Below are 72089 nucleotides of genomic sequence, written 5' to 3' on the forward strand. Positions count from 1 at the left end.
TTTTATGGAAAAGCAATACTTTCATTCTGTACCCCTCTAAAGGCCCCATGGATGTATTATTTTTGAAAAAATATAGCTTTTAATAAATATTCTACATATTCAACCTTTAATGCAGGAATTCATGAATTCAGGCAGTTACAAAGCACTTACTACTCGTTAATTAAGTATTTAGTGTGAGCTCATCTAAAGTGGGCACTATGACCGTGCAAAATGCTGACTCTCTGCAACACGATCACGGAGAGCCCACCTCCCCTCTGCCCACCTCGCAAGCAGCTTTATTTTCAGTTCTCTCTCTCTCTCTCTCTCTCTCTCTTTCTCTGTCTGTCTCTCTCTCCGCTGTCTGCGGGAAAATTGAATTGAATTAAAGCAGAAGTAAGCTGAATTTTTGTGTTAATATAAGTCTTAAATAGTTATCTTCCGTCGGCAATCACTTACATAGAGTGTTTGGTCCGAAACACGGGTCTGTCAGTCACTGCTCTGCTGTAAGCCGAGGAGAAAACTTATTGTATACTTCCTTGTATCCTACAAGCTTTATCCAATGAGGAGAGAGAACGGCATGAAGGGCTGTGTGTGCAGACAAGGGATGCGCGTGAATGTGGTGACGTAGGGACGAGGACCAATAGATCCATGACGAGGGCGGGGGCTGCTAACTCCGTCGGCTGACAAGAAGTTACCCAAAACGACCGGATCGCTTACTTCTGCTTTAATAAACCTTTAGATTCTTGCCTATTTAGACTGATAAGTGTTGTTTACAAATGAGCAATCAATCCAGATTTCTTCATAATTTTTTTATAGCCAATGGCCTATATTAAAGATGGAATTGTATTCATTCTGAATCACACAAGAACCCCGAAAAACAGAACGTCTGTGTGCTTCACCTGTAAGGACGGTGCCCTATTTAAAAAATATCATCGATACACCCTAACCCTCCCTTCATCTTTGGCTCAGCACTTCACATCCTGAAGAGAAAAAAAAACCGAGCAGCAGACGAGTGTTCATACCACAGCCGCTTTTAGATTATTTTACTCAGACTTTTCAGCGCTTTAAACTGTGTTGCATGTAATCGTTTCCCTCTACATGGGACAAGTCAGAGTAGCCTAAACAAAATGTCCTTGACAGCGGGAATGCAGGACATTGGTCTCTACAGCGCTGGCATTCTTTACACCTGCATGTCATTCTGTCTTTCCAGTAATATCATCTTTCAAAAATGCTGCTTTAAATTGTTTACTCAATAACTATTTAAAAACTAAAATAAGAAAGTTGGGTTAGTTGGGCTTTAGCTGGGCATGGGCTCAGAGTGGGCTTTGTTGTTGGGACCCACATGGGCAACCCATATGGGCAGTAAATGGGCTAAACTAATCATGGGTAATGGGCTCCAGCTGGGCATCATTCAAAATTTATTTTCAGACATATGGATGCTATTGTTATAACAACAGCCACTGGGCTATAGGTCTACTTTTTTATATGAATTTTAATATTGAGCAATTAAGATGGCTATGCCATAGCAATTTAATATGAATTACAACTTTCAACAACTTTTTCAACAAAATGCTCAATATCAAACCCTAAAGCAGCCCGGAACCGCAGACCAAACGCGCCCGCAATTTTTTTTTTTTTTCCAAACGAGCCCAGAATTTGAAATTTAACCGTCCTCGTGACGTCACAGCAGCGAGCAGAGCAAGCGGCAGTTAAAAAAAAAGAAGCAAGCAGCAGTTGGACATCAGGAGGACAGCAATCAGCAGGCATCGACATGGCTCATGAGGAGTGAGAAACATTTGAAGCAAGTACTTTATTTAAAAAAAAAAAACTTGATATGAAAGTTTCGGCATGTTTTTCTATTTCATTCTTGGGCTCTAATTAAAGTTATGTTCTAAATGAGAGACGATTTGGCATTGCTAGCGTTAGCGTGTTAGCATTAGCATAATGTGCTACGGTTTCTTACTGAAAATGTTACAACAACAAACTACACACATCATGAATCCAGTTCCAGTGGCATAATGGCTCTGTTTCTGTTGTAAGCGTACTGCATGACTGTGAAAGTGTGCCAACATTTTCAAGTTATCATTAACGTAGCCTGTACACATTAGCTTTACCATGAATCAAACCAGTGGAGGCTGGTCTATCCACCTTATTCCTGGGGTCGTTACTGTAGAAACGGTTATGGGTGGAACTTCCGGTCAGCACCGGAAGTAGCAGTGAGCCATTGGCTAACAGCAGTGGTTGCTAGCGGTCTTCATTACTGTTAGCGGTTTATTTGAACGTTTTCACATTGTTTTCTGTTTTCTTAGTTAATTCGGTAGATGAGGCAATTCATGTGGTGATAATAGATCGGTTATTGATCCATGGTGGTGAGCGCTCGTAATTAAAAAATCAGCTGGAGTGAAGAGAGGGAGTAGCGCTGTTTGGTTGACCCGTCTGCAGCTTCTGGGGGGGGGGGCTGCGGGTGGAGGACTGGTGTGTTGGACAAGTCAGACCAACAGGTCCGCTTGGACCGTGGCCACTCGGACCAACAGGTCCGCTCGTACAACGTAATCTGGGCAAGAGACCGAGAAGTGGACGGGGCTGAACCAGGAGAGAGGCAGTCACTGGGCGTGTGCGTGTGTGTGTTGTGACGGGAGTGAGGGGGCGCGCCGCCCGTCACAGAGGAGAAATGCATTGTAATGAATGTAACAGCCCCCCCTCGAGATTATTGTTATTCTGACACATGAGTTAAATAACAGCTGTGTTTGAAACCACGCTGCGGTTCGTAATCGCGGTGCAGAAGAGTGAGTTTGGAGCTGACGAAAGGAGAGAAAAAAGAGAGTCGGTGGGAAATGCTCATTGATTATCAGACAGCGATCAGCTCCGGTGCTGACGAACCCGCTTCAATATGACAAACTATGACTGTGATTAAAAGAACCTAAACAAGTGGAGTAGAGCTGAGCTGTAACTGTGTAGTGGAGAAGGGGCAACAACACACGCTATGCGCACACACGCACACGCGCCATCGTCCCCTCAGATGCGGCTGCATCTCTCCAGGACACTGGTGTGTGTGAGTGTGAGAGAAATAAAAGCTGTGACTTGCTTGGGCAGACGTTGTTTTGTGTCACCCGCTGATTTGCATACCGGTAGGTACATAAATATCTAGACCCCGAATCTATAAGACTATATGTATAAATATGTATAAAAAAAATTGCGTGTATCATTTAGGGGTTTTTATATCCTAAATGATACACGCAATTTTATGTTTACTGTTTCATTCCGTGTAAACGTTGTGTACACTGACACACCCCTCTGTATCAAAAGTATAGGTCTTTATGATTAAAATAAACTAAATGGATTTTTTTTTACTACAACTTTGTTGGTTGGACACTCGGATGTGTCTGTGTGTGGTCTTATAATAGATCCATGGTGAGAACCTACAGTAAAATACTCCGCCCCCACCACCACCACCACACACAATCCCTGAGAGCAGACAGTAAAGAGGTGAGTGAGAGAGAGACCCCCACACACATTTCTTTATAAAAGAGGAATGTGTTTTAAAATAAAATTATTCCAACTTATATGAGGCAACTTTCCAGAGCTAGCAGATAGCTCGTTGCCTCCACAACTGAAGCAACCAAGTTAACAAGTAGATATGCTACGTTATCTTTTTATCTTTGGCCACTTTTTTAAGTCGTCCTCACACCTCACAATATTAGTAGGCAGCGGTATTATGATATTGTCTCGTTTGAGTTGTAAAAGGTGGTGTTTTATGTCTCTAACGCTCGCAGAAAGTGGATTAGCGCGTACTGTTAGCATGTAAACAAACGCTACTTCCGGTTCGCACTGGAAGCTGCGCCCATAATTCCCGCAAAGCATCATGGGGGCTAGGAATAAGGTGGATAGAGTCAGAGGAGGTTGGTCCTCCTCTGTTTTTGAGAGACAAGAGGAAGATCAACATATTTTTAATAAAGAGTAACTGGTTGAAATAAACCATTACCAAATCATTTATAATATATTTTTAATCTCTTTTATGGAAGAAAATCCACTAAATCCACTTAAAACGGTTAAACAGCGACAGCTGCAGGCGGAGGAGACAGAGCAGTCTGTGTAGCTGTGTTTACATGTGCAAAATTTCTTGATCAGATTAAAAATTTGAGGGATCGGAAAATCCGAATCCACTGTTTACATGGGCGCAAAATCAAATAATCCGATCATGACGTGCGTACACATGCACCGAGCTTTATTCAGAATAACAGCATTTTGACATGCGCAGAGCTGTCTTTTTCCCTAAAACAACAGCAGAAGAAGAGTTGTACTTCCTGTACTACTGTAAACAAACCAATAAACGCGGAAGTGGCTCAATTTATCCCATTCAGTAGCCTACTCAAAATGGACCTGCGCCAGATTTTAAGAGCTGTTGCTGTACTCCTATATCGTTATTAAGCAGACTCAGCAACGTGTCGGCTACTACTGTTCCTGCCATTGATAAATCTCACCGGACCCATGAAAAGTGCGGATGTGAACACGCCACATCCCGCCCTACACAACCATATGGTCAATGCAAAACAGCACGTGCATATTAATTAGCCATGTGCGCTCTGGACATTTGGGGAGTTACGTCAGTGGAAGACGGTGAAGACAACGGAGAGAGAGCGGGAAAGAAGTGGGATTACTCTGAAAGCGAGATACACGGCGATATCGGGTCGGTAGGCTACTACTCGCTCTCTTTTTTCTCTCCTCTCATCAGCTCCAAACTCACTCGTCCACCTCGTTACCTCAGGTGACAGAATAACAACTCTCAGTAGATCCGTGTGCGCTGCTGCCAGTGTGTTTTTAAGGTTTGATTCCTGTCGGACGTCACACTACAGTGTGTAAAAGCAAAAATGAATAGGCTAAATAAATAAAAACCGAGTAGAACCGTGTACAGCCGTGTCGCGCTAGTGGGAAAGGATGTAATGATCGGAATAAGTGTTTACATGGACGTCGTTCGGAATAACGATCGGCATAAACCACCCCTCTCGATCCGAACAGAATTTCTTTCGGATCGAGCCGAATCCGATCAGAATCTTCCAATTGACGTGTTTACATGACACATTTTTATTCGGATCAGCCTTTTATTCCGAATATTTGTGTCCATGTAAACGCACCTTGTGAGGAGCAGGGAGCAGGAAGGTGGGGGCTTCCAACCCCCTTGGTTACTGTTGCTATGTGCGCCAAACCCCCTTGGTTACTGTTGCTATGTGCGCCAAACTTTCACTCCCAGCAGTGCTGCTGCTAGCACAAGAAATATATTTCAGCGATATTGGCATCGATTTTAAAGGAAATATCAGCAGATTTCTGGATAAACTGTTAGGAGATATCAGAGAGAAGCAGTCAGAGAGATTGTTCATAGTTTTCAGTTACATGACCTGGGCAGCTGGAGTGTAAACAAAGACAGACAGGTTGTTTTTTTCTCCTTCAGCTCAGGTAAAAGCATATGTATGTAATTTGAGTGCTTTGTTATTAATAATAACAGATTTTCATGGTTTTTGTTTTTCCTTTGTAGCCCTGTGGCTATTATTTTCATTAATTCATATACAGATATTAAAATGTCTGTGTTAGTAATACATAATAGTTCATGAAGTGTAAATATGTTAACAATGTTGGATTATAAAATGTTAAACAGTCATGTTATATACAGTCACAAGTCAGAGATAAAACAGTGGTGTTATCTTAAAAATCATTGATAGGTGATGTCAGCACGAGACCTCCATTGTTGTGGGGTAGTGAAGCATCTTTTTTTTATTCTCCCATCTTTGTATGTCTGTAGAGCCAATCCTGTCCTCACCTTGATCAGGTGCAGCAGCAAAGTTAGCAGTAGCAGAGCCTGCTTTTATCAGCGTCCGAGTTGGATAGAAGTAAAAACACTCCTAACTTCCAAGGCTGATGGAGAGTGGTCCGTGTACCTTTTGTCAGTTTGATATTCCGTTTTCATAAAAAAACGGGAAAACGGAAATACCGTGGTTTTTTCCTTTTTTACTTTTCAAACAAAAACCAATAAATGAAAAAACAGAGTCGTTTTTCCGTTTTTGGTTTTCTGAATCAAAAACGAAAAACGAGAAAACCACAGTCAAATAACGGCCCGAATTTGGTTTTTGTAAATTCATTTGTTCGTTTTTCGTTTCATGTTTATCAATATAACGGCGGGCAGAACGGAAGCGGAAGTGACACGTAATAACTTCAAAATAAAAGCGTGCTTATTTTCATACAGGCTACCGTTCTCTTCATACACTCATTTTTACAGATTATGCTCGACACGTATAGCCTACATTTATTTCAGTGAGATGCCATGTACTAGTGTTTTGTGTGTGTGTGTGTGTGTGTGTGTGTGTGTGTGTGTGTGGGGGGGGGGTGATGGGATGATACGTCACCAAGCGTAGTAAAATCAGCTGTTCTTCACCTGTGACTAGGGATGGGAATCGAAAACCGGTTCCTCTTCGGAACCGGTTCCAACTTGGATCAATTCTTGGAATCGTGTGCAGCTGACAGCGACGTTTCTTCATCACTAACCTGTGAGCCAGAGCCACCCTCCGGTCCTCCCTCCCTCACGTCGTGAGGACAGGTCAACGTCTCCTGAACAGGCTACATATTCTTTCTGTTTTTCTCTCTTTATTCTAACCACTTCCTTTCAGGTTTTGCTCGTAGCCACGTGAAACGGTAGCTGCGCCCTGTGTCTTTTCTCTGGCGCGCTCTCTCTCTTTCGCTCGCTCACTCGCTCACTCCGCATAAAAACGAACGTTATGAAAACAATGAGAAGATAGGCTACAGATGCATAAAAACCATGTAATGGAAACATTGTTAAATTCCTCCTGTGAGCACAGCTGCCCCACAGCTACAGTGGTCTAGTGTTAACCTGTCCAGGCAGGTCGGTCCTGTCAACTTTTTTAATGTCAGAGCCATTTATGCAGTGTTTTCAACCTTGGGGTTGGGACCCCATGTGGGGTCGCCTTGAATTCAAATGGGATCGCCTTAAATGTCTAGTAATTGATTAAAGATAAATAAATAAATAAACTAATTATTTTTCACAATCTTAAACAACTATATTCTTGATATATTCACTTTCTTGAATAAATCAAGATAAAATAAAATGCAGCATATACAAATATCTGAGCTTGCTCATCTTGAATGAGGGTCACCAGAAATTTGTGATGTCAAAAGGGGTCATGAGCCAAAAAAGGTTGGGAACCACTGCATTAATGCAAACAAACCCATTTCTCTTTTATTCCCTCACCCAATGAGAATCGATAAGAGAATCGATAAGGAATCGAATCGATAAGCAATATCGATAATGGAATCGGAATTGCTAAATTCTTATCAATACCCATCCCTACCTGTGACCTGCTGTTTTAGCTTATCAACATTCCTCTGGAGCTCAGTTTTTATTGTTGAAGCGCGTCCGGCCCTATTAGCCATTAATTGTTCCATCCATAGTCGCCCTAATAGGTTATTTTTAGCTGAGTGTGAATGCATATTGTGGGAAAGTTTTACCCTGCGAACGTCACCAGCAGAGGTCCCCATCACACACAAAATAAAAGTAGCGTGCTGCTTACTTTCATACAGCCAAGCGTTCACTTTATAGCCTAGCCCTACACCAACGTTAATTAAGCATTATACAACAGTTAGTTCCGACCATGAGTGCTGATATACAGTATAACAGCAGTGGGACTTTTTACAGGCGTGTGTGTGTGTGTGTGTGTGTGTGTGTGTGTGTGCGTGTGTGGGGGGGGGGGGGGGGGGGGGGGTGGGGAGGGGGGGGGTAGGTGGGATGATACGTCACCAAGCATAGCAAAATCAGCTGTTCTTCACCTGTGACCTGCTGTGTTGTAGCTTAATAAACTTATGTGAATCGACATTCCTCTGGAGCTCAGTTTTTATTGTTGAAGCGCGTCCGGCCCTATAGCCATTAATTAATTGTTCCATCCAGTCGCCCTAAGTAGGTTATTATTTTTAGCTGAGTGTGAATTGCATATTGTGGGAAAGTTTTACCCTGCGAACGTCACCAGCAGAGGTCCCCATCACACACAAAATAAAAGTAGCGTTCTGCTTACTTTCATACAGGCAAACGTTCACTTTATAGCCTACACCAACGTTAATGACATGTATAGTTAGGCTACATTTACTAGTTCAGTTAAGTGTAACCATAAACTGGTTGTTTCGGACAACGAGTAGGCTAGGTTATTATTTTAGCTGTGTTGAATGCATATTGTGGGAAAGTTTTACCCTGCCCAAATAAAGAGCGTCAAACGTCACCAGCAGAGGTCCCCATCACACACAGTCAAAACTGACACGACTTCAAATTGCCTACTAAACCTACCTATCAATAATCATTTAAAACTGAGAATATGATTAAATTACGATGACTCCAGTGTGGATGTTAGCCACAAGGTGGCGCAGTCGAGTAGACCACCGATGACTTTACAACAGAGGCTCAGATATGCAGGCTCTAACGCTAGTTCCCAATCCCAACACACACACACACAAACCCAACCTAAAGCCCTACTGTGTTATTGTCAAGGTTATCGTCCGGCTTTGTGCTCTGTGCGTGGTCACATCAAAGGAGCTGCGATTGCGGGCTGCTTATTTCAGCTGAGATGAGCAGGTTTGTTAATGAAGAGCATACAAAAAAGTGATCACAGCCACATAGATAAGAGATGAGTGTAGCTTTTAATGTCTGACAGCAACTTCTAAACGCTATAAGAAAATCAAACAACACATTTCTATTAGGCTATTAAAAAAAAAAAAATCAGAACCTATTACCCAAGTGTCAAAGAAAAAAATATTTAGCTTATCCTACAACAGGAAAGCATGTTAAGGAGATTCTTTCTTTAAAAAATAAATAAATAGCCTAAATAAAGCATAATTGCTTGATGAGATAAGACGAGATATTTCTTTATTTGTCCCTCAATGGGGAATTTCACATTGTTCCAGCAGCAAGTGGTACAAGAGTAGAAATATGAACAACTAGGCCTACTAAGGGCAATGACAACAATGACAGAAAATACATAGGCCTAACAAATATTTAGGCTACTAGTAGGCTACTGTAGTTATTGATTGGTAATATACCAGAGATGATGTTGTTATTGTACATAGTAATAATAATAATAATAATAGTTTATTTGTATAGCACCTTTCATGCACAAAGTGCAGCCCAAAGTGCTTTACAGGTTAAAAGAATAGTACAGTAAAAGGCAAATACAGACGAGATACTAACATTAAAACATAGTGCATACATTTTACAGTTTACAACAACAGTAAGGGAAAAAAGGGAAGTAAAAAGATTAAAAATAAGATAAAATAGATTTTTTTTTTTTTTTTAAAACAGAGATAATACCAGTGATTAATTAAAAGCCAGAGTATAAAAATAGGTCTTCAAGTGAGTCTTGAAGCACTCTATGGAGGTTGCTTCTCTGATATAAGTGGGTAATCAATTCCAGGCCATTGGCGCATAAAAACAGAATGCTGCTTCACCGTGCTTTTTGTAGTTCATTTTGGGGACGTTGAGCAGGCCAGCACCAGACGATCTGAGAGTCCGGGTTGGAGTATATTCAGATAAGCAGTCGGAGAGGTAGGAGGGGGCGAGGCCATGTAATGTTTTAAAAACCAGCAAGAGAATTTTAAAATCAATCCTAAAAGCTACAGGCAGCCAGTGGAGAGATGCTAAAACTGGGGTGATGTGTTCTCTCATCCTGGTTTTTGTTAAAACTCTAGCTGCCGCATTTTGTACAAGTTGTAGCTTATCAATACTTTTCTTTGGAAGACCAGTAAAAAGACCATTACAATAATCTAGGCGAGAAAAAACAAATGCATGCATCAATTTTTTTACATCATCAATAGAAAGATAGGGCCTAACCCTAGCAATGTTTCTGAGGTGAAAATAGGCTGTCCTAGTTACACCGTTAATATGACTTTCAAAATCCAACTCGGAGTCAATAATGACACCTAGGTTTTTCACCTTAGCCCTATTTTGTGCGACCAGAGCACCAAGTCTACTTGAGACCATTTGCCTCTGTATGCTGGTGCCGACTATGAGGATTTCTGTTTTTTCTTCATTTAGTTTGAGGAAATTTTCACTCATCCACCATCTAATGGCAAACAAACATTCAATTAAGGGATCAAGTGCCTTTGGGTCGTCTGGTGCCGCAGACAGGTAAAGCTGAGTATCGTCAGCGTAAAAGTGGAAATTGACTCCGTAGTCACCAATTATTTTTCCAAGTGGTAGCATATACAGGCTGAAGAGCAGCGGTCCAAGGATGGAGCCCTGTGGAACACCAGAGAAGATGGGGCGTTTTGTTGAGATATGCTCAGAGAGTTTGACCTGATAACTTCTGTCGGTAAGATAAGAGTGAAACCAAGAAAGAGCATTTCCCGAGATGCCAATCCAGCTTTCCAGGCGGTGGAGGAGAATGTTGTGATCAACCGTGTCGAAAGCAGCTGTCATGTCTAGGAGCATAAGAATGGAGGTGTTTTTATTGTCACGGCTCACCCTGAGGTCATTGACCACTTTAACAAGTGCAGTCTCTGTGCTATGTCCTTGTTTGAAGCCAGATTGGAATTTGTCATGAATCTTATTTTCATGTAAGAAGGCGTCCAGTTGTTTATATATTACTTTTTCGAGGATCTTACCCAAAAAAGGAAGATTAGATATTGGCCTGTAATTACTAAGGTTTGAAGGATCGAGGTCATGTTTCTTTAGTAATGGTTTTACTATGGCCATTTTCAGAGAGTCTGGAAAAACACCAGATTCCAAGGAGCTGTTTACAATGATCAGTAAATCCTCAAGCAGACAGTCTAAAACCTCCTTGAGGAACGCAGTGGGGATAGCATCCAAAGAGCAGGTAGTTGACTTCATTTGTAAAATAGTTTTGCGGAGTTCTTCTTTACTAGTTTTGTGAAAAAAGGTCAAAGAGCTTGGAGGAGGATTAACAGAGGGATGGCTGCTGAGATTGGTGGCGCTATTCGAGATACCAGCCCGAATGCTGAGCAGTTTACAGTCAAAGAAAGCTGCAAACTCTTCACACTTTGAATTTGATGCTAAACATAGCTGTGCAGTGGACTGGGGGGGATTTATAAGGCGGTCAATCGTGGAGAACAAAACTTTAGGGTTATGCCTGTTTTCATTTATAATGCCAGAGAAATATGCCTGTCTCGCATGACGCAGGGATTTGTTATAGACAAGTACAGAATTTTTTAGGATGTCACCATGAATGGTAAGCTTACTTTTCCTCCACATTCGCTCAGCCCTACGACACTTTCTCTTGAGAAGTTGTAATTGCTCATTCTTCCAGGGTATTGATAATCTCTGTGATCTCTTCTTAATTCTTAGAGGAGCTACTGAGTCGAGGGCGTGCTGTATTTTAGAGTTGAAGTGGTTAACTTTATCGTGGACCGTGGAGTCAACTGTTAAATGAGGTAAACTATGCAGAAAAAGAGGGAAATTGGTGGCGGCCGATGGATTAAAAATACGCCTCTTAGTCAAGCTCTCTGTGCGGCTACTTATTAAACCAGAGGTGGACATGGTAAAAAATAGGCAGAAATGATCAGACAACCTAGTATCTACAACCTTGCTGACATTGATATCCAGGCCTTTAGAGATCAATAAATCTAGGATGTGACCACCAGTGTGGGTTGGCTCCCAGACATGTTGTGTGAAGCCTAGGGAGGATAGAAGGTTCAAGAATTCTTTAGCTTTAGTGTCTGAAGTATTATCTATATGCAGGTTGAAGTCACCTGATAGAAGAATTCGATCAAAATTTGTAAGGCAAAGTGACATTAATTCTGATATTTCATGTGAGAAAGAAGCTGCATATTTAGGAGGCCGGTAAATAGTGATCAGTAACACTGGGAGATTACTTTCTAGTAGGATGGCCTGGTATTCAAAAGTTGCAAAACTCCCAAGGTGTTTGCGACTACATTTAAAGTCATTTGAGAAAATAGCTGCCAAACCGCCACCTCTCTTTCCTTCGCGGGCGGTGTGGATAAAGCTATACTTTGGAGGAGAGGCTTCAGCCAGGAGTGCCGCACCGTCAGAGTTGAGCCAGGTTTCAGTCAGAAACATAAAATCTATTTTTTCATCACAAATGAGGTCATTAATAGAAAAGGTCTTATTTGTAAGAGCCCTGGTATTTAGCAGGGCTAAATTTAGGCTCTTATGGTTTGAACCTGCTATGTTGTGACATTTCAGAGGGACTCTGACCGAGGAAGACAGTCTCCTCAGGGCCTTCTTTGTCTTGGTGGCATCTCTGTTAGAAATAACGGTTTTAATTTTGTACACTTTAGTTTGTAGTGGAGATGGACAGCAGAGGGCGCTGTCAAAGGTCCCAGCAAAAGCTCCAATATTATTTGTATTTTTCTTAGGGAGGTCAACTGTTGAGGGGGTTGTTACCAGGTGTGGCCAGCAGAGGGAGCACCCATGTGAAGCTGTGGTCTGTGGCGTCGCTATGGGGATGGAGGGGGAGGACTGGGGAGGAGTGAGTAGTCAGTCGAAATCGCATGGGTGGGAATGAACAGTGTGTTGCAGGTTCGCCGCTAGGAGGCGGCTTCCTAGCTTGTTGGGATGGATTCCGTCAGATTTGTAAAATGAGAGGCGGTTCCAGAACAGATTGAAATTGTCAATGAAAATTACACCGTGTGCCCTACAGGCAGACTGGAGCCAGGTGTGGAGGCAAAGGATTCTGCTAAACGACGCAGAGCCACGGCCGAGCGTTGGGATTGGGCCGCTGATGAAGACGGACTTTCCACAGCTAGTTAGGAAGTTTAAAAGTCGGTTGAAGTGGGTTTTGGTAATCTCGGACTGATGCAGGGATGTGTCATTTGTGCCCACGTGAATTATAATTCTTCGGATGGAGGTTGGTAGGGATTCTAGCAGAGGAGGGAGCTTCGCTAGTATATCAAGGATCTTTGCGCCAGGAAAACAGCGTGTAGTAGCATTAAAATAGCGGATGTGTCTGATAATAGAGTCACCAACTATTAGAGTCTTCGGAGGAAAGAGAGGGCGGGTAGAAGTGGTAGGTGAGGCCAGGGAGGGTGAGGAGGATGGAGGGGTTGATGAGGAAGACTTTTCCTGGGGGCAGATAGATGGGCCAGGGGGGATAGAGGCTGATCGCGGCGCTGGGGTGAAACACAGATGCCCTATGGATAGGCGGGGCCTGGGGGGGGGGCAGAGATGGCAGAGGGCAGGAAGAACCTTCGGGTGGCTGGGGGAATGGAGATGTGGGCTGAGATGCTGCAGTCAAAGGAGGAAAGTCCTGTTGGCTGAGGATTTCATATTTGTTCTTGTTTGGTGGATATTGTAGTGAAGAGGTGACAGTTTTTCTTTCTTGCCTTTCCTGTTGTAAGTAGGCCTACTGACTTGGGTCCAGTTATCATGGTGGGATGGGGTGGAGCTGACCGGGATCTTGGGTTTAGCCCCAAGCCGTAGCCAGGAGGTCTCAGAATCAGAAAGAGTGAGGGGAGGGGGAGCAGCATTTGCAGGACAGTGAGTAGTAGTGACAGGCTCTGAGAGAGGGGTGGGCGTGGCCGGGGTGGCATTGTGGGGGACAGTATAGTGTCAGGCTGCAGGGCACTGGCTGCATCAGTTTGGGCTGGTCCGAAGATGATAGTGGTGTCCAGAAGTTTCTCGGATTCCTGGATCTTGTAAAGATTGGAGATCCGTTCTTCAAGCTCGTGGATCTTCCCAGCCATGCGGGCGCAGCTGTCACAGCCGGAGGGAGAGGTGAGAGGGGGCATGATGGCACGGTGCAGGTCCGCTGAAACAGGGGGAAAACAGCAGCCAGAAGACAGCCAGAGAACGCCGGACAGACCAGGCAATGGGTTCAAAGGATAATCAGAGACAGGAGAGTGTCGAAGAGGACACGTACACACCAGGGCTCCGACCTGGAGCCCGCAGCGGTGAAATAGAAGATCGACGACGCTGGGCAGAGAGGGACACTTACGGCGAAGCCCCCGGAAGAGGGGGCGCTGATGGTGGAAGCTTCAGGTAAATCTCCGTCTGCGGATGTAGCAAGCGAGCTAGCTGCTGGATTGTGAAGAATCGAGGTGGCTTCGGCCCCTCAGTCCTGAGCCGAAATGTCCACGGGGGGTTCGTCCAGGTGACAGTCGGCGGACGTGTCCGTGTGATGATCGTAGACCACGGAAAAAAGAGTGTTTTACGAGAAAACAGTGTCGCTCCAATGGCGGTTCCGGGTAGTTGGCGGTGCCACGCTTGAGCACAATAAATCCAGTGATCCGTCAGTCCGATCAATAAAAACGGTGATCCTATGTAGTGTAACACTGTTTAGGTTGAGGATCTTAAAGTTGAAACTGTTTAAAAAACAATATAAATATGTTTAAAAGGAGTTTCCAAGGAGCTGAGGTGACGGAGGTTTGTGAAATGAATTTTATATGCTGTATATGTAACACACTCTGTAGGCTATTTATTATTTACAGCAGTCTGAAAAGACAAACAGACAACACACACACATGTTTTGTATACATAAACACATTCACCACAGAAATAACATAAATTACAATACTGACATTCATTTACCTCAGTAGTGCAGGACAGTTTTTGGCTCAATATTGGTCCACAACACTGTGCTTTAGAGAGAGGACATTCTGTCCGTTCAGGCTGTACAGCGCCAATGGGTAGTAATCCAAGCAGTTTTGTGCCTGGATGCAGCACATACCCTCAGCTGTTTGTTCAACTTCATACAGTCCAAACTCTGAGCAATATACTGACATGTATGGTGTCACCAGAAACCACACATCGTCATCTTTCATCAAAATGAGCTCAATACGTCCAAATTTGATTGAGTCATCATCACTGTCCCGTTTCAAACATAGAAAAGAATCCTTCTTGTAAAGGGTTCCCTTCAGGTTGACCTCAGTGCACACACACTCCGGTTCTGTTGACATGCCAGTTTCAACTGCACTGCACACTGCATCACTGTATAGGTGAGCATGGTAAGGAGTGGAGCTGTTTGATCTCAACACTGGTGGGAAAAAGGAGTTAGAATTGAGAGTTGTTTGGAGGAGTTGGTGCAGGTTTGCAAGAGACTGGCACACATTCTTAAAGTTCTGTATCCTCCTCACACACCTCTTGAAGTAGGAGTGTTTACTCTCAAATCGCATGGTCCATTGCCGGATTAGTGGTCCAAGTTTGAGAATCATCGATGGATAGTGGAGAAGATAGTGGTGTTTGGGTTTGAGATTGTCAAAGGGAAATAATGTTTTCCTGGTTTCCAAATACCCCACCACAAGGATGTTGAGATAGGCAACCTGGGCAACAGTGATCTTCGGTGCACACACTAGTTCCACAAGCTCTTTTAAAGTGATCACTAGTTTCCAGACAGGGTCATGATGATCCACTTTGTCACCAATGATGACAGGCAGGAGTCTAACAAGACACCAGTTCTCAGCTGCTTGGCCACCTGTTTTCTTGGCCTTTTCATTCACTTGACAAGGAGATGAACTGGAATCCGACTCCTTGTATGCAAACTGTGAAATTCTCCTGTTGAGTTGAGTGTAGGTAAACCAATGTCTAACCTTAATGAAGTAGCGCAGGTAAATGGCTAAGTCATATGATACAACTCCCTCAAACAAGTCATGCCCTAGGCATGGAGGAAGGCCTGGCTGACAAACATGGAAATATTTAAGGGAGTTGAACACAGAGTCACAATATATCCCTTTGACCTCACTCACATCACTCTCCTGCAGTGACTGAACAGCTGCTTTGTAGCTGTCAACTGTTCGCACTGGAAAACTCTGGCTCACATTGTCTATTTGGTCTCTCTGGATCTCACAGTACCGACAACAGTACTTTGAAGTGCTAAAGTTTTCTGTGTATCCACCAATGTAGTGTGACCCCAGATTGTCACCAACTATCGATGTTATCGTTGCTCTAACTGCATGACCAGATGTGGTCACAAATCCATTTAGTTCGAGCTGTTTCAGGTCGGCCAACATCCTGGAGAACACCGTTTCCTGCCCAAAGGTTTTCAAATCTGCCTCTTTGCACAGGATAGCTAATTGCAGATTGTCAATACTTGAACGACGGAAAGGATCAAAATCAGCGAGTGTGAAGTAAACCCCCACAAGCTTGTGCTTCTTCCTTGACGATCCAAGTGGATTGACAACTTCAAAGCCATCCTGGTACAAGATCAGTTTTAATATGATGTCACCTGTTTGTTGAAACACCTCACTCGATTTGAAAACTGATCCATCACAAAAATCACTGAAGATGCCATCAGCCACTTGGGGATTCTGAGACTTCACACACTCTTGCCACACAACTGGATCTTCAAGAATAGCTCTTAAAGTGTCTGTAAGAGGTATGTATTGTGCATAGCAGTCTTTCCTGTGTTGATTGGTGCCCAAGTAAACATTTTCTGGGTGCACATAGGTGAAGTTCTTTTGAAAATACTTCCTTCTAGTGTAATCAGTAGCTAGATGAGAGCTACATGCAGTATGCAAATCACTTTCATTGAGACAATGAAAAACTGAATCCATCTCCGTTTGTGTCATGGTAGTGTTTGCTTGAAGTGTTTCTTTAAGCTTGTCTTTGGTGTACTGCTGACAAATGGTGTTCAAACCATTAATTTCTTCAGCAATCATCTGAATAGTTGAAGATGGAATGAGATACTTTGCCTGAAGTTTCATGTAGAACAACGAAAGATTTCTCATGTACAAAGACTTCATGTCTACGTCCTCTGAAACAGGAGTCTGAGTCTCACTTTGGTCCATTACAGTCTCAGTTGGTTCAGTGTTGGGAGTGGACAAAGTTGGCTCTGCATGTGTGACACTAGTATTAACAGTGGTTTCACTTCTATGTGTCCTTGAGACATGGGATGTAAATGAAGATTTGACTTTAAATGTTTTGTTACAATTGCTGAATGGGCAATGTACTTCTTCATGTTTAGTCAAATGCACTTTGAGGTGTGCAAGAAGATCTCTCAGATCGATGCATTGCTGCCTACAGTTAGCATCACTGTATACAAAGGATGTCTGTGTGCTATCAGACTGTGGAACAGGAGTGTTGTGGGAACGATAGACATGTCCTTTTAAGGCAGCGTATTTGATGAATTTCTGTTTGCACTCTGAAAAGCAGCACGGAAAAAAAGTATTTCCCTCATGTCTGTGCAGAATCTGATGATCCACATAGCCTTTCACACTTTTTAAAGACACACCACATGAGCTGCATGTAAATGTTCGTCCAAGATATGCCATTGTGGTCCACTGTCTAATAATCCCACATTCACACCAGCCACTAGCTTCGATCCAAGTGTGAGAACCCAAAAAATGCATCCAACTGCAATGTTTATTCCCCCACCTGGCTCAGTGTTTCCTGAAATCGTCACCTGGGGGCTCAGTGCTTCTTCAAGTCTTCACGTCTTCACTTGGTGGCTCGGTGCGTCCTGAACTTGTCACCTGTGCAAGAGAAAGTACAGGACGGAAGTGTAGTCATCTGCATAAAATTGGAAAGCAGCTTCCGGTAAGTACAAAGTATAAAAGTGTGCCATCTAAGGTAATTCATGATTTGATTCAATAAGGATTCAGAGTGCTACAATTCAATTAATCAACATCATGATATTATAAATTATCTCTATTATTGTGGTTTTCAATGCATCTTCTCTGTTTGGTCTTGTCTGGTTTAAGGAAAGTAGGAAAAGAAGGAAAACTGTTCAAATCTATTTGTCCAACCAACCGCTTCTAGCTGATTATGTTAAGATTAAGTTTTTTTTTTATGTTGTTAAATTGTCAAAATTTAATGATAATAGTCATATAAACAGACCATTTTCATTTATGTTCACTAACGTAAGTTGTTAACATTAAAATTATGTTAGACAGCATAACCAATGTATTCTGGTCCTCTCTCAGCCTGTGAAGGATCAAGCTTCTGCATGTCTTCCAGGAAAAGATACATGATTTCAATGAAAATCATTATCATATCTCTCTCCATTGTCCCTCTTGTTTGTTCTTCTCTGACTGCAGCTGTGTCGGTGGTTATCAACGTTGCTTGCTACACAAAATGAGAATTTTGTCTTTAATGACAAAAATGTCCTTCATGGTCCTAGACAGTAAAAGGTTGCGTCTGAAGGTTTTTCCCAAAAAATAAACACTACACTTATACAAATGAAATCCATCTTAATCATCACTTATGGATTTATAGTACTGTGTGGTGGTGACAGTGTCTGCAGCGCCCCCTCCCCCTGCCTGTATTTTGGTCTTTTGCTTTGTTTTGTTATGCACAGGGAAGTTTATGGGTGGAGAGCGAAAGAGTCGGTGTTTTCTCTCCAGCCGAAGACAGAGATAAGGTGAAGCTGGAGTAGGGGGGCTCAGGGCTGCTGGGCCCACTAGCTATCCCGGACGCTACCGAGTGCTAGCATGTCCCCCTCGCCACAACGGCCCTCATGCTTATTAACGTTACTACTCGAGGCTCCAGTTGTCGGTGGTTGCCGGGTATCGGCCCGCGGCTTAAGCACTTCAGTCGGCCCTGACTCATGCTGCTGAGAGAGAGATATGACAGCTAACGGGGCTAGCAGCCCCCTAAGTTACTCTGCTGCACCCACCTGAGCTCTGTGAAAACGTGCTATCGCGCTAGCAAGCTAACGTACATTTAGCCAATCTTTCCAAAACCACTTTCAATAAACATTTCTAGCCTTATACACTGTGGTTGAATATTTCTTACCTTATTCTCCTTTTCGAAAGCGCAAAAGCATTAGTAGAAAGAGTAACTGAGGAGTCGGCTCTGAAAGACTTGCTCGGTGTCCACCTGTCCACAAAAGTGATGCTACGGCGTGAACGGGGTCTCCCGAGCTGAAAAGTGAGGGCAACGTGGAAATGGGGGCGTGTTATGGCCTGGTGACGTGAGACTACTCATTACCTGAACTGATTGTGGTGGTTTATATATATATATATACTTTATATTAATGGTTCATGAACGATATGAAAGAATATTATGTCCCAGCAGACGGGCGTTCGATTCTCACGTTTGACCTTTTTTTTTTTTTTTTTTTTTTTACTCAATGTCATTTTCGCTGTCTCTCTCACTGCTTCCTTGTCTGTCTTCCTAATAAAGTCTTAAAATGCCCCAACTGTTCTAGTGGTCCATATAAACATAATTCGTCAAGCCCTTTGTTTTCCTTCCATTAAGATAACATTAATTTCCATGTTCAGGAATTTGTGTGATTAATATGTGAAATTAAGGGGTAAGGTTAGTCAACATTACTGATTCAGTGTGTTTTACACATAGACTGTAAATATAGAAGAGAAAATGTTGAACAATGAAAAAAACACACTAACACTGAAACTCCCACGAACCCCTTATTCTTTGTCTTTCTTTCTTTCTTTCTTTCTTTCTTTCTTTCTTTCTTTCTTTCTTTCTTTCTTTAACAATATCTTTACTGGGATTTCATTTCATAAATAAGACATAGGCTACAACAACAAATAACAGAGAAGTGTGTAAAATGGTACACAAGTGCACAAACATACAGCGTCAGATTAAATATTTCATACTATACACACTTGCACCATACAACCGTATACCAACAAAACAAACAAAAACATGGCGGTCAGGTTGCCTCCCCAGTGAAGGCACAAGATCATGAGTCCACAGAGGGTACATTATCAATAGTCCAGAAAGCATATAGTCCAGAGAGCAGGAGAAGAAGAAACTCTCTTGTGCAGTGGGTGCACCTACTGTGCAGGCCCACCCATCAGACCCGACAAATCATTGTCCTTCATATAATTGATGAAATAACCTCATACATTTTGAAATACCTCCTGTCTGTACTTAAGAGTGTAAGAAATTTTTTCCAGAGGTAAACAGGAAATCATTTCCCTAAACCACACAGTGATGGTGGGTTTAGCCTTTTTCTTTTTTACAAACTCAGGCATATGGATACATCATTTGAAAGTGTTATATTATAATTTATGACAATTCTTAGAATGTGAATTTGTTATGTCCATAGAAATCATATCTTGTCCTGAGAAAGAGTGAGTCAGAGCCAAGTCACACAGAGGCATATGGATTTGAAAATAGTAAAAGTAGTGCACAATAAAGTCTGCAGCCTATGTATCCCACCACGTACTGGAAGGAAAGCAGGAAAAAAAATCCACATATTCAGTCAAACCTATATGGACAATCAAAAGTAATCAATTTGCTAAATGAAAGAAACAAGGTGAACATGGAAGCAAAAAGAACCAGGGTTGAAGCTAGATCCAGCTGCTTTTTGATTGCCTTCCACATGGTATTTTGTATAATGTACCATGCCTGTCTGTGCATGTGTGTATATCTACACATATTAACATAACATTATTACACACATGAATTAATAAAAAAATATATAATAAACCATTTAAATTGTATCAAAATAAATAAATACAATAATAATTAAGAGTTTCGTTTATTTGGTCATGATGAAATAGTCAAAACACACACATTTATTCATTTATTATTATTATTATTTATTTTTTAAAGTAATTTCCCCTATCATTCCCCTGTTGCTGTTACCGTGAAACAAAATCCATTGGATGTCACATGCTGAGCATTTGAACGTGATTGGTTTATCTGACTGTCTGACTGTGCGCGCCCTTCCGTCAAATTTGAAAATACGCGCTACTGCTGCTGGGAAATGGGAACCGCGATGCTGCTCCTCAGCATGGATGTATTAGTGACCGTCATGTGGATTGTTTTACGACACGGACACACGGATAACAGAGGAATCAACAAACAGTCGGGTGGAACCTGGTCCGTGAGAGTGGTTGAGTGAATTTAAATACTGCAAAAAATATCAGGTAAGACAATATGTGTTCGTGTCATCAGTACATGTAGCTCCGGTCAGAGCCATGGAAACACATCGTCCTGATGTTAGCTTTGCTACTGCAGTTAGCTGTCCCTGTCAGCTGCAGCCACTTTTTGCTTTCCAGACAACGCGATTCCGCACATAGCAAGACAACACTGCATTGCTCGTGCACACAGAAATTATGTTTCTTCAATAATTTAAGATTTGTCTCACATTTGTCTAAAAAAATGAGCTAAACTCTTAAATTAGGTGCTGGTTTTCTACACGGAAGAAGTTGTAAACAACAAGGCGATTCATTCACAAGTATCGAATTTCAGTGTGTGTTGCTATCTGCATACACGTTCCGGAGAATGACGCTGGGTGTCGCCATGACACTCCATTCCACCGTTACTGTATTGTTGATAGCATACACTGGTTGATAGACATCGGCCGTGATGACTTTATTTATAATCATCACGTAATTTTAATGAGAACAATACGGACGAGGTTTTAGCTTTGTCACATTTTCACGTCACTATATCACCGTTGTCACTACTCTGATGTTTATGAAGTCTACAAAACGAATTGTTGAACAACTATTTTAGATTAGCTGGGCTAACCGTTAGCCAATATTTTTTAGTCAAAACGGTTTTGGCAGCCTGGAGCCCCCACATTTGGTGCCTACACTGGTGGCTAACGCTACCAGTTAGCCGCTGGCTAGAATGCTACTAAAACCCACTTCCGTTGTGGTGTGACGTGTGGATCATGGGAAAATAAAGTGGTGAGCCAGTGAATAACAGAAAACTGTCTTTTATCCACTTGTACACCTAGAGAGGAGCAGAGCAGCAGAGGTTTCCTGCACAGCTGTTCAGGACTGCTGCCTCCAGTATGCTGTTCATGATTCCCCTAGATTTGTGAGTATCAACTAATAAGTTATTGTTATTAGTTCTGAACACTGTGTAAACTTATGCTGAATTACTGAAAGTTTCCTGAAAAAGCACTGCAGACAGCTCTGGTTGCTGAAGAAAACATGACAACATAATGAGCTATATAAAATTTACTACCAAAAGAATGCATACAAATAATGCTCTTTCTGCTTGCTGGATAAAAATAACAGACTAAAAGGGCTCAATGTTAGACAAAAAAGATGAAGTATTTTTTAAAGTGCAAGGGGTAAGCGGGTCCATTATGGATGTCAGTTGAGTTTATGCAATATTCTTTCTCACCCACCTGCTCAATAGAGGGCTGGCCAGGACAGAGCTAGCTTTCTTGATCAGCTTGTTTATTTTTTTCTTATCCCTTTCAGAGCTCCCCCTCCTCCAACACACAACAGAGTAAAAGCCAACAGATGCCACCATAGTGTCATAGAATGTCTTTAATAGTGGTATACTCAAAATGATTTCAGCCTTCTCAGAAGATGTAGCCAAAATTGTCCCTTTCTGAAGGTGGCATTTGTGTTGTCTGCCCACTGCAGTCTGGTAATCAGGTGAACACCCTGGTATTTGTATGTTACAATCTAAATATCCATGTCTAGGATGTTCACCTGTGTTGTTGGAGGTGCCTTTCTCAGGAGGTCGATGATATATGTACAGATGTTACTGGTTCAAAATTGCGGACTTCACGCGTGGTTCACGCGAGACGCCACAAGACTCAGGCATTTTTTTTCTTTGGCGAGACAAGAGGTTTTAATGAAAAGCCTCAATGTGCGAAAACAACCACCAGGTGGCATCTGTGAGAACGGAGGACGACAGGCGGATGACTCAGTGATCTGTGCAGTAATCCACAGCTTAAACTCTAGGCTATTAAACTAGAACTAACTACTGTATACCCTGCCTAAATCACAGAAACTATTGTAATATGATAAAGCCTGTCTTGCTTTATGACTTGATGATTATGTATCACAAATTATGAAGGATCATCTGCGCAAGGCAAAGATGATAGCATCAACAAAACACGGCGTAACACACGCGGCTGTATGGGACAGGCTTTTATTTAATTCAGAACAAACCGCTTAGCAAAAATGGAAAATATAGTCTATAATAATTAATTGATCTGTTGTTTGGCCACTGATTGAAAATAACCCGAATTATGAGCAAATAATCTGATCCAGAGCAGCAGTCATAATCAGACTTCTTCTAAATAAACCTAAACATTAAATAACTGAGTCAGGTCGGACCATGGGGTTTTTTTTTTCTCTTCTTCTTCACAGGAGAAAATGAGGTGCGCTGTGCTCACGGACGCGTTGATGTTTTGTGATTTATCTGCTGCCTTGACTCTGCCCATTATTATTATTATTATATTACAAAACATCAACGCGTCCGTGAGCACAGCGCACCTCATTTTCTCCTGTGAAGAAGAAGAGAAAAAAAAACCCCCATGGTCCGACCTGACTCAGTTATTTAATGTTTAGGTTTATTTAGAAGAAGTCTGATTATGACTGCTGCTCTGGATCAGATTATTTGCTCATAATTCGGGTTATTTTCAAACAGTGGCCAAACAACAGATCAATTAATTATTATAGACTATATTTTCCATTTTTGCTAAGCGGTTTGTTCTGAATTAAATAAAAGCCTGTCCCATACAGCCGCGTGTGTTACGCCGTGTTTTGTTGATGCTATCATCTTTGCCTTGCGCAGATGATCCTTCATAATTAAAAATAAAAAGTCCAGGCCGGCTGCATGTCTGACGGTGTCACCACTCTCATTATCACTGGCTGTTTGTGTTGTCTGTCAAAAAATGGATGAATGAAACCTATCGACTTTGTATCGGCCGCGTCTTCTATCGAGGGAAAGTTATTTATCCTATGTTTTATCGCCCAGCCCCAAAGTGACACAGACCCGTTCATTCACAAGAAATCATCCAGCTGCACTCTCAAACAAGGTGCGGAGTGAGAAATCTGCGGCACTACTGCACAGTACTGTAGTTGGCTCATTTTAAAAACACATTTTGGAGATGACGAGACAGATGACCAAAAAAAGAGAGTGAGACGTGGGCTATAGTCTACTGTAGCTGCCGTCGTTACATTTTGTTATTGAAAAACTAGGCTACTATATTATTTACTGTCTGCAGCTAGTTCTCCTTTCATCCTCTTGTATTCTGTATCATGAACAGCGCCACTCCTAATCGCGGCTACATTGTGTGACTGTCAGCATTGTCCCCAAAACGTCTGAGCAGTATTTAGTACGGTGCTGCCACCTAGAGGAAAACAGTTGTGGTGAAAAGACACGCGTTCACGCGATCCTGCATTGCAGGAAAAACCCCGCAATTTTGAACCAGTAACATCTGTATATGTAATGTATTTGTCAAGATCGTGTTTTTTTATGTTTTGTCCAACAAAATATGCCTCTCTGTCTCTCTCCAGTCTGCTTAGATCAAGAACTGCTTGGAAAGACGGTGTGATGCTTAGACTTTTTGATATCAACAACTACACTTCATGTATTCCTTCAACCTGGTAGGTAGCACTGTTCATACGCACATATTTACAACCAATATGAAGAGATTTATACACTTAGGGCTGGGCGGTATGACCTAAAATTCATATCACGGTATAAATTGAATCCCTTCACTGTAACGGTATAGATTTAAAGGGATAGTTCAACTATTTGGCAAATTGGCCCATTGCCATAATCGCTATAGTCATAGCAGTAGGTTCGTTACCTTTAATTGTCAGTGGAAGCTATTTTTAGAGTGGCGGCAGGCTGCTCAGAGCTACGCTATGGAGGCTAAAGGAATTTCTTGGTTTCCCTCATCAAATACAAAATCCCAAAACTCCAAAACGCTTTCGTGGACAAGTTGTGACCTGAACAATTACCACGCTATGAGATAATAACAGAACGTTATGAAACGGAGCCGTTTTGAGGTAAATACAGGGTAAATACAGAGTCTGCTTGCTGAAAAACTGTCCCTGAATGCAACTTGCATCAGCGGTTTTGCATATTTTTCCCTCTAAAACAACTCTGTCTGGTAAAGTTGTGTTATTCTCTCATAGCGTGGTGAATGTGCAGCTCACAACTTGTCCACCAGAGCGTTTTGGAGTTGTTGGATTGTGTATTTGATGAGTTTGATGAGGGAAACCAAGAAATCCCATAATGAGCCTCCGTAGCGTAGCTCTGAACAGCTCACGGCTCTGCTCCACCGTTCTAAAAATAGCTTCCACTGACAATTAAAGGTAACGAACCTACTGCTATGACTGTAGCGATTATGGCAATGGGCCAATTTGCCAAAATGTTGAACTATCCCTTTAAGTGTAAAAATTATAATGGTAGTGTTTCTGAATGGGTTTTGCAGTCCCTTAGCAAAAAAAACAAAGATATAGATTGTTCTGTAGTGGAAAAAGTGTCACTCAGTACGTTTACATGACACTTGAAAAAAACGAATTATTGCCTTAATCCGACTATAACTGGATAACTGAAGTGCATGTAAACACCTTAGGAGTTGGAGAACTCCGATTAAGACACCCAGATAACGATTGGAATTTGATTTTCTCCGTCATGTATACGCCTTAGTCGGACTGAAGCTGGACAATGCATGTGCGCATGCTCCACAACCGTAGAGACGGCACAAAGTGGAGCAGAGAAGCCGCCTGAATCCCGCAAAGTAAAGAAAAAACCCAACGTCAGCACTGATTCAATGCATTTCACACAGCGCGACCAGTTTTTTATTAAAAAAAAAAAAAGAGAGAGAGATGAAAAAAGGAAGCCCGTATCCTATAGACCTTTTCAGAGAGTATAAACAAAGACAGGTGTGGCTCATTAGAAAACGCTCTGGTACACTAAATGGAATGGAGCCTTAACCTGCTGAAACAACGGGTGACGCCGCATGAGGGGGCGGACCCCGTCAGTTATTCGATTTTCTCAGTTGCATGTAAATTGAGACAAGGACAGAAGTCCGACTTGAGCCAAAATCGAATTTTGAGCTACCAAGTTTTACTCCAGTGTGTTACGTGCCAGTGTAAACATGGTGGAAGGCACTGCTCTGAAGACTTTTGCTTCCATCACTTTTTTTTTTTTTGCTGCTTTAAAGGCCTCGTCCCGCCTCCTTTTAAAGTGACATTGTGTAGCTTTTCTTGTTATCTATTCACGAAAATCGATTATTTCGTTCTAAAGTTTTATGTATGTGTTTCAATAATTACCCCCATCAACAAACTGAAGTGTTCTGGTAAGCTTTGAATTTGCCATTCATATATAAATCAAGCGGGTAAGCTAGGTGCTGGTTGACACGTTGTGCCGCCATCTGTTCAGTGGAAGCGTGACCGTAGGTAACCGCGGAAACTCACCGGAGCTTCGGCTCGGGTAGAAATGATCGAGGTGGCGTCTGTGAAGACTGTCTCTGCGATGCAGTGTGAGGAACGCTGATGTATATCCAGACTTAAAAGAATAGTTCACCCAAAATTTCACTCATTATCTACTAACCCTCATGTGGACTAAGGGCTGGGAGAAGTTTCAGAGTCCTCCGTGGCTTCTCTGAGTTACAGGCGGTCTCGGCGTAGCAGTGCATGTCCATATAACGGTTGCAAAGGGATACCACTTTTCTTCGTCCAAAAAGACCAAAAAACATCCAAATACCTCCATGCTGCTTGTATGTAATGTCTGTCTTGTATTGAAGCCCCGAAATGCGAAATTGTTCCAAAAAAATTCTATATTTCAAGCTTGTTTGTAGCGGAAGCTTCTTGAAGCTCCTCTTCCTGGTCCGGTACATACGAGCAGCATATTTGGATGTTTTTTGGTGTGTCTTTTTGCTACGAAGACAGTTGGTATCCATTTGCAACCGTTACATGGACATGCACTGCTACGCCGAGACCCCCTGTAACTCAGAGAAGCCACGGAGGACTCTGAAACTTCTCCCAGCCTTAGTCCACATGAGGGTTAGTAGATAATGAGTGAAATTTCAATTTTGAGTGAACTATCCCTTTAAGCCGGGTTCAGACTACACTAGTTCAGGACCATTTTGACACGATTTTGTCGTGGCCGACACATTTCCAGGGTCGTGTTGCCAGTCTCCTGACCAAAACACGGCAAGAATTTATGCCACTGTGATCGTTAAGTCTGACATGGACCATCGTGACAGAGTAAAGCCGGGTTCAGACTACGTGATTTTTTTGTCTGACTGCTACGAAGATGTTGTGGCTCTGAGTTGATATTCCTTTGTAGGTAAAACAAACGGGAGCGCTTCAGACAACCTGTAAACATAGTTGGCCGTCAACTTGACTGTCATGCAAGGCTTTGCGAGACTTTCTATTAACCTGTCGGCTTGCTGGCAGTAAACAAACCACTCGGTGTGTGTTTTATTAGCCATCTAACGCTGTCTGTGGGGTAAGAAATGCGGTTTTGAGGGATGTAAACAGCATAAACAGCAAAAATGCTGTCCGCTCCATTCATCGTTGCCGTGGTGATGCGGGGACAGACCAAGGGGGCAGTTGCCGGTCTGAGAAGTGAAGCTCACTTCCGCGTTCAAAAAACTGCAATCCCCCCCGGCTCAGAAGGGAGCATTCCCCATAGACCTGTGTCATAAATAATTATCTGTTTTTCAACTTCAAAAATTGATTTCTCGTCGTCTGTGGTGCAGAATGTCCGAGACCCTGTCAAAAATACAAATGCTACAGATTGGGAGAGCTGCTGCTGAGATGTGCCGTGGCGCGCCCGATGGAAATCCTCTCACTGATTAGAGTGGCAGCAGTCAGCTTCGGTGAGAGCAGCGCTGACAGACGCGGTGGAAATTGGGGGGTTAGGGGTAGGATCGTTAGTTTTAATTGTTGGTGCAAGCTGTTTTTAGATTAGATGGGCAGAGATGCAAGCGAGTGTTTTCAAATTGTTGGACTGTGTATTTGATTAATTTGTTGTCTCGTGCTGGACATCGGGCTCACAATCTTCTCACTGGAGGAAGTTTCTCTAGCATATACTACTCTGACAATAATAAATTTATCTGACTGTCATCACCACAGCAGCGTATAAAGGGAGTGGACATATATCTTAGGCTGTTTACATCCCATAAAACCAAAATTTTTTTCACAGAGAACATTATGGCCATTCACTGAGGGTTTTGTTTACTTCAAGAAAGCCAACCTGACCACTACATGGGAGTAATTCCTACACATTGTGCCTTGAAGTTATTGGTAATATATTTCACCATTAAGGGCATTTTGTCAAAAAAAATATGGTGCTACATATGCGAGTGCACAATGTGCCACTTTAGCACAAGCAATGTGTTCTGAAAATGAGCTGATGTTTGATGTTAAGTCAAGTTGAACATTTTAATTAGAATGCATCAAAAGATGTCAGTTGATTCTCTTGAGATAATTTAAAAAATATATTTAAAAAAAATCCTACCTTTTCTTTCCCAGATGCATCAAGGAGCCAGCTGATTACTAGCGATTGGAAGGTGGACTTCTCATCATCTGCTACATTGCAACATCATTTCTGGTACAGAATCATTGACCTCTGTGGTATGTTTTATTTTCCTCGTTATTACATTGCATAGTTTGCTTTCTGACATAAAAAAAACAGTACAGTGTTTGTTAAAATAAAACTGAATTGAGGAATATACAAGCACACTACTTTTGGGGTTGAAATCATGGTATCCTCATTATGCTCGAATAAGCAAGATAGACCAATTAAGAAATGTCAGTTTTAGTTTTTCAATTGCTTTACAGTATCTTGTAAATTTGAAGATGAATACATTAAAAATAAGTGCAACAAAGACAATAATGTTGTGTTTTCTTTTCTTTTTTTTTTTACTTGAGCTGAATTTTTTTGTGTTCACATTTAATGTGTAAGTTTGAGATGATTTCAGTATGTTTTATGTAGTAGTTTTACTATTTAACCTTAATTTTCTGCAGAAACTATGATAATTTCAATGAAGTGTTTGATCATATAAAAATGTGTAAAATAACAGCTTTTCACTGCAGAAGCACATGTGGATAACCTGTATTCAAAGTGTTTAATCATAATTATTTTGAAACAGACTATTAAAATAACAATTTTTACACAATTGGTTTCCCTATATATATAAAGTTTTTGATCGTATTTATTTTTACAAAATCTCTTAAAGCAGAAGTAAGTGATATATTTGTGTTAATATAAGTCTTAAATAGTTGTATCTTCCGACAGCAATCACTTCTATAGAGTGTTTGGTCTGAAACACGGGTCTGTCAGTCACTCTGCTCTGAGCCGAGGAGAAAACATTTATCGTATCCTACAGTTTTTATCCAATGAGGAGAGAGAACGGCATGCAGGGCTGTGTGTGCAGCCAAGGGACGCCATGAATGTGGCGACGTAGGGACGAGGACTGTTATGGTGCGTTCAAGGAAACTCGTAACTCGTGTTTTTTCCGACCTGTGAAGTCGTACCAGTTCGATCTGGTACGACTTCACCGGTCGGAAGTTACGAGTGGCCGTTATAGTGACTTTCACAGGTAAAACAGGTCGGAAAAACACGAGTGGGTTGCCTGGAACGCTACAAAGTCGTAAGTTGTGACTTGAAGCTGTAATTTACGATTTGCCTGGAACGCAGCATTAGCGAAAACGACCGGACCACTTACTTCTGCTTTAACTAATGATTTTTCACTGCGGAAACACAAAATGTTTCCTTGTTTTCAAAGTATTTATTTGTAATAATTTAGGAAATGTCTCTCAAATAACATTTTTTCCACTGTAAAAAAACAATTTTTTTCCCTGTATTGAAAGTATCTGAACATAATAATATTGAAGAAAATCCTTAAAATTATACTTTTTACTGTGAAAAAACATGTAGTTGTCCTTTATTTAAAGTAGTCGACTATAATAATTTTGAAAAAATACTTTAAATAACATTTTTTAAATGTGGAAAAACAAGCGTTTTCCTTATATTGAAATTGCTTGATCATAATAAAAGAGAAAAAATCATTTAAAGAAATTTTTTTCTATTGTAGAAAAACAAGTCATTTCCCTATATACAAAGTGTTAGATTGTAGAAATTTGGACAAAATCTTTTAAATAATGATTTTTCACTGTGGAAAAACACGTGGTTTTCCTGTAATGAAAGTATTTGGTCGTAATAATTTTGAAAAAATCTTTTAAATAACAATTATTCACTTGGGTAAAACGAGGAGTTTCCCTATATTGAAATGTTTCGATTGTAATATTCATGATAAAATGATTTAAATAGCAGTTTATAACAGTAGAAACATGCGCAGTTTTCCTATATTCAAAGTGTATGACAAAAACAATTTGGAAAAATCTTTTAAAATAACGATTTTTAACCATAGAAACACTAGCGTTTTGCCTATGTTAAAAGTGTTTGATCGCAATAACATTGGGAATAAACCCTTAAATAACAAATTTTCTCTGTGGAAACAAAAGCGGTTTCCTTATATTAAAATTGTTTGATCGTAATAATTTTGTAGAAAATCTTTAAATAACAATTTTTAAATGCAAAAAGACAGAGTTAAAATGTAGAATTACAGTTTTTCCTACAAAAAATAAGCATAGAATTACATTTTTTTAAGGTGTATAATTGTAATAAGTACAGGAAAAAATTATAAAATAACGGTTATTCTTTGTAGAATTATTAATGAAAAATTCCGTAAATTTTGGGTAAAATCACTTTATTTGAATTAGGACATTTTACTTTAATTTTAAAGTTTTTGTTTGGCAGCCGCTGCTTGCCAGTACTTTGACCGTTTTTTTAAGTTTTTTTTTTTTACAGTGCATCTTTAGTCCCTTCGGCAGGTTGATGTTGATGTACAGGCCGATGCCCAACTTGTTACACAGTAGGACATGTGTGACATGATCATAGTTTCAAAATAATAAAATATGTCAGAAGACTATCAAATCTGGAGGAGCTGGAAAGATTTCCTAAAAAAGAATGAGCTGGGATTCCATAGGAGACATGTCAGAGACTTGTTGAAAACTAAAACAAATAACTTTAAGCTGTGTTGTGGATATTCATTTGGCACAATCTGAAATAAAGATGTTGACCTTGACTGTCTTTTAAGGGTTTTATTCTTTGCAAAGAAGGTTCTCAGTCATACAGAGCGCAACGCAGTCTGCAAGGAATGGAACAAGAATTACATTAAACAGAGGCTTTTTGAGGAGTCTGTTACCCCCTCCTACAAGTCAACTTTGTCTAACTGAAACAGATTAAAATGAACACCAAGGTCAGGAACAGGAGTCAGAGACAGGAATCGGGTGATGTTAGGTGAGAACATGCACAAGATGTATCTCTCTATTGTATCAGACAGAGAGCAGTAGTACAAATGAATAAACAAGTATAAACTGAATATTTTCCATTACAGCTGTTATCCAGCAAAAAGGACACACCACTGACTCAGGAAGGCTAATAATTTTGACCATGGTAGTTTTTGTGAAATAATTAAATTTTTCTGTGCAAAGTAAATTAATGCAAGTAACCAAAAATATAACTATAATGTTTTACATGGCATCATAACAACATCCTATGCCCTTAGGTCGTCACATCGACTGAGGAAAAACTCTATAGAAAAACTTTCACTGTAACAGGGGAAAATTTGAGGGGTGAGCAACAGAGGAGGGATCCCTCACCCAGGACGGGCAGACGTGCAATAGATGTTGTTACAGACAAGAAAACAGTTTATAACACAGAATGTGAGAAACATGAAAAGGTTAAAAACAGCTGATGGAGGGAGCTTTTAATGGGAGGAAAGTACACACAAAAAAAAATGAGCCAGTGCCATTGGTTAGGGGTGCTGAATAGAGGATTAACCTAACCAACATGTTTTTAGTGGGATCGGACCACCAAACCTTCCAACTGGTGGACAACCGCTCCAACAACTAAACAGATAACTTATACATTGGCAAAAACAAATACCGTAAATAACCATGAACAACAGCAAAGAACTACAGTAAGAACAAAAAAACAACACTTGGTTCTGAAATTAATGCTGGCAAACTCTTCTGGTGACATCAATCAAATATGTCAGTCCATCCTTAAAATCGTCTGGTTGATTATTAACAGCACTGTCAAATATTAGAGATACGTCAGGGAACCTCTGGGCAAAATCAGCCTCTGCAGCTTCCTGGTCCTGCGCTGTTTGGAAGGGGTTGGTGCCAAACTGCGACACCCGTGTGAGAGACCCCACCTCCCATTCATATAGGTCTGCAGCCACGGATGCTTCTGGCAGTAGGTCAGGTGTTATTTTCTTTGGGCAGCCGTCCCTGGCTAGGACAGAAGGGATCCCCTTCCCTGAAATTAAGCAAAAATGCTTTAACAACACATTGAATTTAGGAAACTTGTTTCTGGTTGACATTGATCTAATGCTGTGGGTTGCCTGTCCATGTCAGTAGCTCACCTAAAGTATGGCTTCAAGAGTAAGTGCAACTGAAATGATCAAAAACAGTGATAGTGCACAACTCAGAGCCTTAATTATGTGGATCACTAAAGAGTGTGGGTGGAGATGGAACAAAATGCATGTCAACATGTATCTTTAGAATCTCTCCCATTTCAGAACGAAAAGGCTTGGAGGAAACTCAGGATAGGTAACGAGTGGATCAGGGGAACAATGAAAATATGGGCAGCAGTACAAAAGAAGCTGAAGTTGCCGAATTCGGTAAGCAGGGCTACTAAGATAGCAAAGAACCCAGACTTTATACCATCTACCATGGATTCAGGATTTAACAAATGGGTGAACAAGGGGCTAATATATATTGATCAAATGTTAAAGGGACAAACATTGAAATCATTCACACAACTAAAAAAAGAATTTAACTTACCAGCTAATGATTTTTATAAATTTTTGCAGCTAAGAGATTATCTACAAAAACACTAGGAAAGGGAGAAAATTTGCAAGACACCATCTACATTAGAAGAAGTGTTGTGGTAATTTTCAGAGGACAAATCAAAAAAAGGGGTTATATCAAAAATGTATAAAGCACTACAACAGTGATCATCAACTGGCGGCCCGCGGGCCGAATCCGGCCCGCCGAACCTTCCTATCCGGCCCGCGACTGAGTTCTAATAGTTATAAAGTAGCTATTATATTTCTCGGTCTCTGTTTGTGTGTGCCTGTAAGTCAATGCGCTGGGACACGGAGACACGCAGACACGCTCAAAGTGTGCGCCTGTAAGTCAATGTGCTGGGATAAGGAAACGCCGCGGTAACCAAAGCCCCGTGCGTAAAAGTTTAGGGAGCCGACTGGACTGCAGGGTTTCCCAGCCTGCAGAGGCGAGCTGCCGCCGCCTTGGTTAAACCGGGTGTGCACAGGCGGGCCATGTAGCGTCTTTTGCGCACTCAAACCCATTCAGTGTAGATGCGTGTCATGCACGTTCACAACCCAAAAACGATGCGGTAGCAGCGCGTGTTTGATGCCACTCGGTTGTTGTTTTTTTGTGCACGTCCGTGGCGCACAGCTGCACGGACCTGCTTCTCCCTCCGGTGTTCAATTCAATTCAAAAAACGTTATTTATCCCCGAGGGGCAATTGTCCCGGTTCCCCCTCGGCCTGTGTCTCTCCTACTGTTTCCCACTGAGCTCTGTCCATGTGTGGAAAAACGTCGCCTCCGAGATGTAGAATGGTATTATAGAAGACAAACACTACTGATGACTCAGGACTACTGACTATCATCAGAACCGATTGTCAGCCTCCTTTCATATTTAGGCTGAAAATCACAGGGCAAGTCAGCAGTGTAAAGCTCCAGCATGTGGGAGGATCTGAAAGTCCAGCTGTCAAGATTTTTCATTTTATATCATACCAAACACCAAAGATATGTATAAATGAAAATTATGAGTTTACAGGTAAAATAGAATATAAACAAATACATTGTTAGGCAAACGGGTGAATTTAATTTCAATCTCGGCCTATTTGAATGTCCGGCCCCCAAGGTGTCTGTTGAGAAAGATTCTGGCCCTTCAACAAATATAGTTGATGACCCCTGCACTACAACACTAAACGAATGATAACAACTTTGATATGAAAGAAAAATGTGAGCTGGAAGTTGTACTTGTGACCACTGTTGGGACCTCAACCCACATGTTCTCAAACAAAGGGCCATAAAACCAGCAGGGGACAAGGAATGCGCGACAGCAGACAACGCCCGTTAAATCACACCTAGGTATGATTCCACCCAGACGTTCAAACTCTGGCCTCCCATTGGTCAGTACCTGGGGGAAACCCCAGGGAACCCCGTGACGTCACCGAAGGTTTAAATGCTGCGGCGACGCGCAGCCCCATGCTTTTTCCCAGGTAACGAAGTGCTGCAAGGAGCTCCGGCTTCACGCGACCAGTTACTAAAGGGGGCGCACCAAACGTTTGGACTCAATATACCTAGGCCGCAGTTCTGAGCTTGCTGGACAAGTAAACTGCCTCAAGTTTCATCTGAAACACCTGGATCCTGTGGAGACCGCCGCGCAACCCGCCGCTCTCTCCCTCCTACATCTGCCGCAGAAGTGAAGAACGCCTTTCTTCACGCGCCGACGCCGGACTCCGCCGAGGATCCCGCCGATACAGAGTTAACTCAGCTGGCCCTCCTTTCTGCCACCCTTCCAGAGGACGACCAGTTTTATCCCGCTGTGGGACGCTACAGCAGCCCCAGGCCATCAGGTCGACGGACCTCATCAGCACTGGGAAGCACGCTTCAGTAAGAGAGCTTTTGTCTGGGCAGCGACTAGAATTAAGCGTGATTTTATTAGGACCTCCGCGTCCTGTTATGTTGATTGTGATTTTGCTGTATGTTTACTAGTTGTATTAACTAGAGTGGTCGATCGATGTTTACTAGTTATATTAACTAGGTCTTAGTCACGTGCTGAACGCAATTCTCCGTATCCGCGTCAGAAGACCAGTGAAGATATCAGAGTGCAGCTCTTTTATTCTCACTGTGGTAGTTGGATACCGATTGGGTTCAGCCCTGACTAATATAACCGATCGCCCCCTTTTAGCCGCCGTTCTCCCTCTTCTCTCTCTCCTTTTTCCTCTCTACTAACTCACACACACGTGCGCAGCCGCGCACCCACACACACACCCACACACATATACCTGCCTATGTAACACAACGGGCCGCCATAAGGGACTCCGCCCCAAACACGCGTCCCAACACGAGAGTTTGTATCAGAGTGATCGGTGTGAGCGACGTGACTGTGATCATTGTGTGTGGACCTGAGGAACACGTGGAAACAGCCACATCGTGTCCATTGTCTCACTCGAACGAGCGCGCCGTCCGTGACGCCATCCGACGTCACTCGACGCCCTCTGACGTCACTCGACGTCTCTCCTCCCCCTCTTAGGCTACACACACACACACACACACACACACACACACACACAGCCTATATACACACACACACACACACACACACACACACACACACACACACACACATCATACGCTCATTCTAAGCCATTGAGAGTGTATGTTTGCTGAACTGTTTATTCCTTTGAATTACCTGAACTTGAGTGTGTACTATTAGATGATTTTAGTAATAAATGTCCTTGAACTCAAGTAGTTGTTCTGTGGTTGTTTGTGTACATTCTATTGTGACGCTAAAGCTGGTTATCAGGGTCTGTGCTCGACTTTACGCCTTCGTATTTAATTGATTATTCTATTCTATAAGAGATTCCTATAATCGAGACTGATTGTTTGGTCATTGATCCCTGATTTCAGGGTGGTGCCCCGCAGTTATTATTAATTAATTCACTTTAATTAATAATACAACTATTCTTTTTTTTTCTAGTAATTATTAGTCAATACCGCTAATCCTAACTTTATTAATTTATCAATTAAACTCAATAATTAATAAATTAGTTGACCTGCTTATTGATTATTAATGCTTAATAATTATTGTCAATCACCAAACTCCTATGCAAATCCCCAACATAAATGGTGCCCCGTGTGAGGCCTTGATAAACCAGCAAAGCTTCTTTCGTCACAAATTTTGTACACAAATAACACTGAACTGTACAGCTGAATCTGCTTTAACAGCATTCTTCAGCGCCCACCCTCTAGAGTGGATGTGTCATAGTACTGCCAAGTAAAACTAGTGGTAATTGGTGAACAGTCACAGTGTGTGATAAGGAGTAGTAGATTGTATTTACGAATAGCACTTACTAACAGTTGGAAGTTATCCAACTGTGGGGGAAATTAACACGGTAACACGACTATTGCTCACTGAGGTGCTAAACCACCAATTACATTTAAGGGTTGTAATTGTGAGCAATTAGTAGAAACCTATAGGTTTGTAAGTCACAGGTTTACTCTCACCTGTGCATCAGCAACAGCTTACAACATAACGTTTTTGTTGGCTTTTTTTTTTTTCTCTCTTTTTTTTTTTTCTTCTTTCGCCAACACAGTTGACCCACAGGTGTAAACCCTCACTGCGCAATGAGTAACCAGGGTCACCGCGCACAAGGAGCAGAAGCTCCCCAAAGTCAATGCGACGCAGCCCTGCAGGATGCGGTCGCTGGACTCATCCGTCTCTCCATAGATGACAGAGAGAGACTGAATAGCTACCGCCTCGACACGTGCGAAGAAAAGCTTGAGGAACTTATTAGCTATGTTAATGATCCTACTGGGAAGCCGCAGCGCACCATCCCAGACATTTTGGGTCAAATTGCCCTGCTTTATCAGCGCAAAGCCGAAGTTCAGGCACGAGAAGCCCAAGAAGAACTCGCCTATTTGCGAAGTGAGAAGTCCCGCCTGGAACAGGAGGTCCAGGACAAAGAGAACGAAATTGTACAGGTAAGTTGTGCACCAGCTTCAGACCCTGAACCGCCAGTAAGCTCACAAGCTTACGCCCCTGAGAGATCTGCCACGGAGCCGGCAGAGTACCCACGTGGGTACGACTCAGACGTTCAGGCTCATGATCAAAGGTCCAGTCTGACCCGTGGGCAGGGACGTGACCTCCAGCCGACACTTGAGCCAGCCTGGTCAGGCAGGCAAACCGCGTCAGACACACAACGGTGGGAGGGCCCCCAGCCCTGGGAACCATTCTCTCCAAACTACCCCACAGCCGCGAGTCAAAGGACATTTGGGCCCACTAGGTTGCCAGAGCCGTACCCTGGAGACTACCAATACAGTAACCCCCAGGGATACACAGCTTCAGGCAACGCGAGAGCCATGGTGAGCTACCAACCGCCATCGACATCCTTTTATGGGGACCCAGGAGTCCCCCCATACAGCAGTGCCCCCCCGTCTGCACGCAATCGTACTTTCTTGCGCTTTGACGATCCAGTCACTTCGTCGCAATGGAGAGAGTATCATCCTCCGACCCACCAGGGTGCTGGTGCCTTTGATCCTCGTGATCCTTACCACCATCAAGTCGTTCCTTCTCGACGGTATAGAGACGACCGTGACCTCACCTCAGAGGACTCAGACTACGGCTTCTCCAATGAACGAGGCTTAAGGACTCGTCAACTTGAATCCCTTGCTGGGGATATTGAGCGCTTCGACCCAGGGGACCCCGAGGCTAGTGTTGATGACTACCTCCGGGAGGTTGAACGCTGCTTGCTTGATCTTCCTCGCCCCTCCACACGAGAGAAACTTAAGCTTATCTGGAAAACCACATCCAGAAGCGTCCATGTGTTCATGGAATTTCTCCCTCCGGCAACCAGGGACACTTATTCAGCTCTTTGTCGAGCTCTGAGGGAAGAGTACTCCCTCTACAATGATCCCACCGCTGCCGCCATGGGTGCCTACGCAGTCACCCAAAAGAAGACAGAACCTCCGAGGGAATACTACCGACGCTTGCAGGTAGCCTTTTTCCGAGGCCGCCACGCACCAGGGTTAGAAGAAGACCAGGCTTTCAAATCTCTATTCGTCCGCAATCTCCACGATCTGGTTAGGTATGATGTCTCACTAATGTACAGGACCCACAATCCCCCCATGAAAGAAATCCGCAAACATGCACAGATGGTGTGGGAATTGCGTCAGGAGACGGGTTGGAAACCCCCAGGTCTCCAACCCGAAGCCAGAGTCCTGGGGATACAGGTGACAGAAGACACCGACTTGACACTTGAGGGCAGCGAAATCCCTCAGAACAGAGCCGCCAGGCAAGCAGCCTCGGACGGCCGCCAGGGTGGTTGGCAAAACCACAGAAGAGATCAGCCAGGTAAATCAGCCCAGCGTAACTTCCTCCCGCAGGGGGGAGGATACAACAAGAACGCTACGCGAGAAGGTAAGTATGACCGGAGGAACCAAGGTCACCAAGGAAGTGACCGCCAGGTGTCGGAACTGACAAACCTTCTACATGCATGCTTAACCGAAGTAATGCGTAAGATAAAGCCACTTTGTCAGGTGGTATCTGACCCTTTGAGGGGGTCAAACACAGAACCCCTGCCAGCATAACTAAGCCAGGAACTCTTCCCTGCTGGTTAATAAAGTCTACTTTGTGAGCTGGGGAAAAGGGGGGTAGAGGATATAACCTACATACGCGTAGTCAGATTTGATGCAAGAGTCTTAGTGCAGGCAGAATCCCGCCCTACTTGGTCCCGCGGACCACGGTAGAGCAGATTCTTAGGCGCTGCCACTACCACGACTGTACAGCCCTCCCAAGTACACCTAGTAGATAACCTTGGCAGTGCTATCCCAATTTCAGTCTATCCACAATGTTCAGAACAGGAGTTTATTTAAGCTTACCAGTTATTGAACAGCTATAAACTGAAATTGGTTTTGAATGTCGGGTTCTGGGAAAAGAGACACTCAACAACACTTCAAACACACCACTGGCCAAGAAAGAGAGGCCTACTAACCCCTTTTATTAACAAATGTTCTCTTTTCCTCTTTTTCAATTCTTAGATGTGTTTTGCTTTCGTTTTGTTTTCTTCTATGTTATTACATGATAGAGGTGATGATGTGTTGTAACATGTGATAACATAGTTGCTAAGAGTTGCTAGTAGTTAAGACGTCCTGCCCAGACGTGCCTCTGCATAAATGCCCAGACACTAGCCTCTTAACCAGTGCTACATGAACTGTTTGAACTGTTGGACTGTTAAAGACTTTCTCCGCAGGAAACATGCGGATTATTCAGCCCTTCTGTTGCTCCAAAGACTGGACTCTAACCCACTCTTCGGACCAAAGGGGGGATGTTGGGACCTCAACCCACATGTTCTCAAACAAAGGGCCATAAAACCAGCAGGGGACAAGGAATGCGCGACAGCAGACAACGCCCGTTAAATCACACCTAGGTATGATTCCACCCAGACGTTCAAACTCTGGCCTCCCATTGGTCAGTACCTGGGGGAAACCCCAGGGAACCCCGTGACGTCACCGAAGGTTTAAATGCTGCGGCGACGCGCAGCCCCATGCTTTTTCCCAGGTAACGAAGTGCTGCAAGGAGCTCCGGCTTCACGCGACCAGTTACTAAAGGGGGCGCACCAAACGTTTGGACTCAATATACCTAGGCCGCAGTTCTGAGCTTGCTGGACAAGTAAACTGCCTCAAGTTTCATCTGAAACACCTGGATCCTGTGGAGACCGCCGCGCAACCCGCCGCTCTCTCCCTCCTACATCTGCCGCAGAAGTGAAGAACGCCTTTCTTCACGCGCCGACGCCGGACTCCGCCGAGGATCCCGCCGATACAGAGTTAACTCAGCTGGCCCTCCTTTCTGCCACCCTTCCAGAGGACGACCAGTTTTATCCCGCTGTGGGACGCTACAGCAGCCCCAGGCCATCAGGTCGACGGACCTCATCAGCACTGGGAAGCACGCTTCAGTAAGAGAGCTTTTGTCTGGGCAGCGACTAGAATTAAGCGTGATTTTATTAGGACCTCCGCGTCCTGTTATGTTGATTGTGATTTTGCTGTATGTTTACTAGTTGTATTAACTAGAGTGGTCGATCGATGTTTACTAGTTATATTAACTAGGTCTTAGTCACGTGCTGAACGCAATTCTCCGTATCCGCGTCAGAAGACCAGTGAAGATATCAGAGTGCAGCTCTTTTATTCTCACTGTGGTAGTTGGATACCGATTGGGTTCAGCCCTGACTAATATAACCGATCGCCCCCTTTTAGCCGCCGTTCTCCCTCTTCTCTCTCTCCTTTTTCCTCTCTACTAACTCACACACACGTGCGCAGCCGCGCACCCACACACACACCCACACACATATACCTGCCTATGTAACACAACGGGCCGCCATAAGGGACTCCGCCCCAAACACGCGTCCCAACACGAGAGTTTGTATCAGAGTGATCGGTGTGAGCGACGTGACTGTGATCATTGTGTGTGGACCTGAGGAACACGTGGAAACAGCCACATCGTGTCCATTGTCTCACTCGAACGAGCGCGCCGTCCGTGACGCCATCCGACGTCACTCGACGCCCTCTGACGTCACTCGACGTCTCTCCTCCCCCTCTTAGGCTACACACACACACACACACACACACACACACACACACACAGCCTATATACACACACACACACACACACACACACACACACACACACACACATCATACGCTCATTCTAAGCCATTGAGTGTATGTTTGCTGAACTGTTTATTCCTTTGAATTACCTGAACTTGAGTGTGTACTATTAGATGATTTTAGTAATAAATGTCCTTGAACTCAAGTAGTTGTTCTGTGGTTGTTTGTGTACATTCTATTGTGACGCTAAAGCTGGTTATCAGGGTCTGTGCTCGACTTTACGCCTTCGTATTTAATTGATTATTCTATTCTATAAGAGATTCCTATAATCGAGACTGATTGTTTGGTCATTGATCCCTGATTTCAGGGTGGTGCCCCGCAGTTATTATTAATTAATTCACTTTAATTAATAATACAACTATTCTTTTTTTTTCTAGTAATTATTAGTCAATACCGCTAATCCTAACTTTATTAATTTATCAATTAAACTCAATAATTAATAAATTAGTTGACCTGCTTATTGATTATTAATGCTTAATAATTATTGTCAATCACCAAACTCCTATGCAAATCCCCAACACCACATAAGTGTATTCAGTTCTAATGTACTTGAACACCTCAAAGGAAGGTCATAGTTATCTCAAAGGAATTTAAATCTAAAGCAACTGGACTTGGTCATTTGCGCCTGTTTCAGTCCCAGCCTGGTCAGATGTGAACATGAACTGATGAAGCCTCTTGGATGAGAGGTGAAATGTATTCCTAGACAAATGACCAAGTCCAGTTTCTTTCGATTTAAAATCCTTTGAGATAACTATGACCTGGGCAAATGAGAACATTCACAGGCTTACTGTACTTGAACACATTTACACTAACCTGGTATCCTGTGTGCGTTCCATGCTTCAACCACACGGTCAACTCCGATACCAGCCAACTGGCATGTGAGAGATGACACGCAGAATTTGACCATGCTGTCATTCATGTCGATCTCCTCCTGATCGACCAGCCTGATCAATGCCGCTTTCAATGGGTAGTTCACCCGGTTGTTGACCTCCGGCCAAATTCTTTCAATTCTGTGATTCTGTCATGTAAAAAGTAGAAGACATTGTTATTGTATTTATACCAATTTCCGTCAAAGTTTTTTAAAGATTTACTTTCTTTGTTATGCCAATTCTTGAATTATCATCGACAGTACCATTATTCAATAATGATTAAAAGTGTGCATTGATTAAATGCGAAATTATAGGTGTCCTATATATATATTCTATGGGCTTTTGCCTTCAATTGATAGCACAGTGGAGAGAAAGACAGGAAATGGGGAAACAGAGAGGGAGAATGACATGTAGCAAAAGGCAGCCCAATGCCGGATTCAAACCGGGGCCACCTGCAGTGAGGACTCTAGCGTCAACATGGGGCGGCAGTCCTACCAGGCTGAACGCCGCCCCTAATTGTCTAAGCTTTCACTGTCTACTGCTCAACGACCCAGGAAGCTAGAGTAAACAGAGGTAAACAGAGATAAAAACATAAATGTAGCACTGCTCTGTCATATAACAGGGTTTGTACACAGTCTGTGTTGTGTGGTAAGGAAGTGGTCGATGTTGCAAAGCATGTGCAGTGATATTTTGAGCATTATACAGAGGCCAAAGTCACAGTTAGAAGAATTACTGCCCCCATTACTTCACTGTTTAACTGCAGTGTAGCACAACTAGCTGGAGGAGAGCTAGATGTCTCAGGTCTCGGGTCTTTTCCTATCGGCGCACTCGGAGACCTTGAGCTGTAGAGCGTTACTTTCTCCTTTAAGAATGAAACTGAAGACGCACTGATCAACTTTTAAAAATGTATTTAAAAAAAAGAAAAAAACATCAGGGGGGGCATGGGAGAGTGTGTGAGAGAAGAAAGGGTGGCTGTAGCCAGGTGATACTATTTAAAAAATAAATTATATATTTTTTAAATTAATCCTCACCTTAAAGCAACAAGAGAAAACAAAACAACACCTGCAATAATAGTGACTGTATACATTTCAAGATTTTTTTCTAATCACCTGGGTTGAAGGCGTTTGTTTGTATGGTGGCCTCTCCGTGTTGTGGCGGTGGTTGGCCAACTTTTCCTGCATAAACAGGGTCAGGTAAAACTCCCTGCCATGGTCCACTCTCACTTGATCCCACAGCCCATTCTCCATGACTGCATGTCTGCAAAAAATACAGAACAACATAGCCAGGTAGGTGTCAACATAATGGAGGCTGTAGCTGCCGCTGCAATACAGCCACGGGTTACCCTGGCGACACGGGAAGTTACAGTGATATTGTCACATTTGATTTCTAATTTTTTTATTTTTTTTATTATATTTACATAAATTCATAATGAAACTTTCTGCAGTTAAATTCATAGATCTGCTATCAGACATTATCAAAATATTAATTTGAAATTGTTAAAAATTTCCTGTCAGAGTCAAGCTGTGAGGGAGAAGCAGGCAAGAGGGAGAGAGGAAAGCTGAGGAAAGGAGAGGAAAAGAGACAAAAGGGACTATCTACCACTGGCTCAGCAGGCACACTGTAATTATTTGGAATATTGAAACTTTTGTACCCATGTATAAGGAACTAATCTGTAAAATGTGTTCTACTTTGCGGCAGTTCTCACAGTGTTCCATAACCTTGTGGAAAGAATAAAGTGGTTGTGGACATCAGTACGAAGCGTGGATCTTTTAACCAGGGTAGAGACAGAGGTTGAGGCTAATTGTGTCATCTGCAGCTGTCTGTAGTGGTGAACTGACTTTTTGAATTGCTGCTGAGGTAATGTTTTCTGTAAAGTTAAACTCATTTTAATAAAAATGTGTGGATGCAATGTACCACTTCTCTCATTTCCCATTTCTTAGCCATACCATGGACCCCGATGAGATTTTTTAAAACTTACCTGTAAACATCACTGTAAATAGTGAGGTTGTTTTTGACAGGCATTGTGGCTTTTCCCACCACCTTGCTGGAGAAGCCATCAATGGCCAGCACATGGGTCACCCCAAACATGACCAACTTTTCATTTTGATCAATGTGGACTTTGTGGCCCACATAGTCCGCATGATAAGGGACAGGGTTTAGGTTCCTTGCCCCCTAAAAGATAGAATGACAAGTATATTGGGATCATTCATTACATATTAATCCATACTCAACGTGAGAAAGCAGTACCTGTCCCCACTTCAGTTTCATGAATGGAGTTTATAATTATATTTACATACAATCACCTATTGACAGTATTACCACATAATGGTACCAACCACAACCACTAATTATCAGTTGTGTTTCATCGTACTGACAGAAGCCATTAAAGCAGAAGTAAGTGGTCCGGTCGTTTTCGCTAATGCTGCGTTCCAGGCAGGCTTTTGAAATCGTAAATTACAGCTTCAAGTCACAATTTACGACTTTGTAGCGTTTCAGGCAACCCACTCGTGTTTTTCCGACCTGTTTTACCTGTGAAAGTCACTATAACGGCCACTCGTAACTTCCGACCGGTGAACTTGTACCAGATCGAACTGGTACCATTTCACGGTCGGAAAAATACGAGTTTCCTTGAACGCACCATAACAGTCCTCGTCGCTACGTCACCACATTCACGGCGTCCCTTGGCTGCACACACAGCCCTGCATGCCGTTCTCTCTCCTCATTGGATAAAAACTGTAGGATACGATAAATGTTTTCTCTTCGGCTCAGAGCAGAGCAGAGTGACTGACAGACCCATGTTTCAGACCAAACTTTCTATGTAAGTGATTGCTGTCGGAAGATATAACTATTTAAGACTTATATTAACACAAATATATCACTTACTTCTGCTTTAATGCTAGACCCTATCCCACTATAAGGCTAATAGTAATAGACAATTGCACTACAACAAAATGCTGCTGCAGCTAATGTGGCACACAGAATGGGAAAACAATGTTTAAGTGCTCCTTATGTTGAGTTTTCCTGTGTGTTGCTCAAGTTCTGGGAAATGTCAGTAGGTGGCGGTAGTCATGCTGCTGAGGTGTTACAGTAATTTTAAATATATGTTTTCAATCTCACAAGAGTTAAGAGGTCATAACAGGTAATGTGTGTGTAAGGAAGAAGAGGAGGCCATCTTAAAAAATAGAAAAGTTAAGACAGACCTCATGTTACAAGCTGTGTTTTTCCAGCATGAAGAATAATTTTTGAATCAAATATATGTAACACCAGTTTGAGCGCGTGATTCAACATCCTTAGCCCCGCTAACATCTATTTATGAGGGGCTGTCTGGGACATAAGTCAGAATTAACATTCACATACACATTCTTTTCCTCTGACATACACTAATGACACCAAAAGAACTTACAAGTGAAATGCTTTTACTACAACTGAAATGCTCTTATATAACATTGCAAAATATAACAATTCAGTAGTGAATATGACCATTATAGATATAAAGGAAGGCCTTCTTGTCATGTGAAAGAAACAGGAGGACCACACTACTTCTCAAATATAAATTATTAGTCTGCACTTAATAAAACATACCTGACTTCGTGCCCTGTGATATGGCGGGTGAATGTTGCGCAGCACTTGGCCTACACGGCGCTCAGATGCGACAACTCCCCGGGCTGAAAGATACCCCGTCATCATCTTCCTGCCATATGTAGGCCCAGTCTGGAGATGATAAATAACATAGTAATTTTTGGTGAATTACATTGTGTTTGAAAAGAAAAAATTACAAGACTTTCAACACATTCAAAATTACAGTTTACTCAGTCAATTTGGTACTATTCTCAGATCAGAATAGAAATTTTCAAAACTACTTGTTCAATCTTCACATTAATGTGTCACTTGTGCACATCAAATCAGCAGTTTCTCATTGCTTTGAACAAGTTTCAAATGCTTTGGGACATCCATGCTAACGATTATGTACAATTCTCTGCTGTATGTATGTCTCTCTTGAATATTCTCACCCCGCGCAACATTTAGGCATTAGTTCATAGCATAAGTCTTTACATGCAAAATGGTTGAACAAGTTGTCATAATATGTCAAGCATATTTCTATACATTTCCATTAGACTTTTTTCTAAATCTGTCCTGATTTGGTAAATTGCTCCCAGGTGAATCTTGAGTGAAGTGTGTGAAGGATAAGATGAACCAACAATCAACCAAATGTGGATGACAATGTGTGGCCCAACAGACAGGAACGTTAGGAAGGTGCACTGTAATTCCTACATCAGCATAAGTTTTCCCTGAGGAGATTGCCCCATGTTCACATTTCTGTTATGCAGTGCTGTCTTTTCCTTTCTGTATTACACTGATGGTCTGTCAACAAAACGAGGATAATTGTCACTTTACTGACATAGTCCTCACCTGTACATTGGAAATAATGTTGATTGGTAGCTATGTACAATAATTTATTACTGCATAGCCTACATCTCGACAGCTATACTTTCAGCTCCCACGTGTGTTACAATGCTGACTGGGATAATCACAACAGACATATCACTTACATACATTTGTCTGTTATGATTAAAGTCTCCTGAAATACTCTTCTATAAAACACATTCTACGTCACACATTTTTTCATCATTGCATTACAGTAAGTTGCAGCTGATGCCTTTTTAGGGACAATAACATTGTATAATGCTTTACAATAAAACTTGTCTACCTGTTGGACTGAGGTCAGTACAGCCGCTTCCAGCTCTCCCTCGGTCACATGCTGTCTTTTGAGACCATTTTCCCTGCAAAAGCGTCTAATGTTTGAGAGGGATGCTCCTCTTTGGATCCCACATTCATAAACCAGGTGGTTTCTGATGGCTTCGTCACTGTAACCACTCTCTATATTTCGAATCACCGTGAAGTACGGCAGCAGGCTCGAATCCATCTCTGCGTCTTCCTCAGCACTAGCAGAGTGCGCGCGGAAATTTAAAACAGGCGCGTTGTTGTATGTTGCAACAACGCGCTGAAGTTAGCCTCCGATTCGCCAGCCTCCGATCCCCCCCCCCCCCCCTTTCCCCTTTAACGTTTTCACAAATAAAATAAACGTTTCACAAATACAATAGCGGTTGTCAGGCAAAGTTAATGTCTTACCTAAAATGTCTAAAATGTCTTACATCAAGAAGTGTCACAAAAAAAACCGACAATCAGTGGCTGACGAATCGGAGACTAACTTCAGCGTACTGTAGGTGGATGGATGGATGGATGGATGGATGGATGGATGGATGGATGGATGGATGGATGGATGGATGGATGGATGGATGGATGGATAGATAGATAGATAGATAGATAGATAGATAGATAGATAGATAGATAGATAGATAGATAGATAGATAGGATTCATTGTCCTTTCAAGGATGTGTAACACTTGGTATATAGCCTCTAGAACCGCCAACTGCCGTTCATTGGACGACTTTGATTTTCATTTGTGCATAACTTTATTTAAAAAATACATTGAAGCCCCCCCCCCCCCCAGCCTACTTCATGGCCCATAGTAGCTGTTAAAAGACTACGACAAATGTAACCCCTATACAGCACTAATTAACGCTTTATTACAGTTCGTCCAATGAACGACTCATGGCGGTTATAGGTAGGCCTAAGTGTGCAACGGCGGTGCTAGTGTTAAAAATACAAAAGACTGATTTTAGCTGTCTTGCACATCTGCCTTACTGTAAAATGTAAGACATACAGGAGCTTGGTTGGGGTGTTGGGACGGCTCGTAATGGATGCTGGAAAATATCCCTTACTTTCAAATCCAAAACTTGACAGGTATGTTATAATATGTGCCTTATCTTATATTTCATGTTGGGAAACTAAGTTACCATTAAGCAATGTTGCTATAATGCATTTCACCTATTCATGTGAACCTATATAGTCATATATATGTAAAATAATTGTATTTGTAACCTACAACATAAAACTAGCGGTAAATTACGTTACTTAAATATTGTGATACTTGGGTTACTGTCCACATGCTTTAAAATGTTATTTAATAATTGTATTACAAAACCATTCAAAGTAACCTCTCCACCATAGTCATAACAGGGTGTCTTAAAGAACATACACGTATATATATATGTATAAATAAAGATACATTTTAATGAACACAAGATACATTTTAATGAACACAAACAAAATAGCAATGACATAAGAACAAACAGTGATCAATTAAACATAACAAATTAAATAGTTAGATTACATGAATTTGTTAAACAAATTGAATAGATAACACAAAATTAAAACCATGAACAAAAAAATCAGAACACAAAGAACAAATCATTTTTTAACTTTTTAACTTCTGGCCAATGGACGCAGTGGTCCAACCACATCCTCCATTCCGATGACCTCAAACCTCCTTTCTGCAAAGGTGTCGTCCCGGCATTTCGGGCAGTGGGTGGAGTTCGCCACCCACTGCGTGACGCATGCCCGGCACCCAACCAAGCTCCTGCAGCATGGGGCAATTATTGGATTGTCCATCACATCTGGAAGATACAGGAATTAATTGGGTTGTTAGGACAATTTTACACAAGTGTTGTATTGTTAATGTGTTCTTAAACAGGTTTAAGTGTGTAATATCTGTCCCATCTACCAGCCTACAAACTGAAAAACTTGTTTGCACTTATTAACCGGTAATTAAGCAACAAACAAACAAACAATTCTCATTTTATCAGTCTAGGATGTGCACTACAGTTTGAAATAATTTTTTATTTTTCGGTGTGTTTGCTATGTACTGTGTTTTTTCTGGTTGGCAATTAATACATAAGTCACTTACCCCGGCAAATCAGGCATCTTAGCGTATTTTTTATGTTCGCTATTTGTGCTTCGTCCAGTGCCACCATGCTGGCATTTGTACTATGGGCCACATGCCCTAGGTCCCTCAGTGCTTTTGAAATTGCTGGTAGCTCCTCCGATGCCAGCAGCAGCTCTTCGACCTTCTCCATAGCCTCAGTATCTACGCGACTGTTTGTGGGGTCAAGGTGACATACAAGAAAGTGAGTTCACACATCGCAGTTGTGGCTTCACTTGTCACAATACTACCAAAATATGTAGCTGAACACACACACACACACACACACACACACACACAAACAATATGTACAGCTGAATTTCTCAACCACATTTCAGTTTCTAATGACCTCTTTTGAAAGTAACATTTTAAATAATGACTACATATAATTAAACACTAAGAACCAACACAATGTAGTTTCACAATCATCCCCCCTCCATAGAGTAATCTTTCATCTTTTCATTGTTCAACCTGTCAGCATTATCATTAATTCATGATTGACTGTGACATCTTAACTTCTTTGTTGAACATCCCCATAATTGTAATTAGTGTGACTAAGAATTTTGATAGGTCTCTGTCAATTGCTTGTATTGTCACATTTAGCCTAGATGTACAATGCAACAGTCTGCATTACATAAAATGTCACTATTGATATCGCCGGTGCATATTCTCATTTGCCCAGGTCATAGTATTTCAAAGGAGGTTAAATCGAACGCTACTGGACTGAGTTATTTGTCTAGGAAGACGTTTCACCTCTCATCCAAGAGGCTTTATCAGTTCATGTACGCATCTGACCAGGCTGGGACTGGTCCAACTATCTGGTGTGGAGACTCACTATTTAACCTCTTGTGTGGGCGTTCACAAGGGTGATGATGTCACTGGTTCCCTTTTGTGCTCCAAGTGCCAACGACAGTCGTTTAAAGGACTGTCTTTGGTGGGAAGTTGGTTTCGACTATTGATATCCTGTAATCATACACTCTATTTGCCCCAGAGGGGAGATTTGTTTTTACTTGACTGCATGTGCAGACACACACATGAGCAACAAACAAAGGAATACACTACAGAAAGCAGACACATCATAGGTTAATCACACATTCATAAAAGTTAGCTCCGGCAGACATGGCAGCAGGTATGACACAGGAGGAGAATGTCAGCGAGGTCTATTGTTTAGGGTGGCTATGGGTGCAGGCATTAGGCTCTTCTGAATTTGACTGTCCGGTACATGCGGCCTAGGCCGGGTAGAAGAATGAGTTATTGGTTGAGTGGGTGTGTAGTTGGTGTCAGAAAGGAGTGTGAGGATGAAAGAAGTGAGCATTTTTTCCTCTTTTTTTACCTTGTCCTCCTCCTCTTCCTCCTCACCATCTCCTGGTATGCACTGTCTGGCAGTGCAATTATTTTTCTAGCGTTTTGTCGCCAAAATTGAAGACCTAAAGACAAAATACAAGATTAACAAAAAATGAACTGTGTAAAATTATCTGGAAATCAATTGAAGCACTTTGTCAAATTTTACAGTCTTCTTGCAAATCAATGTAGTTCAGATTACATACACAACTAAATAATAAAGGGAAGACAAAATCAAGAGAAAGCCCCTTCCTGGCAAACAGGAGTGCCAACACATGGAACATTTAAACAGGGACGCTGGAAGTCATAAAGACGCTCACATTAAACACTTAAAATTCTACATTTTCCCTATTCTGCTCATAAAGCTAGTTCCACATCAAAATAATAAATAAAATAGAAAATATGAAGATATATAGTGTAGCCTGTAATGTGCAGCTCTCTCCTGACACAATGTCTCCAACTAGTGGTGGCTATGTTTTAAACTCACTGTAGTGGCTTGTCCTGTAGCCACTACTGGTTGCTGATAGTAGGCTATTGTTTAGACTGGTACTTGAGCATGAACCAACGGAAGCTTCTTTGCGTTTGAAACAATCATGTTCCTTTTATTTCTGGGTGAAGCCACGTATTATAACATAAACAGAAAACGATCAAACTTAAATCACCGCTGAGCACCGTCAAAAACTGTTTGCTCCTGCCTCATCAGCAACACCTGGGCTACACAATGAGCAATCTCAAGTAACCTGCCTGACCCCCCACCAACATCCGGTTCAGGTCAGGCACAAAGAAAATACTGCCACCTAGTGGCCTAATGGTGCAAGGTTTGTATAAAACATGGCTCCTACACGCCAGCCCCTAATTGCGCCTGGCAGAACTCAAAGCAATTACAAACAAACGTACATGAAAGGAGCCATACATATATGAATAAACATAAAATTATATGAATATGCATAAGATGCATTACCCAAATCTTTACATTACCATTGCACAGATAAATTAAACTATGGTTTTCCACAATAGACACATTTTTGTTACAGGTCTCTTTATACCATTGTTTTGGTTTTAAGATGAACCACACGTACCAACCCTTTTTTATCTGGAAAGGTTTTGAGTACCCTTCCAACCACCCAAGACCCACGTTGCGCTGTGGGGTCCATCACCATGACCTCTTTCCTTTGTCCATTTTTGACGCTCTTGCAGTATTGGTAAATACTCTCAAATCCACTGTTTCCAAAAGAGGTTGGAGATGTATTTAGCCTGTTTCCACCGTCTCCTGGTGTACATTTGCTGGTGCTCCATTAGCACTTGCATTAGTGAGCTGCAACTTCTTGCTCTTTTTGCTTAGCTTCAGCAGAGCTCCTTTCAGCTTGATGCTCCAAGCAACTTCGACCTTTGACCTTTGCTCATCTGAGAAAAAGGTTATCAGCTGAGAAGTGGGATTGGTGCTGACAACTGTTGCATTGACCCTGAGGTTCCCTTTTACTTCTGGGTCGTAAGCAGTCATATTGAAGTCCATAGGTGATTTTGACCACTTTGTTCCAGGATCCCATGGAAACTGAGGGCTTTTCATCCATCTTTGTTTCCAAAGGCTCTTTGCCTTTAATCCAGGAGAAGCGTCAGCGGGATTTAAAGCTGTTGGGCTGTATCTCCACAGGGTTTTGGATCTGAGCTCCTCTAGAATGGACTGAGGCACTTCTCGGCTGTTGCTGGTCCACTGGGTTGGAGTGACTCCTTTGCTGCATGTGGCGATGAGGTCCTTCGCCATGGTGACAGCATCCTCTTCAGAGGGCAGGCTCTTTAAGAGATCATCCATGTAGAAGTTCCTCTTGACTGTCTCGACCACAGCTGGTGAAACATAACAGGCGCAACTGGGAGAGGAAACTGTTCCAAATAACGAATTTGTCGCCTCCAACTGGTGCTGCGGCACTTGTTTAGCGTAACCATTGTTTATTACATCTGTAATAAAGTCGGTATACTCCTCTTGAAAGTCTGCATTTCCTTGCAGTTTCCTCCTTAGACCACGGACAGGCAGCAGAGCAATGGTGAGGTTGTTTGGCATCGAGACGTCTTTCCCTCTGAAAGGTAGTTGTAACTTGTAGTGTCCGTCCTCAAGCCGAGCCGAGTCCTCCATTATTTCTGCAGACTTCTTTTCCTCTCTTGACATTTCCTCTTGTTCTGTAAAGGATTTTTCAATGAAGTCATAGTTGTATTGGCTAGTCAACAGCTCCTCTATTCTGTCAACCACAGTTCTGTTGGCATGAACTGAAGGGTAATCACTATCACTATACCCGTGTACTGAACCATTTATTACCCACCCCAGTAAGGTTCTAATGGCGTAGGGCCCTTTACCCCGACTATTAACCACTTCCCATGGTTCCATCAGCTTGGATGCATTAGCACCAATTAACAGATCAACTTCAGAATTTATGTGAGGGACTTTAAGCTCTTTAAGATAGGGCCATTTGGTCAGCTCCTCTTCACTGATGATGTTGTCCGTGGTGACAGGCATCTCCCTTTGAGCAAACACATTGGGAAGCTGATAGAAATGTTTGCCAGTTAAGTCTGAAATCTCCAGGCCTTCAACAATGGAGCTTGCTACTGTTTTCTCCTGACCCATGGTGCGAAGATGAATCCTGGCCTTTCGTCCTCGGGTGTTCAACCTATGAAGGAGATTTTCAGAGCAGAAGGTGCTTGTGCTCCCTGGGTCCAGGAAGGCATATGTTTCAATAACCTCATTTCCTTTTGAGCTCTTCACTTGAACAGGCAAGATGGGAAGAATACCATTGCGGTGGCCAGCCCCTGTATGACCACAAGTTGAAGAAGTTGTGAAGCTTTCAGAGGACCTCTTCAGCTGCTCTGTATCCTTCTGATTCACTCTTTCCTCTTGTCCAATGTGCAGAATACTGGGATGCATTTGGCTGCAGTGTTTGCAAGTGTTGCGCCTATCACAACTCCTGCTTATGTGTCCTGTGTTCAGGCAGCCAAAACATAGACCTTTCTCCTTTAGAAAGTCTAATTTTTCTCTGTGCGACTTTTTACCCAGTTGGTAAAATTGTTCCAATACATGACTATCATGTGCACAATACAAACAAGAGGGAGAGTTCATCTTGGAGACATCTTTTCCTTGATTTTCCACATCATTGTGAGCACATGCTTTGCATTTGTCGTTAATGGAGACATGAGTTGCAAAGCTATTTCTTTTAAATTGTGACTGCATTTGAGACTTGCTTGGCCTTGTTATTCCTTTAACAGGTGGTGTGTCCTGTATGTCGCCAAAGACTGGATCTGAGATAATTCTGATCTGCCGCTCAATGAAATCCACCAGATCCGGGAAACGTGCTCTTCGATCAGTTCTCTCGCAAATTTCACTTGCTTTTGTTCTCCATTTTTCTCGAAGTTTATATGGGAACTTCTGGATCAGAATTCTCATATTAACTGGCATGCTTAGCTCCTCTAGATAACGTAACTCCTCCATAGCATTGCAGCATTCACGAAGGAAGAGTCCATAGGCTTTCAGTGCTTTAGTATCCTCGGACTTGATACTTGGCCAGTCAGTGACTTTCTCCATGTAGGCTGCTGTTATGTTGAACTCATTTCCGAAATGCTCCTTAAGCAGCTGCTTAGCAACAGCGTATCCTCTTTCAGCGGTCATGTGAAGGCAGCTGCGCACAATGTCCCTTGGCTGCTGAAGTGTTCATCGGTAAGTCACAAGAACAACACCGTGGCTCAGAGGGTAACTGTTGTTTACTGGAGATCTCAGGCACACATTCACAGGTACAGCGTGTCACATCAATACCCGTCCGGGTTGCTCACTGCGCTACTTATCAGTTCCCACTCATCACACTGCATATCACAACATCCCCCCTGTTTAGCTGGAGTGCAACACAATAACCTTTACTATACATTTCAGTTACCCCTCTATTTATCTCATCATCAAACATCTATTCAATCTATCAATGTCACCGTTAACAAAAACTACAATTACATATCACCACATTTTTATTCTACATTTTCCTCTTTAGTGCTTGTGCCGCCAAATAAACCCAAAGCAGAATGAAAAGAGTCCTTAGAGTACTTTACAGCACTGCATTTGATGTTATCTCTTACTTCACACATTATAACGGTCTGGTTTAATCACAGCTCGTCCAGATCTTGTTTGCACAGCTTTCAGACCTCTGGGCTCCTCCCTGTTTATATCCGTCCCACAAGTTGGTGTGGGAGATGCTCCTGCTAGTTGTGCCTCTGCTGGTTCACTCTCACAAGTCTCCTCCAGAGCTTGTGGCTCTGCAAAACAGACCTTCACTGGGCTCCTATGTGCATGTGAGTTGTAGATTTCCCGCAGATGGCTCCTACTGCGTCTCACCTTGTTGCCATTTGGTGTTTGGATAATGTAGCTCCTTGGCTCGGTGCACTTTTCCAAGACAACTGCTGGATTCCATGTTCCTTTGTCTTTGTGCAGCACTGTTACATGCTGTCCTGGACATAGTGGGGGTAATTCTCTGTGGCTGCTGCGATCATGATGTTCCTTCATGTCTACAACCCTCTGCTGTAGGTGGAGTCGGTGTTCCTCTTTACCTGGGTCACCTCTACTCGGCAACAGGGTTGTGACCGGTCTCCCAAACATCAGTTCAGCAGGCGATGGCAGCTTGCTGTCGATGGCAGTCGCTCTGACCTGCAGCAAAGCAACATTGAGATCCTCACCTTTTTTTAGAGTTTTCTTTACAATTGATTTGATGTGTCTCACATGCCTCTCAATGAATCCATTACTTTTGGGGTAATGGGGTGAACTTGTGACATGTTTGATCCCCCACTCTGTTATAAATTTTCGGAATGACTGCCCTGTGTACTGTGGTCCATTGTCTGTCATTATCTCATCAGGGCGCCCGAACAGAGACATGCACATCCGCATCTTTTGTGCCACTGCATGGCTAGACACAGGCACAGGCATTTCCTCCACCACTGGGAACTTAGAATATCTGTCCACGATTAATAAAAACTGACGTCCATCAATCTCGAACAGATCGGAAGCCAAAAACTGCCAGGGTTTTGATGGTACACTGTGTGGGTGAAGAGGTTCTTTTGGGTTTGCATCTTGATGCTCCACACACACACTGCAAGATCTACACACTCTCTCAATGTCATCATTCATTTGAGGCCAATACACACTTTCTCTTGCAAGGCGCCGTGTTTTCTCTATGCCCTGATGGCCAACATGTAGCTGCTTTAATATATCATCAGTCATAGTGTCTGGGATGAGTACCTGTCTGCCTTTGAATACAACTCCTGCTTCCATTGCCAGTTCATCTCGAAAAGACCAATAAGCACGGAGGTCTTTTGGCAGGTCCTTAATGTTGTCTGGCCATCCATGTATGATCAGCTCCCTCAGTGCACTAAACTTGAGATCTTTGGCAGTTTCTTTTCGGAGCACATCCTGTTTTTCAGAAGAGAAATTTATTAGTGCAACAGTGTACAACTCTGAATCCTCAATTTCCACCTCTACTCCATCGATGCGCTCATCCAACTCAATTTCACCATGGTTTTCAGGATTTGGTAATCTACTGAGAGTGTCTGCCAGAACCATTTGGGTTCCAGGCCTGTACATAACTTCATAGTTGTAGCCTTGCGTCTTTAACAGCATGCGCTGGAGCCGAGGTGGTGCAGCATGCAGCGGTTTTGTACATATAGTAACCAGCGGCTTGTGGTCTGTTATCACAAGGAATGACTTCCCATACAGGTAAGTGTGATAACGCTGCATTCCATACACAATAGCAAGCATTTCCCGCTCTATGTTACTGTATCTGGACTGACAGTCAGTTAGTGTTTTAGAGCCAAAAGCAATGGGTCTATTGTTTTGCACTAAAGCTATGCCCAGCCCCTTCTGTGATGCATCGACCTCAAGGGTTAGGGGTGTACTTGCATCATAGTACTTCAGACAAGCATTCTCTGTAATTGTTGACTTCAGATCTTCGAAACACTTTTGGTGATCCGTGTCCCATGTCCATGGTGCATCATTTTTTAACAATCCCCTCAACGTGTGTGCTTTGTCTGCAAACTTGGGTATGTAGGGTGATAAATAATTTATCATTCCCATAAACCTATGCAGTTCGTCTTTGTTTTGAGGGGTCGGCATTTTTTGTATGTCCCTGATCTTCGCCGGATCTGGTCTGATGCCTTTGTCTGTGTACATATTACCAAAGAATGAGATGCTTTCCTGCTTTATTGTGCATTTGTCACTGTTGAACACGATACCTGTTTCAGCCGCACGTTCCATCAGACTGATCAGGTTTCTGTCATGCTCCTCCTCGCTCTCTCCAAAGACTGCGATGTCATCTGCTATGCTGACAACACCTTTGAGCCCCTCCAGAATCTGGTCCATCTTGGCCTGGAAGAGGTCTTGAGAAACACTTAGTCCAAATGGCAGGCGTTTCCAGCAGTATCTGCCAAATGGAGTCCGAAATGTTGTTAGCAGTTGAGAGTCTTTTTCAAGATGTATTGACCAATAACCTGCTTTCGCGTCAAGTTTGCTAAATATTTTTGCATTTGCAAACATTGGATTAAGTTCTTCTACTGTTGGAATCTTATGTGGGCATCTCTTAATGCTGACATTTAGCTTTTGGGGGTCTAAGCATATGCGCAGAGATCCATCCTTTTTTGTACTGTATGCAAGACTGGAGCACCAGTCTGTATGTTCTTCAACCTTTCGTATCACATCTTGTTTGACTAATTTGTTCAATTCAGCCTGTAGTTTGTCTTTGATGTGAATGCTACACTTACGTGGTGGATCAATGAAAGGTTCAGCATCTTCTTTCAGTATGATTTTAGCTGTTCCACTGAAATTTCCGATTTTATCAAACTGATCCGGATATGCTTTTTTCAGATCTGCACTCGTTGATATGCTCTTTGGTGCTTTTGTTTTTTTTGTTTGTACTTTTTCCACCACTGTGTCCACATTAACAGTCACAAGGTTTAACAGTTCACATGTTGGTAGCCCCACTACTGCTGGGCCTGGCACATCCACAACATAGAATCTGGCATTTGTCCACTGAGAGTCTTTATACTGGCATGGAATGTCAATAGTCCCTAGGCAGGTGATTGTATGCCCACTGTATGCTGTTAATCTTTTATAATTTTTTCTCAGCTTTTTCTGGATATCTGCCCTTTCACCATACATCTGCTTGAAAGTGCGTAGTGGGAGTGTGTTACCTGATGCGCCAGTATCAATCTTGAGACGTAGTGTGTGTCCACGGTCTGGTAGGCCAGGTGGTTTCACATTCAGGACTGAGTAGGCCTCTTCTCTGGATGGCTTGCTGTGGATGCTATACATGCATTTCTCACTGATAGTGACAGAATGAAACAGTTTCTGGTATGTGTATTCTTCGTCAGTGTCATTGCTCTCTATAGCATCAACATGAGACTCACGTCGCCTGCCATAACTTTTTGAAGTCTGCCAGCGTTGTTTGTATTGTGGTGGGGGGGACTTACTTCTCTGGCTTCGACTGGAGTGTTGCTGTCTCTGACGTTTGGTCTTCTTACAGCACTTCGCCCAGTGACCTTTACTACCACAAGCAGAACATTCATCATTATATGCAGGACATTGACGTGGTTTGTGACTAGTGCCACAGTTTCGGCAGGTATACCCTCTGTCCACTGCATGGATTTTCTCGCTGTGTGACATGCCGAGTTTGTGCAACTGTTCATTGCCTGCTGATAAGGCTTCATATTTTCGTCCTTCTGAAAGTACTTCAGCTAAGGAATAGCCCTTGGGTTTGCCATAAAGATCATTCCTCAGAGCATCATGTGGTGTGCTGGCAATAATGAGCTCAATCAGACGTTCGTTCAGCTCTTCATCATTAAATTGACATTTTTGTGCTAATGTTCTTGCTCTGGTCACAAAATCGTCAATGCTCTCGTCTGATTTTTGTCTGTATTGCATTAAGTGCAGTCTATGGATTCTGAAGTTCACGTTTAATTTTAACTGACCTTCAAAATAATTCCATAGATTGCCAGGCACTCTCTTCTCGTCCTCACTGAGACCACTGGCGTTTAGCCTTTTCAGCCCTTCATCTCCGATGCCACGGCATATTTTCCTTGCTTGTTTAGCTGCATCTGTTATTTCTTCGTCCTCTATATAGAGGGACATCTTTTGTTTAAACAATGAAATTGCCTCACTCAGATCCGGTTCGGACCAGTTCATCGTTGGTAGATGCGATGCCATGGCGTCTTCGGTTCCTCTCCACACAGTGGCGGCTGCCGTCGGTTAGCTTAGCCTCGTTAGCGCAGCTGCCGTCGGTTAGCTTAGCCTTGCTAGCGCAGCTGCGGCTCGCCGGCTTGCATCTACTCCTGTGATTATCCACGGATGATCCTCTTCGTCTCTCGTCGCATCTGTAGGCTGTCCATTACCACTGCCACCATGAAGTGTTCATCGGTAAGTCACAAGAACAACACCGTGGCTCAGAGGGTAACTGTTGTTTACTGGAGATCTCAGGCACACATTCACAGGTACAGCGTGTCACATCAATACCCGTCCGGGTTGCTCACTGCGCTACTTATCAGTTCCCACTCATCACACTGCATATCACAACAGCTGCCCCCTTGTGTACTGCTCAAGGTAGTACAGACAGTCTCCTTTACACTTGGTCTTTTCCTCCACACAATACTCGAACGCTTTCATGAATGAATTGAACTGCAGAGGATCTCCATCGTAAGTTGGAATTTCCCGGTGAGGCAGTAACTGTGATGTTTGCATTTGAACCAGAAGAGATATCAGATATCATTTTGTTGTTGCAACACACTGTAGAGGTCTGCTACTGATTGAGTTTGACCTGGAGCAGATGGAATATTTTGTGTGGCAGCTGGAATTTTAGGCAACTCAAAATGAGATGATAGGGAACTTAAGATCACAGGTGAGCTTATTTGCGACACAAGAGGCTTTGAGATGGTGTCACCTGGATAAGCTGCAGGGTCCAACTGTTGGTTATAGTGCGGTGTGTTTGGATCAAATGCAACCTCACTTTTTAACAATGGCTCAGCATAGCCTTGTGGTGATTGATGAGACACTGGCGGCTGAGAGAGCGGAGGAACAAATTGTGAAGCATGTGGATTGAGAATGACCGGCTTGGTCCCTTTGTTGAAGTAAGACTCCATTCCATCAGAGTGCTTCGATGCAATGCTGCCTCTACTGCTGCCACTGGCCTGTAGCACCGCCAGCTTAGCATTAGCGACAGCTATCTCAGTGTGCAACTCGAGCTGTTCTTTTTTTCTCTTTAACAGATGTTCCTGGTCCTCCAGAGCATGTTTATTCCTTAAAGCAGCAGCACGAGCCAAGAGTCCAGCTCTTTGCGCCTCCGCTTTTATTCGTTCAGAAGCTGCAGAGGATTTGCTGCTATAGGAACTGGCTGTTGAGGAACCTTTATATTGTGATGGCTTCCTGGAGGATTCTGAAGCAACATTTGAGATGCTATCATGATGTTCAATCTGGATCTCCTCCTCCTCATTACCACCAGCAGCAGCTTTATTTTGAACGTCCATTCCATTTTTATTTTCATCATCCTTTTGATTATGGGCTGCAGCTTTAATTTCTGTTTCCTTTGTGCCCACTTGTTCAGTGACATTGACCACAGAGGCTGGGCAACTTTGCATCTCAGCCAACCACTTAATTGTACCAGCAGTGAAATCATGGACACTCAACATTTTAGCGTGAAACCATGTATCATGCTTTTTTGCAGCATCATCAGGCAATAGACCCAGCAAACCCTTGTGCACTAGCTGTACTTCTTCACACAAATCCACAAAATTGTTGAATTCACCTTTAACCTCATTTACATGTTCTTTATCACCCATCAACACAACAATGGTTTGTTTTAGATTGGACAGCTTATTTATTTTAGCCTTTCTTTCTTTTTCTAAATTACTTATTTTTTCTAATAAGGCTTTGGCTGTTAATTTCACTTCACGCTTTTCCCTTGTTTCAGTTTGGGTTGTCACCTCCCCACCCACATCAAAGTCAGTCACACTCCCAGAATGTCTGTCTGGTTTCTCCTCTTCTGCCATGTTGGCCGAAAGTCAATGCTTTATTAGCACGCAAAATCAGTAGTTTGTGTCAACACAAAACGCACGCCCTGACGCGCAAAGTTTATTCAAGGCAGTTGAGAGTCCGCTACCAATGCATTGGATTTACGCATATTGCCGTTATGTGTGCACACACTATTTACTATGGCCATTACTAAAGATCAGCGCTGAACCACATACCCCAATGGTGCGTTGGCCGGCATTGATGACCTGACGTCCAGATGTCCGACGCGCGGTGTCCCGGTGGCTCCAGTAGCCCCGCTGCGATGGCGCTCCGAGCCCGACGCTGGCGGCTCCAGTAGCCGCTCCGACGCGCTGTCGCGGTGGCTCCAGTAGCCCCGCTGCGATGCAGCTCCAAGCCCGCTGCGCCTCCCGGCGGCTCCAATTGCCGCTCCGACGCGCGGTGTCCCGGCCGCTCCAGCAGCCCGCTCCGCTCCGATGCCGGTTCGCCTCCCGGCGGCTCCAACGCCCAAGCGACACACGGTGTCCCGACGGCTCCAGTAGCCGAGGGACACGTGAGTTTAAATGTCCATCTTAACGCGGCGTTCACTTCACCGGCTCGCTGACTCACAATGCAACGAGTCCGGGTTTGCTTCCTCCAAACGAAGCAGTTTTTGACCTATTGTAGTGGCTTGTCCTGTAGCCACTACTGGTTGCTGATAGTAGGCTATTGTTTAGACTGGTACTTGAGCATGAACCAACGGAAGCTTCTTTGCGTTTGAAACAATCATGTTCCTTTTATTTCTGGGTGAAGCCACGTATTATAACATAAACAGAAAACGATCAAACTTAAATCACCGCTGAGCACCGTCAAAAACTGTTTGCTCCTGCCTCATCAGCAACACCTGGGCTACACAATGAGCAATCTCAAGTAACCTGCCTGACCCCCCACCAACATCCGGTTCAGGTCAGGCACAAAGAAAATACTGCCACCTAGTGGCCTAATGGTGCAAGGTTTGTATAAAACATGGCTCCTACACTCACTGTGGCTGAATTTTGACCTTTTGACCCTTTGTGGTTTAACATTAACAATGTGAAGTCAGCAGTTGCCAGTTAGTTTAATCAGACTAAGGGAAATATTTTTCTGCAACCATGACCACACGTTTTATGTTCAGCACGTGTAGTAAAATAGAGCTTCACTAAAAAAACAGTTACTGCAATGCTAATCTCCATCCAATTTAACGTCAACATATATCAGTGACACAAAGCAGGATTAAAGTTTTCATAAAAACATACCTGTGGTCCCGGCGCCTTCAAGCAGGCGGTTTCTTGTAGGTCACAGAGGACCATGTCCTCCTCCGCCTGCAACTCCTGCCTCACCTTCTGACTAATGGACGAAACGCTTGCCTCGTGTTCCAGGAAGGCAATGTAAAGCATTCCGCCATCAGCCACAAGTGCCCCATTCTCCACCCTTCCAATGGTTATGCTCCTTTGGACAGATAACCAGAAATGGGAAGATACATTGAATTAGTTTATGTCACTTTTCATTTTACCATACAACTGTTTAATTTTGTCACAAATAATTGTATAAGGTTGCCCTCATTGTTTGGACCAGTTTCCCTCGAAAAAATTTGGTTGAGATCAGAACAAACCTTGTAAAGGTCCTTGGCACCATTGCCGGTGCAGGTCCTGGTCCTGGGCGGCTTGCGGCAGCGGACACCGGCCTGGTTCCAAAGCGGAACTGGTTTGGTGGTGGTGTGCTGGATATGTTTGGGGTGGGGGGGGTTGGAGGGGGTTGGAGGGGGTGCATCCTCCCCACACACCTCATACCTGCCGCCCAAATCAATGAAGTCGAAAAATCCTGTGGCGCTGGGTAAAATCAGCTCACCAAGCACTGACATCATGTACACTGTTGATGGAATCACCTGCAAAAACAAAGATGACAAGGTAAGTCAGACAAGGTCTGTTTTTTACTCTACTTCCATTGTTCACACTCACCCTGTGTACGTGCACACACACACACACACACACACACACACACACACACACACACACACACACACACACACACACACACACACACACACTTAATTATCAGTAGGCTATGTTTTAATATATACGTAGTTATTTTTACTCATGCACTTTGTCTGTAATCAAAGGCCATGTCATAGTGAACAGCTTTCAGCTCCAGAAACCTGATCAGTGTACCAAGTCAGCCCTTAATGGGAGCTGTGAAATGTGTTTTTTGTTTGGTTTTTCTGTATATTATACACTAAACAATGAGAAAAAAAAACCTCAACATCCAGTAGTTGAGGAATGATTGGGTATGTTATGACAGTGTTGTCCATCTGAAAGAGGATACATTGCCAATACACAAGTGTGAGCCCAGTTCCAGAAAGCATGTAATTTAAGCCTACTAGCTAGTTTGTTAGAATCCATGTGATTTCTTTATGTTACAGATACCATCATATTTTGCCATGCAAAGTGTTTGTTTGATTAATTCAGCCTCAGGTTACCTAGGAGACGACTGAAATTTTTCAAACAAGCAAACCATGAGCAACACTTACATTGCTCATTGCTATGGTCTGGCTACCTCTGACCACATACCAATAGCTATGGTGCTAAATGTTGAGACTGTGCCCCTCTTGGTGGACTCTGGGAATACTGTAAACTCTGAGAAATTAAATTGGGCTAAGTTGTCTAAGAAAAACATTGATAGTTATACTGTCTTAACGGACAGCTTATTAAATCACGTTGTTTTGCCTAGAGATGCTATAACATGTCTTAATATGAACTGCACTGATCCAAAACATGTTGTTGACCTTTGTGACTTATAGACCTTTTCAGAGCAAATACAGGTGTTACCAAGGATACTAATTAAGGCTCCATTCCATTTAGGGCCGGATTTACTAAAGGTTTGCGTGTATTAAAACGTGTGCAAACGTGATTGCATGCGCAAACACATGTGGAACCTGATCTACTAACCGGACGCACCGAGGATTGCGTCCCTCACACGGGCAGAATAGCACGTGCGATCCATTTAGCGTGTTTTCCTTGATGAATATGTAAATATGGGCGTTTCAGCCAGAACGTGCAGAATACTGGGAGGAGTAGATGCAAATAGATTTATTTAGCGCGTGCAATGTGATTTACCAAACCAGGAAGAGATTGCGGTGGCTGTTTTTGCGTCTTTATTTACCACGTCTGAAAACCCTGTACTAACTGATACAACTTTGCCAAAACGTATGCGTTTATTGATTTGATACCTGTCAGAGCCCCGTGATCTTACATCTCTGCATTTCCTCACGTCTGGGTCATTCTCTAACAGTTTTTCAGCGTGTTAAAAGTCATTTACGCGCCGTTACGCACGGGGCACGTCTGTCCTGCAGTGCGCTCCTCTCCTCTCCTCTCCTCTCACCTGGCTGCTCAGCTCCGTCTCTCAGTCCCGGTCCCGGACTGAGACACGTCACCGCTGCCTTCACCCGTCTTTGATCCCTCTGGTCAGTGGTCAGAGCGTTTAGATCCGTGTGTCCCACCTGAGCTCTCTATTAATCCACTCGATCATGGGCGGCACACACACACATATTACAGGTGTGTGATTGTCGCTGCAGCTGCTGCCTGTTCGTCACTATATGACGAGTTGGGCCCTGTAGCGATTTGTGTTTATTTATCTAAACAGAGCGCGAGAGAGATGAACACACATGCTGTCATTGTAGCATCGGATCAAATGTCATTCTGTCCCTTCGTCCGTCCAGCTCTCTGTCCACTCTCTCCATGGCGGAAACGATTACACGCGCAAAACCCTCATTTACATATTGCGGTTTGCACGTGTTTTCATTTAGCGGGTTATTCTTAGTAGATCACCTGTTTTGCGTGCACTAACCAAACTCGCAATATTGTAGCGGACGCAAACAATATAGCGCCCGCTATCTGGGATCTTAGTAAATCCGGGGGGCGACCGCCATTCCGAAGGACCGCCATTCCGACGGTCTGCCAGTCCGAAAATTCCCGAAGGTCCGTCATTTCGAACTTCCCGAGGGGCCGCCGTTCCGAATGTGTTTTATTTTGAAAATTGACCGGATTCTCTCGTGGTTTGACTTCCTGCCCGGCTTGACACGACGCGCCGCGGGGACAGCGCCCGACCGGCCCCTCCCCCTCCCCCTCCCCCTCCAAAGTTTCACCCAGGTGCGAGTCTGATGCATTAGCCTACATCCATCTGATGCAGCCGCGGTACTCCTGCTGAAAATAAATGTCCTTGCTCTGTGCTTTAGGTTTAGGCAATGTAGAAAGGAGTTGGTTAAGTTTAGTAAAAAGGTTAGGTAGAGGCCAATAAAATCGCAGTTAATATATATCTCCCCCGGGAGTCGAACCCTGATCCACCGCGTCAAAAGCAGATGCTCTGACCACTACGCTACCACCGCAACTGAACCTGTTTACTCCGTGCCTTAAACCATTCAAGATTTTTTCAGGTTCGGAATGGCACCCTTTCTTTCAGGTTCGTAATGGCACCCTTTTCCCATAAATAATTAAGGGTCGGCATTCCGACAAATTAAAGTAAACGTTCGGAGTGGCGGCCCTTCGGAATGGCACCCTGGAACCAGTAAATCCGGCCCTTAGTGTACCAGAGCGTTTTCTAATGAGCCACACCTGTCTTTGTTTACACTCTCTGAAAAGGTCTATAATATGATAACATCATCAAGGCTCTACATGCCTCTGCTGGGTCTCTGTGGGCATAAGAAGGCGTTTAACATCAAACCTAGGTGGAACTAGACATGTCTACATTAATCACTACACTAAATAGTCACATTGTTTCTAAACAAGACTTAATAGGTCAATTGTCTATTCCATCTCAGTTCTTAATATCTATGCTGTACTTTTTCTCTTTGCAGGTTATTTTAGAGGGAGCCTATCCCGCCTATACGGAGTTTTATATGAGATGATCAGGACTGCACGGGAGTGGCAGTGGAGTTAATTTATTTAGCATGATAAAAAAATCTTGTTTGGACAGTTACAACCTGTGTAGTCCATTGATAAGTTTCATTTTGTATTACGAGTTTAACATTTTATACATGGAGGAGTAATAATAATTGACGGGGCATGGGTACGAGATGATAGCAGTAATGTTTGTTTCACTGGCTCTCTTTCAGGAACAGAAAAGCCACGTTTTTCCCTAAACTCAAGGCTAACAAGGTTTCACTCAACCCGTCTTCTGGAAAAAGGCCTGGCCCTGATCACTGTGCTGTGTGCTTCCGTGAGAAATGGCGCGCACACGGCCATTCACAGCAAAACAAATTAAAACTGAGCTTTCAAGCACATTTTTAAATGTTAAAAATAACATTAAAGACATAAATATGGCGTGCGCAATTTCAAATTTGGCTGGAACTCCAAATTTACCAACCCGGCCTTTCAGTGAAATTGTACTTTTTGTAATGTTACTAACCTTGAATACTCTGGAAACATTTTGCAGAGTTACGTCCAGCTCGCGTACCTGGACGCTTCTCTGACCCCTCCACAACGTCACTCGGTCAGCCATGTTGAAGTCGTTGCCTTCTTGCCAATTCTCTTTTCTCAAAGATATTCAATGCTTTTCTGGCGCAAAAGAGGAGGAAGTGCATTTCTGACGTTGTATTTATAGCGCCGAGCAGAACCATTGGTTCTAGCCAGTGTTGAAGTCGCCTAGTAAGGAAAGTAGCTATTGGCTGGTGATGGGCGGCTCGATACCAAATGAATAGGCTAATCACAATCCTCTTATTTTTTTGGGGTATTGATCCATATTTTTTTAAAGACAAAAATTATTAAATTAATCGGTTTATTAAATGTAATATATATTTAAGATTATGATTTTTTCTATGTTTTTTTGTGGTTTGGATAGGAACTACTTTTCATTGTGTTCTCACTCAGCCCTGACAACGGCAGAAAAGATTTGCATTACTGTAACCTTGAGGATTTGTCTAGTGTAACAGGGTTGTAAATACGATATGAAGTTCGTCAAAATTTGTTTGTTTGTGTGGTCAAGCAAGTTATTGTGCTGCTGGCTTTTATTTTATTTCCATGCGAGGCTTTTTATGTTATTTATTTTGACAGCTGGTGGTTGCTTAGCAACGGTAAAGCGTTCGCTCGTCCCCTTCTGTGTTTGTCCGCTGTGTGACCGGTACGTACTGTAAACAGCTCCGTGTGTTTTTATTGATTATCATTTTTTTAATCAAAATTGGAGGAAAAACTTAACATAATACGTTTTGGGTTTGGTTTTGTCACATTTTGTAATGGTTTTTAAGTGTTGTCATCTTTTATTTTGTGTGTTATATCAATGTTTATCATTTCAGCCGTTACAGTCAGTCCTACTGTAACGGTCAGCTGTTCACCGTTCATTTCATATGGTTTCAGTTTATTTAGGTTTATTTATTGTATTTTATGTAATGTTTAGGGGGCAGGAGCTGTGTGTTGGCGAAGGAAGTAACCATCAGCTTTTCTGTTTGTCAGGTATGTTTACATTTTGTGTACAACTATCGTTTTGTTTGGCCTCGGCATGTTAACGCATGTAAACGTGTATGTGTGTGTATTTTCTTTTCTCTGTTTAGAATAGGTTCATGGTTGTTGTTGTTGTCGTTGTTAGAAAATAATTAATGGATTATTGTTTTTAAATATATTTATTGTAGAAAACCCACAAATGTGTTCGCTCGCGCCCCTTCTGTGTCTGTCCGCTGTGTGACCGGGGGCAGGAGCTGTGTGTTGGCGAAGGATCAAAGTAACCATCAGCTTTTCTGTTTGTCAGTAAACGCCATGAACCTGACTGTACCTGTGTGGTGTCGATTCTTCTACCCATGATACCGAACAAGAGGGGTTACACTAGCACACAGGGGGCTTCAATTAAGGAGGCCACAGAGGTCAGTGTGGGTCAATCATATGCCATTTATTTAAAATAATTCAAATTCTAAAATAACACAGTAAATGAAGGACAAGAAGACAGACAGTCATATCACGGTTGGGGGACCAACCACCCACTGCCTAGGACACTAGGAGTAAACTAAATATTAAAAAGAAATATAAACCCAACACACTTCAAATAAAGACACCACACTAATTAAGTGTGCAACCACAAACCATATCACCATCTAAAGTGAACTCCCAGCATCTCAACCACACTGGTGAATGGAGGACCCCACCAGCCGCAAAAATAGAAACAGAAGACAGAATGTTAAAATCCTAAAACTAAGCAAATGCAAATTTAAAATAATAAAAGACAATAAAATCAATATGGCTAAAATATAAAATTCTAAACTAAAATAAACGGCAGTCAGTGCTGTGCCTAAAAGCAAAAGAATTGTTAACAAATTAATTTAGTTTGTAGGACATAGTGTTAAGTAAGTATCTCTAAATATATTAGGCTAATGTATGTATTTATTCATGTGATGTGGTGAAAAACGTATTTGCGACATACAGTCAAAGATAAACCGTCTTTGATACAGTCAAAGATATTCAATATTTGATACAGTCTATGATTGATTGCGACCAAGTTTTTTTTTTCAATAACACTTTATTAACATAAACAAACATGACATTATACAAGCGGAAACAACAGTGAAGTACAGGGAGTGCGTAATAATAAAAAGAATCACACAAAAGGAGCACACGACCAAGTCTTCTTGGTGAAAATACAAAAAAAAGGTGAAGTGGGCGTGATCTGACCTACGACCCAGCACGTGATGCAATTCTCCAACACGCACACACGGTGCTGCACGGTGAACGTCGATCAACAGGACTCAGCAACTCAGCGCGAGTAAACCAGCTCTGTAAGTAACCTTTTCATGATTTCGGAGTTTGAAGTAAAAATAATACTGTCGAAAGTGGTAGCCGAATTAAGAAGAGTACACACACACTAAAAAAAACTAGGCCACACTAAACTAGGCCTGCTAGCAGCATTTGACTGCACTCAGTCCAACACAGCGAGGCTGAGAAAATAGTCATGTACGTTCCTTGACTATACTGTTTGTTTTATGTTGAAATAAGTCAAATAGCAGATAAGAAAAATACACACCATAATAACTAACTGCTTCGTTATTTTCTCGCCGAATTACGAAAACTAGCTCGTTGACTAGGTGGCGAAGGCCTGCTGCTAGATGCTAACAGTTGCAGTTAAACTGGGCCCCTCCTCTCGGGCTCAACTGTGTGGCCTCCTGCCCCTGACAGCAGCAGGCCATGAGTCATTTTAATGAACTGATTTTAACTTATTCAGTACAGTCAAAATAACTGCTGTGTGTCTCAAGCGACGCCATGTAAGTTTCACATGATGGCCTCTCACAATTACAGACACTGGCTTAATTTGAAATTGTTTTTTGCATAAGGTACAATATGTGAATATGTGTATTGTTTGTTGTTCAACTGTGAATAGTGCTTTGTCAAATAAAGCAACGTTTGAGTAATGTAAGTAGTATGTAAGAATTGGCACGGAGGTTTCTGTAGAAGGGTAAACCTTTTCAGTGTACCATAACAGTAGTACTTTATTTCAGTGATCGCAATGGCAAGATGGGTGTAGCTACATGCAAAAGTTATACTTTTCATGTAACTCTAATGTCCCATGTAAAAAAAAAGGTATACTTGCTGGAAAATATAATGTAATTAATTACTTTTCATCGCTCATACTATAGTGAGGAGATCCCCAAGGAAAAGCCAGCAGCCAACCACTTCTTTGACCTCACCAAGGAAGAAGGCGGCTGTTGGCTTGCCAGGGGGCACATCACCAGGGAAGAGGGGGAGCCAGAGGCCAACGAAAAGCACCGGCCTTCCCAGTGTCCCAAGAAAGTAAGTATAGCCATGCATATACAATGAGTTGAATTGTATAAAAATGTAATGTTTTTGAGGTGATTGCGTCAATAACGAGATCCCCTCCCATCTGTTGTCTGTTACATCCTTATATTGTACTCAAGTGCTCAACTAAAATATTGAATTGCCGTACTTCCTCAAATAGTAGCCAGGGCCTTTATTTACACAACTGCTCAGTATATCTGGCCCTTTTTTCTAAATACCTCAGTTTCTTTTTACACATCAGTGACTTATCTCATCGTTCAGTAGCTCATCTTAATCTTTCTCACGTGCTGGTCTCCTCGCTGCGTGGTCGGACCTAGGTCTCTGTCTCCGTTGTGCACACTGTAGCATTTCGCTCCCATTCAGGTCAATCGGAGCATTTTCACAGCGTGCACAGCAGTCCGAGTAGAGACCTGTCGTCCTGCGGTGCAAGGCTGTGTCTCTCTCTGAAGCAGAGGATGAAGTTAGCTTCACTCCTGTCAGTCTTCACAGATAGTCCAGAAAAGTTGAGAGATTTTCTGATCATATTCTTGTCAGTTTGTTCCAGGTGGCGGAATTTTTTTTGTTTCTTTGTTTTGACCTGGCCTTCATATGAAAACCAGCTATTATTTAAGGAGATATGTTAAAGACACAAATTTTAGTTGTAATAAGATGCATTTTCTTTGCAATTACTTTTCAGAATTTCAACGCAAAGTCATAAGGAAACTTCTGGATATTGAGGACATCCTTCACGGCCAAAGCGTCCTGTTGCAGGTGGGACAGGTGTATATGGTGGTGGTATTGCTGGCAGTAGCTAGTCTGTTGGGTGGTCTTTGTCTTTTTTGCTGCATCCAGACTGTCCTCTCCACCTCAAGTGTTTGGGTCCCATTGAGGCACAGGCCCAATTCCAATCCAACCCCTCATGGACTCACTGACTTAGAGGCGCGTTCACGGGAAGTCTGTGAGTGTGTGAGGGCTGTTCCGTTGTCAGATCATCAAGTCAGTGAGTCAGTGAATGAGCCCTTACTGCCCCCTTACTCTAAGTCAGCACCGATGCGGACTTTGGGTAAGGGAATTACCCACAGTTCATAGCGTTGTGAAGTCAAATACAGGGGCAGCCTTCTGAATGTGAGAAAAAAAGTAAATTAACAAATGCAGTCAGAGAGCTCTGCCACTCTCTTTATTGTTAATGTACAGGAGCGAAAAAGAAAAGTAGAAGAAGTTTACTGTCAGTATTAACATGTGCAGTTTGTGATTATTGATGATGTCCGCCCCCCTCACACACCTTGTGCGTGTTGAAAGTAAGGTAAATTATCAGTCCACAACATGTTGTTGTCAAGGTAATGTGTCGTGAGAGTGTGTAAGTGCTGTTCCATTCATGTTTACAGCATCTGGACCCTCACACACTCTCACACTCTGTCACTTAGAGCTGACGTCACTTAAGTCAGTGAGGGTTCAACCCTCCAGTAATTAAGGGGTGGATTGTAACTGGGCGACAGCTGCCATCAGGTGTTTTGGTGGACGGCCATGCTCATCAGTTCTCCGGGCTTGACGTTGCACTTTTTAAGTGCTGTTTTCATCTGGTCTTTAAATCGCTTCTTCTCTCTTCAATACATGAAATTCTGATGTTCTTTATGCAAACTGAATAAAAACAATGCTACATGAAAACTCAGCTTTACCATCATTTTCCCAGTTATTGCCTCTTGTTCTGAGTTTTATATTGTTTTGTCTTTCTTCTATTTTAGATTGCTCACAAACAGCCTGATGGCTAGCATGAACATGAGGGGGAGGGGGATTAAGAAGGCCTTCCGGCCTACGGCTCTACATGCTGTTGTCTTGGGTAATTACAATATTGTTTGTTATTAATGTTTTTACTTTACTAGAATTAAAGTTTTCAAACTCTGACATTGTTATTGATTTTGTATTACAGATGCCATCAAACACAGGGTCATCACAGGGACAAGTCAGCTGTTGTCATCAGTTGTTAAAAAACATGCTCCAGGAAGGTCTGGTGGAGGGGGGTACGACAAAAGGAACCAGGCAAACAACGTGGCTTTTGATACCCCTTAAATGGCGTCATTTGCAACCCTCTCCTCTCCCCATAACACTGGCGAAAGTTAAATAAAGTTTTATAATGTTGAAGTGAAGGTTTTTAAAATAAATGTTTAGTTTCATATTTTTACACAAGTGAGTAGCCTATTCTTAATTGAATTTGTAAAATGTTGTTTGGTTTCATTAGTGTTGTGTTCAAGGTTGTTTCTGTTCATTAGTTTAACAATAAATAGTTCAGTTTGAATGTTTTGTGTCTTCAATATTGTTTATATTTTTCAAAAATATTGTATTGTGTATTTTGTGTAGGCGGACACACTTGATTCAGGCTGGACTAAAACAACCACCTTACGCCAGTAGCGCAAGGTACTGTAGCAACGGGTGGTTGCTGCGGGCCCCCGTTGTCGTGGCAACAGTGTATCAGCTGAGAGGCAACCCGCAACAGAGTAGCCTAGTATTTCCGTTTGAGCTACAACTAAGTGTATGTTGTCTGTTTGTCTTTTCAGACTGCTGTAAATAATAAATAGCCTACAGAGTGTGTTACATATACAGCATATAAAATTCATTTACTATGTACAATAACAACATCATCTCTGGTATATTACCAATCAATAACTATAGCCTACTAGTAGCCTAAATATTTGTTAGGCCTATGTATTTTCTGTCATTGTTGTCATTGCCCTTAGTAGGCCTAGTTGTTCATATTTCTACTCTTGTACCACTTGCTGCTGGAACAATGTGAAATTCCCCATTGAGGGACAAATAAAGAAATATCTCGTCTTATCTCATCAAGCAATTATGCTTTATTTAGGCTATTTATTTATTTTTTAAAGAAAGAATCTCCTTAACATGCTTTCCTGTTGTAGGATAAGCTAAATATTTTTTTCTTTGACACTTGGGTAATAGGTTCTGATTTTTTTTTTTTTAATAGCCTAATAGAAATGTGTTGTTTGATTTTCTTATAGCGTTTAGAAGTTGCTGTCAGACATTAAAAGCTACACTCATCTCTTATCTATGTGGCTGTGATCACTTTTTTGTATGCTCTTCATTAACAAACCTGCTCATCTCAGCTGAAATAAGCAGCCCGCAATCGCAGCTCCTTTGATGTGACCACGCACAGAGCACAAAGCCGGACGATAACCTTGACAATAACACAGTAGGGCTTTAGGTTGGGTTTGTGTGTGTGTGTGTTGGGATTGGGAACTAGCGTTAGAGCCTGCATATCTGAGCCTCTGTTGTAAAGTCATCGGTGGTCTACTCGACTGCGCCACCTTGTGGCTAACATCCACACTGGAGTCATCGTAATTTAATCATATTCTCAGTTTTAAATGATTATTGATAGGTAGGTTTAGTAGGCAATTTGAAATCGTGTCAGTTTTGACTGTGTGTGATGGGGACCTCTGCTGGTGACGTTTGACGCTCTTTATTTGGGCAGGGTAAAACTTTCCCACAATATGCATTCAACACAGCTAAAATAATAACCTAGCCTACTCGTTGTCCGAAACAACCAGTTTATGGTTCCACTTAACTGAACTAGTAAATGTAGCCTAACTATACATGTCATTAACGTTGGTGTAGGCTATAAAGTGAACGTTTTTATTTTATTTATTTTTTATTTAACCTTTATTTAACCAGGCGAAAAATCATTAAGAACAGGTTCTTATTTGCAATGATGGCCTGACAAAAAGCACAAGCTTCTTGAGGGGAGAGGGGGAGAGGGCTGTGAAAAAAAGTACAAGTTAAAAACAGTGGCATAAAACAGCTAAACAGACATGCAGCAGAACGACCATAAAGACAATACACAAGCAGAGGCACAAAACACAACTGAACAGACATGTAGCAAGACAGTCACAAAGACAATACACCAGCATGGCTGTGCAGGGAAGCAGGTTAGCAAGGCATGAGCAGAGCAGCGAGACAGGCAATAGCAGGCAGGGCAGAAAATTAATGTAACAGCTCAATTAGAACAGGCAAGGTTAATAGCGAGGAATTAGTTATCTAGAACATCACAACACAGAAATGCATGCGAAGACACTATACAAGGATTATCAACATGTAAGGAGGAGCCAGGGCTGCCAGCGGCAGGTATGGGCACTCAACATA

Source organism: Trachurus japonicus, unplaced genomic scaffold (genome assembly GCF_045865225.1).
Source record: "Trachurus japonicus isolate A0001 unplaced genomic scaffold, Traja_1.0 AP030248.1".
In the NCBI taxonomy this organism is placed as follows: Eukaryota; Metazoa; Chordata; class Actinopteri; order Carangiformes; family Carangidae; genus Trachurus; species Trachurus japonicus.